Source organism: Triticum urartu, chromosome 1A (assembly GCF_056163025.1).
Source record: "Triticum urartu cultivar PI428250 chromosome 1A, HENAU_Tu73, whole genome shotgun sequence".
In the NCBI taxonomy this organism is placed as follows: Eukaryota; Viridiplantae; Streptophyta; class Magnoliopsida; order Poales; family Poaceae; genus Triticum; species Triticum urartu.
This window is the reverse complement of record NC_141873.1, coordinates 543,505,507-543,577,595: the sequence shown is the minus strand read 5'-3', so window position 1 is coordinate 543,577,595 and position 72,089 is coordinate 543,505,507. Positions and strand designations below refer to the sequence as shown.

Here is a 72,089-nt window from a genome sequence, read left to right as displayed (position 1 = left end):
CTGTGAATGGAGCAATTTCATCAAACTTTTCATAATCTTCTGACTTGTCTGTCTTGTCATCCACTCCCACGATGTTTCTTTTCCTAGAAAGAACTATGTGCCGCTTTGGCTCATCGTACGATGCATTCGCTTCCTTATCTTTTCTTTTTCTTGGCTTGGTAGACATGTCCTTCACATAGAAAACCAGACGAGAAGCCAGACGGTACCTTAATACTAAGCAGGCATTCAAAGAAGATTTCCTTCTCTTCTTTGGTAAGAGCGTAGCTTGCATGACCTTGATGTATGCCGTCTTTTCCGTGCATATGTTGCTGGTCCTCCCGTGCCTTAGGTGTATCTTTTGTCTTCCCATACACGCCCAAGAAGCCAAGCAGGGTCACACAAAGATTCTTCGTCACGTGCATCACGTTGATTGCGGAGCGGACCTCTAGGTCTTTCCAATAGGGAAGGTCCCAAAATATAGATTTCTTCTTCCACATGGGTGCGCGTCCGTCAGCGTCATTCGGAACAGGTTGTCCACCAGGACCCTTTCCAAAGACCACCTTCAAATCCTTGACCATATCATGTACATCAGCACCAGTACGGTGGCGAGGCTTCGTCCGGTTATCCGCCTCACCTTTGAAATGCTTGCCTTTCTTTCTTACGGGATGCCTGCTCGGAAGAAATCGACGATGTCCTAGGTACACATTCTTCTTACAATTAGCCAAATATATACTGTCGGTATCGTCCAGACAGTGCGTGCATGCGCGGTATCCCTTGTTTGTCTGTCCTGAAAGGCTACTGAGAGCAGGCCAATCATTGATGGTCACAAACAACAACGCCTTTAGGTCAAATTCTTCCCCCATGTGCTCATCCCACGCACGTACACCTGTTCCATTCCACAGTTGTAAGAGTTCTTCAACTAATGGCCTTAGGTACACATCAATGTCGTTGCCGGGTTGCTTAGGGCCTTGGATGAGCACTGGCATCATAATGAACTTCTGCTTCATGCACAACCAAGGAGGAAGGTTATACAAACATAGAGTCACGGGCCAGGTGCTATGGTTGCTGCTCTGCTCCCCAAAAGGATTAATGCCATCTGCGCTTAGACCAAACCATACGTTCCTTGCGTCATCTGCAAACTCCTTCCCGTACTTTCTTTCGATTTTTCTCCACTGCGACCCGTCAGCGGGTACTCTCAACTTTCCGTCTTTCTTACGGTCTTCTCTGTGCCATCGCATCGCCTTGGCATGCTCTTTGTTTTGGAACAAATGTTTCAACCGTGGTATTATAGGAGCATACCACATCACCTTGGCAGGAATCTTCTTCCTGGGGCGCTCGCTCTCGACATCACCAGGGTCATCGCGGCTGATCTTATAGCGCAATGGACCGCATACCGGGCAAGCGTTCAAATCCTTGTACTCACCGCGGTAGAGGATGCAATCATTAGGGCATGCATGTATCTTCTGCACCTCTAACCCTAGAGGGCAGACAACCTTCTTTGCTTTGTACGTACTCTCGGGCAATTCGTTGTCCTTTGGAAGCATATCCTTTATCATTACCAGCAACTTTCCAAATCCCTTGTCAGATACACCATTCTCTGCCTTCCATTGCAGTAATTCCAGTGTAGTGCCCAGCTTTTTCTTGTCACCTACGCAATTCGAGTACAACAATTTTTTGTGATCCTCTAACATGCGCTGCAACTTCTTCTTTTCCAAATCACTTGCGCAGTTTCTCTTTGCATCGGTAATGGCCCGACCTAGATCATCAACGGGCTCATCCGATGCCTCTTCTTCAGCTTCTTCCTGCATTGCCGGCTCAGCTTCTTCCCGCATTACCGGCTCAGCTTCTTCCCTCACTGTTGTATCATCGTATTCAGGGAACCCATGGCCAGGATAGCTGCCGTCGTCCTCTTCTTCTTCATTGTCTTCCATCATAACCCCTCTTTCTCCATGCTTGGTCCAAACATTATAGTGGAGCATGAAACCGGACTCAAACAGGTGGACGTGAATGGTTCTTGACGTAGAGTAATTGCGACCATTCTTACAGCCAGCACATGGACAATGCATAAAACCATCCGCTCGCTTGTTTGCCTCAGCCGCAAGCAGAAAAGTACGCACGCCATTAATGAACTCAGGAGAGCATCGGTCATCGTACATCCATTGCCGTCTCATCTTCAATACACAACACCGAAAACATCAAATTAATATAATACATAAAATTCATACATAAAGATCATACAACACTTAAATGGAACAAACAAATAACTCTCTAGCTAAAGAATTTAAATGCAACAACAAATGCGATCAAGATCGCAACTAAGGTAACAATTGATCCAACAGCATAATGATACCAAGCCTCACTATGAATGGCATATTTTCTAATCTTTCTAATCTTCAAGCGCATTTTCTCCATCTTAATCTTGTGATCATCGACGACATCGGCAACATGCAACTCCAATTCCATCTTCTCCCCCTCAATTCTTTTCAATTTTTCCTTCAAATCCTAGTTTTCTCTTTCAACTAAATTTAACCTCTCGACAATAGGGTCGGTTGGAATTTCCGGTTCAACTACCTCCTACATACAAATATCTATGTCAACTTGATGGGCATAATTTGTCATAAACACGAAATGCAATGAATAGTTTTAAAAGAGAATATACCACATCCGAATCATAACCCGAATGAGGGCTGACGGGGACGGATATCAACACCATGGCACTATGCATAGCAAACAACGTATGGGTAAGATAATTATACGAGTAACTATATATCCAAATCACACAAACATCATTTTTTATATAAAACTTCATGAACAAGAGGCTCACCACAAGGTGGTGCCGGCGACGGGACGTTGCGAGCGATCGACGGTGGTTACGACGAAGATTTAGAAGGTACTAAGTAAACCGCACCTACATATGCAAAACTAAGTGTTATTTTTGACCTCAAATTGCATATAAATCAAATACTAGCACATATATATAATTCCTCCCAAATTACTAAACTCAAAAATCAATCACTATATAAAGCATTGCACGAGCTAATCTAGCAATGAGAGATGAAAGGAAAAAGTTGCTAACCTTTGTGATCATTTGAATGGATGGGGGCCTTCAAATCTTGGGCAAAATGTGTGATGAGCTTGAGAGGAAGAGGGAGAAGAACAGAGAGGAGAGGGGAAAGGGGAAGAACAGAGCGAGCTCGGGTGGACGAAGGGTCTATGTAGGACGACCTTTAGTACCGGTTCGTGATACGACCCGGTACTAAAGGTGCTGGAGGGGCCCCGGACTGACAACATCCTGCCACCACTCACTTTAGTACCTGTTCGTGGCACGAACCGGTGCTAAAGGTTCGCCACGAACCGGTACTAATGAGAGCGGCCCGGCTAGCCGTTGGAACCGGCACTAATGTACACATTAGTGCCGGCTCAAATTCAAACCGGCACTAATGTGATTCATGTTTGACCCTTTTTATACTAGTGTCAATAACCAATAGCGGAATCTGGATGCTCATATTGGCTCCTACATATTCTACGAAGATCTTTATCGGTCAGACCGCATAACAACATACGTTGTTCCCTTTGTCATCGGTATGTTACTTGCTCGAGATTCGATCGTCGGTATCTCAATACCTAGTTCAATCTCGTTACCGGCAAGTCTCTTTACTCGTTCCGTAATACATCATCTCGCAACTAACTCATTAGTTGCAATGCTTGCAAGGCTTTAGGTGATGTGCATTACCGAGAGGGTCCATAGATACCTCTCCGACAATCGGAGTGACAAATCCTAATCTCGAAATACGCCAACCCAACAAGTACCTTCGGAGACACCTGTAGAGCACCTTCATAATCACCCAGTTACGTTGTGGTGTTTGGTAGCACACAAAGTGTTCCTCTGGCAAACGGGAGTTGCATAATCTCATAGTCATAGGAACATGTATAAGTCATGAAGAAAGCAATAGAAACATACTAAACGATCGGGTGCTAAGCTAATGGAATGGGTCATGTCAATCACATCATTCTCCTAATGATGTGATTCCATTAATCAAATGACAAGTCATGTCTATGGTTAGGAAACATAACCATCTTTGATCAACGAGCTAGTCAAGTAGAGGCATACTAGTGACACTCTGTTTGTCTATGTATTCACACATGTATTATGTTTCCGGTTAATACAATTCTAGCATGAATAATAAACATTTATCATGAAATAAGGAAATAAATAATAACTTTATTATTGCCTCTAGGGCATATTTCCTTCAGTCTCCCACTTGCACTAGAGTCAATAATCTAGTTCACATCGCCATGTGATTTAACAGTAATAGTTCACATCACCATGTGATTAACACCCATAGTTCGCATCGATATGTGATCAACACCCAAAGGGTTTACTAGAGTCAGTAATCTAGTTCACATCGCTATGTGATTAATACCCAAAGAGTACTAAGGTGTGATAATGTTTTGCTTGTGAGATAATTTTAGTCAACGGGTCTATCACATTCAGATCCGTAAGTATTTTGCAAATTTCTATGTCAACAATGCTCTACACGGAGCTACTCTAGCTAATTGCTCCTACTTTCAATATGTATCCAGATTGAGACTTAGAGTCATCTGGATCAGTGTCAAAACTTGCATCGACGTAATCCTTTACGGCGAACCTTTTGTCACTTCCATAATCGAGAAACATAGCCTTATTCCACTAAGGATAATTTTGACCGTTGTCCAGTGATCTACTCCTAGATCACTATTGTACTCCGTTGCCAAACTCAGTGGTAGGGTATACAATAGATCTGGTACACAGCATGGCATACTTTATAGAACCTGTGGCCAAGGCATAGGGAATGACTTTCATTCTCTTTCTATCTTCTGCCGTGGTCGGGCTTTGAGTCTTACTCAATTTCACACCTTGTAACACAGGCAAGAACTCTTTCTTTGACTGTTCCATTTTGAACTACTTCAAAATCTTGTCAAGGTATGTACTCATTGAAAAAACTTATCAAATGTCTTGATCTATCTCTATAGATCTCGATGCTCAATATGTAAGCAGCTTCTTCGAGGTCTTTCTTTGAAAAACTCCTTTCAAACACTCCTTTATGCTTTGCAGAATAATTCTACATTATTTCCGATCAACAATATGTCATTCACATATACTTATCAGAAATGCTGTAGTGCTCCCACTCACTTTCTTGTAAATACAGGCTACACCGCAAGTCTGTATAAAACTATATGCTTTGATCAACTTATCAAAGCGTATATTCCAACTCCGAGATGCTTGCACCAGTCCATAGATGGATCGCTGGAACTTGCACATTTTGTTAACACCTTTAGGATTGACAAAACCTTCTAGTTGCATCATATACAACTCTTCTTTAAGAAATCCATTAAGGATTGCAGTTTTGTTATCTATTTGCCAGATTTCATAAAATGCGGCAATTGCTAACATGATTTGGATAGACTTTAAGCATCGATACGAGTGAGAAAATCTCATCGTAGTCAACACCTTGAACTTTGTCAAAAACCTTTTTCAACAAGTCTAGCTTTGTAGATAGTAACACTACTATCAGCGTCCGTCTTCCTCTTGAAGATCCATTTAATCTCAATGGCTCGCCGATCATTGGGCAAGTCAACCAAAGTCCATACTTTGTTCTCATACATGGATCCCATCTCAGATTTCATGGCCTCAAGCCATTTCGCGGAATCTGGGCTCATCATCGCTTCCTCATAGTTCGTAGGTTCGTCATGGTCAATTAACATGATCTCCAGAACAGGATTACCGTACCACTATGGTGCGGCTCTCACTCTGATTTACCTACGAGGTTCGATAGTAACTTGATCTGAAGTTACATGATCATCATCATTAGCTTCCTCACTAATTGGTGTAGTAATCACAGGAACAGATTTCTGTGATGAACTACTTTCCAATAAGGGAGGAGGTACAGTTACCTCATCAAGTTCTACTTTCCTCCCACTCACTTCTTTCGAGAGAAACTCCTTTTCTAGAAAGGATCCATTCAAAGCAACAAATATATTGCCTTCGTATCTGTGATAGAAGGTGTATCCAACATTTTCTTTTGGGTATCCTATGAAGACGCACTTCTCCGATTTGGGTTAGAGCTTATCAGGTTGAAACTTTTTCACATAAGCATTGCAACCTCAAACTTTAAGAAACGACAGCTTAGGTTTCTTGCCAAACCATAGTTCATACGGTGTCGTCTCAACGGATTTAGATGGTGCCCTATTTAACGTGAATGCAGCTGTCTCTAATGCATAACCCCAAAACGATAGTGGTAGATCGGTAAGAGACATCATAGATCGCACCATATCTAATAAAGTACGGTTATGACGTTCGGACACACCATTATGCTGTGGTGTTCCAGGTGGCGTGAGTAGTGAAACTATTTCACATTGTTTTTAACTGAAGGCCAAACTCGTAAATCAAATATTTTACTTCTGCGATCATATCGTAGAAACTTTTATTTTTGTTACGATGATTCTCCACTTCACTCTGAAATTCTTTGAACTTTTCAAATGTTTCGGACCTGTGTTTCATCAAGTAGATATACTCATATCTGCTCAAATCATCTGTGAAGAGCAGAAAATAATGATACCTGCCACGAGCCTCAATATTCATCGAACCACATACATCAGTATGTATGATTTCCAACAAATCTGTTGCTCGCTCCATTGTTCCGGAGAACGGAGTCTTAGTCATCTTGCCCATGAGGCATGGTTCGCAAGCATCAACTGATTCATAATCAAGTGATTCCAAAAGCCCATCAGCATGGATTTTCTTCATGCGCTTTACACCAATATGACCTAAACGGCAGTGCCACAAATAAATTGCACCATTATTATTAACTTTGCATCTTTTGGTTTCAATATTATGAATATGTGTATCACTACGATTGAGATCAAACGAACCATTTTCATTGGGTGTGTAACCATATAAGGTTTTATTCATGTAAACAGAACAACAATTTATTCTCTTACTTAAATGAATAACCGTATTGTAATAAACATGATCAAATCATATTCATGCTCAACGCAAACACCAAATAACACTTATTTAGGTTCAACACTAATCCCAAAAGTATAGGGAGTGTGCGATGATGATCATATCAATCTTGGAACCACTTCCAACACACATCGTCACTTCACCCTTAACTAGTCTATGTTCATTCTGCAACTCCCGTTTCGAGTTACTACTCTTAACAACTGAACCAGTATCAAATACCGAGGGGTTGCTATGAACACTAGTAAAATACACATCAATAATATGTATATCAAATATACCTTTGTTCACTTTGCCATCCTTCTTATCCACCAAATACATGGGGTAGTTCCGCTTCCAGTGACCAGTCCCTTTGCAGTAGAAGCACTTAGTTTCAGGCTTAGGTCCAGACTTGGGTTTTTCACTTGAGCAGCAACTTGCTTGCCGTTCTTCTTGAATTTCCCCTTTCTTCCCTTTGTCCCTTTACTTGAAACTAGTGGTTTTGTTTACCATCAACACTTGATGCTTTTCTTGATTTCTACCTTTGTTGATTTCAGCATCATGAAGAGCTTGGAATCGTTTCCGTTATCCCTTGCATATTATAGTTCATCACGAAGTTCTACTAACTTGGTGATGGTGACTAGAGAATTCTATCAATCACTATTTTATATGGAAGATTAACTCCCACTTGATTCAAGTGATTGTAGTACCCAGACAATCTGAGCACATGCTCACTGCTTGAGCTATTCTCCTGCATCTTTTAGCTATAGAACTTGTTGGAGACTTCATATCTCTCAACTCGGGTATTTGCTTGAAATATTAACTTCAACTCCTGGAACATCTCATATGGTCCATGACGTTCAAAACGTCTTTGAAGTCCTGATTCTAAGCCGTTTAAGCATGGTGCACTAAACTATCAAGTAGTCATCATATTGAGCTAGCCAAATGTTCATAACATCTGCATCTGCTCCTGCAATAGGTTTGTCACCTAGCGGTGCATCAAGGACATAATTCTTCTGTGCAGCAATGAGGATAATCCTCAGATCACGGATCCAATCCGCATCATTGCTACTAACATTTTTCAACTTAGTTTTCTCTAGGAACACATAAAAATTAAATGGGGAGCAATATCGCGAGCTATTGATCTACAACATAGATATGCTAATACTACCAGGACTAAGTTCATGATAAATTAAAGTTCAATTAATCATATTACTTAAGAACTCCCACTTAGACAGACATCCCTCTAATCTTCTACGTGATCATGTGATCCATATCAACTAAACCATGTCCGATCATCACGTGAGATGGAGTAGTTTCAATGGTGAACATCACTATGTTGATCATATCTACTATATGATTCACGCTCGACCTTTCGGTCTCCGTGTTCCGAGGCCATATCTGTTATATGCTAGGCTCGTCAAGTTTAACCTGAGTATTCCGCGTGTGCAACTGTTTTGCACCCGTTGTATTTGAATGTAGAGCCTATCACACCCAATCATCACGTGGTGTCTCAGCACGAAGAACTTTCGCAACGGTGCATACTCAGGGAGAACACTTATACCTTGATAATTTAGTGAGAGATTATCTTATAAAGCTACCGCCGAACTAAGCAAAATAAGATGTATAAAAGATAAACATCACATGCAATCATAATATGTGACATGATATGGCCATAATCATCTTGTGCCTTTGATCTCCATCTCCAAAGCATCATCTTGATCTCCATCGTCACCGGCATGACACCATGATCTCCATCATCTTGATCTATATCAATGTGTCATCACATGGTTGTCTCGCCAACAATTGCTCTTGCAACTATTGCTATCGCATAGCGATAAAGTAAAGCAATTATTTGGTGCTTGCATCTTATGCAATAGAGAGATAACCATAAGGCTTTTGCCTGTTGCCGGTAACTTCAACAAAACATGATCATCTCATACAACAACTTATATCTCATCACGTCTTGACCATATCACATCACAACATGCCCTGCAAAAACAAGTTAGACGTCCTCGACTTTGTTGTTGCAAGTTTTACGTGGCTGCTACGGGCTGAGCAAGAACCGTTCTTAACTACGCATCAAAACCACAACGATAGTTTGTCAAGTTGGTGTTGTTTTAACCTTCGTAAGGACCGGGCATAGCCACACTCGGTTCAACTAAAGTTGGAGAAACTGACACCCGCCAGCCACCTGTGTGCAAAGCACGTCGGTAGAACCAGTCTCGCGTAAGCGTACGCGTAATGTCGGTCCGGGACGCTTCATCCAACAATACCGCCGAACCAAAGTATGACATGCTGGTAAGCAGTATGACTTATATCTCCCACAACTCACTTGTGTTCTACTCGTGCATATTACATCAACGCATAAAACCTGGCTCGGATGCCACTGTTGGGGAACATAGTAATTTCAAAAAAATTCCTACGCACACGCAAGATCATGGTGATGCATAGCAACGAGAGGGGAGAGTGTTGTCTACGTACCCTCGTAGACCGACATCGGAAGAGTTATGACAACGTGGTTGATGTAGTCGTACGTCTTCACGGCCTGACCGATCAAGCACCGAAACTACGGCACCTCCGAGTTCTAGCACACGTTCAGCTCGATGACGATCCCCGGACTCCGATCCAGCAAAGTGTCGGGGAAGAGTTCCGTCAGCACGACGGCATGGTGACGATCTTGATGTTCTACCGTCGCAGGGCTTCGCCTAAGCACCGCTACAATATTATCGAGGATTATGGTGGAGGGGGGCACCGCACACGGCTAAGAGAACGATCATGAAGATCAACTTCTGTGTCTAGAGGTGCCCCCCTGCCCCCGTATATAAAGGAGCAAGGGGGAGGGGCGGCCGGCCAGGAGGAGGCGCGTCAGGGAGGAGTCCTACTCCTACCGGGAGTAGGACTCCCTCCTTTTCCTTGTCCAACTAGGAGAGGGGGAAGGAAGGGAGAGAGGAGAGGAAGGAAAGGGGGGGCGCCGCCCCCCCTCCTTGTCCAATTCGGACTAGAGGGGGAGGGGGAGGCGGCCTGCCCTGGCCGCCCCTCCTCTTCTCCACTTTGGGCCCATGAGGCCCATTAACCCTCGGGGGGGGGGGGAGGGGGGTTCCGGTAACCCCCCGGTACTCCGATTTTATCCGAAACTTCTCCGGAACACTTCCGGTGTCCGAATATAGCCGTCCAATATATCAATCTTTATGTCTCGACCATTTTGAGACTCCTCGTCATGTCCGTGATCACATCCGGGACTCCGAACAATCTTCGGTACATAAAAATATATAAACTCATAATGAAACTGCTATCGTAACGTTAAGCCTGCGGACCCTACGGGTTCGAGAACAATGTAGACATGACCGAGACACGTCTCCAGTCAATAACCAATAGCGGAACCTGGATGCTCATATTGGCTCCTACATATTCTACGAAGATCTTTATCGGTCAGACCGCATAACAACATACGTTGTTCCCTTTGTCATCGGTATGTTACTTGCCCGAGATTCGATCGTCGGTATCTCAATACCTAGTTCAATCTCGTTACCGGCAAGTCTCTTTACTCGTTCCGTAATACATAATCTCGCAACTAACTCATTAGTTGCAATGCTTGCAAGGCTTTAGGTGATGTGCATTACCGAGAGGGCCCAGAGATACCTCTCCGACAATCGGAGTGACAAATCCTAATCTCGAAATACGCCAACCCAACAAGTACCTTTGGAGACACCTGTAGAGCACCTTTATAATCACCCAGTTACGTTGTGACGTTTGTTAGCACACAAAGTGTTCCTCCGGCAAACGGGAGTTGCATAATCTCATAGTCATAGGAACATGTATAAGTCATGAAGAAAGCAATAGCAACATACTAAACGATCGGGTGCTAAGCTAATGGAATGGGTCATGTCAATCACATCATTCTCCTAATGATGTGATCCCGTTAATCAAATGACAACTTATGTCTATGGTTAGGAAACATAACCATCTTTGATCAACGAGCTAGTCAAGTAGAGGCATACTAGTGATACTCTGTTTGTCTATGTATTCACACATGTATTATGTTTCCGGTTAATAAAATTCTAGCATGAATAATAAACATTTATCATGAAATAAGGAAATAAATAATAACTTTATTATTGCCTCTAGGGCATATTTCCTTCATCTTGTCCACACGTCACCAGCAAAATGGGTTTGCTGAACGCAAACACAGACAAATACTTGAAGTTGGTCTAGCACTGTTGGCTGGTGCCTCCATGCCCCTTAAGTTTTGGGATGAGGCTTCCTTGCAGCTGTTCACATCATCAATATGCTACCTAGTCGTGTCATCAACTATGAAACTCCTATTGAGCATCTCCTCCACACTAAACCGGACTATACCACTCTCTGTGTGTTTGGTTGCGCTTGTTGGCCCAACCTTCATCCTTACAATCCTCGCAAGCTCATGTTTTGCTCTAAACAATGTGTTTTCCTTGGTTATAGCGCTTAACACAAAGGTGTCAAGTGCCTTGATGTTTCTACTGGTCGCATCTACATCTCTCAAGACGTTGTTTTTGATGAGACTAAGTTTCCCTTTTCCGATCTTCATCCCAATGCCGGAGCTCTCCTTCGCAAAGAGATTCTTATCTTGCCCTCTAGCCTTACCGGAATCACCCAAGGGGAAAATAATTGTAGTGACTCAATGTTAACTAATGCTCATAACCACGTCTCTGAGTTGTGTGATGATGCAGATGATGATAACTATGAAGAAACAGGTGCAGAAATAAGCAAAAATGATGCAGAAAGCGCTCCCGACACGACACATTTTATGTGTCCAGAATTGGAGAGCGGATCCTCCTCGAGATCCATTCCCCTACAGACTGACAGCGGATCGTTCTCAGGATCTGGCCCGCACCAGGACGGTAGTGCGTAGGATCCCGTGTCGCCTGCCCGTCGCGGCTCCACATCCGCCATGCGGCGCCCCGCCCCTGGCCCAGATGCTCCCGCCGGCCTGCACCACTCGGACGCCCCCACGCAGCGCACCGAGACCCGCTGGGCCGCTGCTGGGCCCCTCCACTACGAGCGCCGCCCGTCGACCGGGGCGCAGCCCCGTCTGGCGCCAGGCGCGGGCTCCAATACCGATCCGGCCCTGCCTCCTGCCGCTTGATCCGGCGCGGATTCGGCTGGGCCCACCTCATCATCGCGGCATGATGGGCCTGCGCTGGATTTGTCCCGCAGCCTCGGATCTTCTGCGCCGCGTTCTGCCTCGACCCTAACGCCTCACGCTCCAGATGCCACAGACGATCCGTCTGGCTCGGATGCAGACGAGGCGATACTTTTCTATGGTGCTTTTAGCATCTTTTTGTATGGTTTCTTGACAACTCTCGTCTTTCAGATGTAGATAACCTATGGCGACTGCCATTGCAGATGGCATGAATTATCTCTAGAGACCAAATCACTGCATTTAGTTTAAGTGGAATACAAGAATAACATGACCACATTCCGTCCCAAAATTTGAGCTGAATACAAGAATAATAATACAATATTTTTTCATGATAAGCGAACAATTCTATATGAGTAGCCAAACAGTGTCAACTACAGATAGATAACAAAATGTTACAAGGACCAGAAGACAAATATCTGAGGTCACACAATGTCAAGGAGATCATAGTTGAAAGTTTTTCCCAGCCGAAACCTAAGCCTCAAGACAGGCCATTCGCCCAGTAGCTTCGTCAGAATGGGCAACAAAGCTACAGTAATGCAAATTGCAATGGCCAACCAGTGGAGATGTGGGGCCAACACCGTATATAAACCAGTTGAAAAGGTTGTGGTAGTTGCCACATATGCAAACCACATGAGCTTCTTAGTAAAGGATCTATAGTAACTCGTAATCCTCCCACCTTGCCATGATGCATATGAAGGCGGCAGCAAATGAAGAGCACATTGCTAAGGTATCAGAGATCAAGAATGCCTGAAATGCAACCTTGCGAGCCATGACGGGAAGTCCCTCGCTTCCAGCACCATTGCTGTATCCTCCAGGTAGGGTGAAAGCAGCAGCAAAGGCAATCTCTTCTGTCAAATGGCAAATAGTAAATGAACTCTCCAGGTTACCCTTCTTCCTATCACTCCTTCTGTCTTCATACATCTCCCACTCTGGGTCAACCCATTCAACTATCTAAGTGATTTCCAATTGACACATGACAAATTATTGTAAGCATCAATTCCATCAAAACTACAATTAATAATGACATAAAGAACAACAGAATAACTGCAGTAAACAATGACATGTGCACTACACTAACCCTAAATAAACTAAAGAACAACCGAGTATGTGCACTGCAAACCAACCTCCTAGACAAATTATTTAAGCAATGAACTTTACAAAAAGTACAGCAGCTACAAAGCACACTAAACTTTAAGCAACTGATACTAAACAATAACTCAACTTTGAGCATCTGACACTAAAAAATAACTGAACTTTGAGCATGTGACACAATCACTAAGCTGTCCAATTAAAGAATGAACACCTGACACTAAACACTTACTGAATTTTGAGCATCTGAAACTAAACAATCACTAAGCTCCCCAATTAAACAATGATCATCTGCACTGCAAACTAAGCTCTTGGCCAATTATAAAATTAATATCTTCTGGCCAAATTAAATATACAAGAAGTGCATCAGCAATTGCCTACTCCAATGATGAGCATCAGTACTACTAAATGGCTTAATAATGATCATCAGTACTACTAAGAAATGGCTAAACTAAAGAACATGAGCATGTGCACTGCATCTGCGCTGGACTTCTCTACACACCATCTGAACAGGAGCATGTATACTATCAATTTTAATACAACTAACAGAGATTGTGCAGAATCTTACTTTCTAAGCACAAACTAAGAACCTCCTGCCCATGTCAAATGCCTCAAAGGCAATACGCCTCTCAGCTGGCAGACGATGGTGCTCGCAAGGAACAATGGGTCCTGCCTCAATGCCCATGTACTCTTCGCCTTCAATGCTAGCAGGGATCTATAGGTGCAAAATGAATAAAAATCCCCAAATCAAAGATCGAATCCCCTCAATCCCCAAAGCAGAAAACATAACCCTAACCCTACATCCACCACTCACCAGGTACTTCATGCCGTTGTTGGAGGAGTTGATGTACAACAGGCTAGAGTAGTCGTTGCTACTCTCGTCCTCATACACCATGGCGGGGTGGCGGTGATGGTGGACTGTGCGGCGGCCGATAGCGAATCAGAGAGAGGAGGGCGAGGCTGGATTCAAGGCCGAGAGTGAGGTGGGCGGCTTGGTTCGACCCAGCCCAGCCATTTACACTGACCGAGTCGGCCTCGTCCTAGTCAGCGAAGCGGCACGCGCTGGTTGGCCAGTGTGTCACCTGACAGGTGGGGCCGTGCGATCAAATACAATGTCAATACGAGATTATACCATGTTGAGACCATTTTGCAACAATTAGGCGCATAGATGTTACTGACATGAAAAAAGGTGACTAGTGATACCCGTTACAACGATGTGGTACTTTCTTTCCGTGCAATTAACTCGAGCCATGGAAATGAGATCCGACGGTGCACAGAAAGGCCTGTGCTATGCTGCTGCGTCCGTCTCTGCTACACTTGTCTCTCTGTCCGTCGGAATGGCAATCGGAACGGCAGCAGCGGCGGCGGTGCGGCGCAGCCTCGGCGCCGCAGTCCCGGACCTCGCCGTCGCCCACCTCTGCTGCCCCTCGACCCCCGTCACCTACAACGCAGCCCACCTCCCGCCCACGCCGGCCACCCTCCTCGCCCTCCTCCGCCGCGCGCCCGCGCCCGCGCCGCACCCCACCACCGCCGTGCACGCCTGCCTCCTCAAGACGGCCTACTTCCGCCCGGGGGGCTGCACCGTCCCCAACTCGCTGCTCGCCTCCTACGCAACATCCGGCGACTCCCTTGCCGCGGCGAAGCTGTTCGACGAAATGCCTCTTAGGGACGTCGCATCCTGGACCTCCATGATGCGGGCACACCTCGCGGGGGGCTCGGCCTCCCAGGCCCTGTGCATGTTCAGGGACATGCTCGCTGGCGGCGACGACGCACCGGAGCCGGACGGGGTCGTCCTCGTCGTCGCGCTCCGCGCCTGCGCCGAGCTCGAGGACCTGGCGCTCGGGGCCTCCCTGCACGCCCTCATGGAGCGCCGTGGGCTGCAGGGCTGCGATGTCTTCGTCGCCAACTCGCTCGTCGACATGTACGCCAGGTGCCTGGACCTGCAGTCCGCCAAGAAGGTGTTCGACATGACCCTGAGCAGGAACGTGGTGTCCTGGAACACCATGCTCTCCGGACTCGCGCGCACCGGCCGTGCCACCGACGCGCTAGACCTTCTTGCCTCCTCCTCGTCCTTGCTGAAAGAGGGCAGCGACATCGGCTTCGATGAGACGACGTTGGTGGTGCTGCTTCAGCTGTGCAAGAGGCTCGAGGGCGGCCAGGCCATGTGGTGCCGGTCTGTCCATGCCGCGGCCGTGAGGAGGGGGCTCCTATTGTCCTCGACAGGCCTGCCTCTGTTGAACGCCCTGCTGGACGCATACGCCAAGTGCGGCCTGCTTGAGCACACGGTCAGGCTGTTCCGCGGCATGCCTGAGAGGAACATCGTCACGTGGAGCACCGTCATCGCTGGATGCGTCCACAATGGCCGGCCTGGCGAGGCGATCGCGTGCGCCGTCGTGATGAGGGAGGCCGGGGAGACGCCCAACTCGGTCACCATACTGAGCGTCCTCGAGGCATGCGCAGACTGTGCGGAGATGGCAGCGTCGAGATGCGCCCACGGCATGGCGCTCAGGAGTGGGCTAGCCTTGGAGCGGGACGTCAGCAACGCTCTGGTGGACATGTATGGTAAATGCGGCAACCTGGCTGCGGCGACGAGGGTGTTCAATGCGATGCCGCGAAGGGACGTGCTCACCTGGAACTCCATGATTGGCGCTCTGGGGATGAATGGCCGCGCACGTGATGCCCTCGCCCTCCTCGACAGGATGGAGCAGGAATGGGACATCATGCCGAACGGTGTCACGATGCTGGCCGTGCTGTCGGCATGCGCGCACGGAGGTCTGGTAGAGGAGGGCGTGGCCTGCTTCGAGAGGATGACGGCGACACACTCGGTTGAGCCACAGGTGGAGCACCTATCGTGCGTCGTCGACATGCTCGCGCGTGCAGGGGACCTTGAGGGGGCCGCTAGGGTCATCGAGGAGAGGATATCCACCAGCAGCAGTCCAGCAGCCTGGAGTGCGCTGCTAAGCGCCTGCAGAGGCTACAGCAGCGACTCGAGTGTTGGACGTGATGCTGCCTGCCGCGTCCTGGAGTTGGAGCCGGGCAATGCGGCGGGGTACCTGATGTCGATGGGCGTGCCCGGCGCTGGCGAGACGGCAGCGCGGATGCGACAGCTGATGAGGGAGAGGGGAGTAGGGGTGACTGGCGGACACAGCATGGTGCAGGTGGGGTGCAATGCTCACAGCTTCATGTCATGGGATGGATGCCACCCTGACAGAGGGCAGGTTTACTCCATGCTACATCTCCTGCATCAACAGATGCTGCCGCCTACTCCTCCACATCCAAACCACCATCATCTTACCTTATTATCACACAAGTGTCATGATTAAGGTACATACGAAGTCCTCACCATCATCTATGTTTATCAACCTGGTTATCTATAATATACTGTATATGCTAGTAATTAGGCTGAATTCTGTAGTGCATTTTGAGTGCGTGCTTTGGATTTGTTCAGTGCAATTCTCAGTATGGTTCTTTCATGACCTGTAGATGATTGATATGGGTGGGTACGCATATGGAAGGAAATGCAGGATTGCATTTCATTTCTTCTGTGGTAATACTGGAGACGCCAAAGGTCAAAACAAGATGACATTTTTTGAAACCGATGATGCTGTGTTTACATCGTTCGCCATTGCCATCTGCAGGTTCGCCACCGGCTCCATGAGATACTGCGGAATGGGTTGGAAGGCGGAGTGATCTCCGTCTTGCCCTCGAGCATCTTCAGTTCTTGACCACCACGCTCATTGACGGCCTCGGCTGCACGCACTAGAACACCACCTTGCACATCCTCTCCACCAGCCCTCTGCAACGCGATTCATGGCGGACTGTTGCCACCATGAGTTCCATCAGCTCGCCAGCTTCGTACCTGGTCCATGCGACCATGAGGAACCATTGCTGGCTGCTCTTCGGCGTGGCATCGACATCTTGGTTACTACCATGCTTGACGATCTTCAGGAGGAGCATGCCGAAGCTGTAGACATCACACTTCTCGGTGATCCAAACCTCCAGTGCGGTGTGCCCAAAAGTGCTGCGTCCGCGGGACAGAGACGTGCGTGTCGCAACGGTTGACGAGGCTTGCGAGGCCAAAGTCGGCCACCTTGGGGCTTGGGCCTGAGGGTGCCGTCGAGGAGGTATCTTGCTGTTGCTAACTTGAATGGATTTGTCATTTTTGAATAGCCTAACTTGTTCTTCCAAGGATGGATGAGTAATAGAAATATCGCGAGTGTCATTACCGGTGGCAATCAGTTGGTCTGCGTTTTTGGTAAGAGAATAGCAGTGTTGTTCCTGTCATCTTCTGGTTTACTGTATGCTACCTATTGCATTATATTAGATTATGGTTAGACTTTTAAACATCAGTATGATTTTTGGTCTCATAGAGATTTTCTGTTCAAAACTTTTCAGCTTATGTGATAGATGTGCAATAAATGAATTGGTGCGATTCATTATTGTTCGTCTAATGTTGCACACCGTGAACTGTAGATTTTTTGGTATTTTTTTCCTGGAGGCTGGTATGTTATCAAGTTGTTTGTGCTACCAGCTGGATGAGTCCCTCTTTAATGATGTCCACTTGTTACACAGCTTGTTTCTTTTTGTGCCCTGATCTAATTTTATGAATAGGAACAATGTTATATTAGCACTTCCGTTTCAGAGGCGTCTGTGATATCCATAATCCATTTGAGTGGTTTTCGTCAGTAACTTGATTGGTCTTGTATAATCATTCCATGCTGGTTCATTTCCTAATATGTTCCCTTTTCCTGGCTGGGCCTGTAAGCATTCTTTTATTCTACTGGTTGGAGTATGTGTATAGCTGACCTGTGGGCATTCTTTTATTTTTGGTGTCGTCTAGGTTTTGTGTTTAAAACTTTTCAGCTTATGTGATAGCTGTGCACTCGATGAATTGCTGTTCGTTTGATTTTATTACAGAGGGGGTGCTGGTGGATACAAAAATGCTTCTCCTGGGTCCTGGCAACTACGGTGGCGATAGCCTGAATCAAGGGGGTGGAGCACCTGCTAAGTGATCTCAACCTTGATGGTGCTTGCAAGGAGGATGCTCTTTGCAAGGAGGTTTGATGCGAGCACGAAGAGAAGCGATGGTCACGATGGCTTTCTTGGGGACGACTTCCAGGATGAAGATGACCATGTCAGTCCCGTTAGAAGAAGCAGCACCGGCCGAATAACTCTTATGGATTTGTTCTCCATGACCACATTGATTTGCATCAGCTGCTTGTTATATACTACTACTACTTGCTCTGTAAATAGATGTACTACGAATAAGGGGGTTCGATCGAGGGAGAACACAATGCCAAAAGGTCAGCAGGGTTTACCCAAATTGGTCGTTCATTAACTCATACTGGAGTATAATTTTTCATTGCACATGGACTAGTAGGTGGAAAAGACTGTACACCAGCACGTTGTTTCATCTCAACAACACTGATCAAGCTTTATGCAATACTTCTTCCGTGCCGAGTTACTTGTTTTAGATTTATCTAGATAAACATGTATCTAGCCACAAGTAATTTGGAACGGAAAGTAATAGTGGCGAGCAAGGCACGGCACGCCTGTGTGTAAGCATGCATCCCTCTATGCGTGTAGCTCCATTGCTGATGCAGGCGGGCAATAAGGATCACAAGTTGGGCAATTTGCTTGGCATTCGCCTATACTACGCCAACACGGGCTGCCCGGCAGCGTGGCACAGCAGTGACAGATTTTAATAACGAACCAACTATGACCGCAGTGCCTCTTGACACACCATTTGAGGGTGAGCTTGCTTTCATTCGACGACGGATCTACAGCGCTGGCGTTCGCGGTTATGTTGCCACCATGTTCTTGGTTGCTTCTTGCAGCCACAAGACCACCTACATATATATCATCACACACAATATAAATATATGTAGTGTTTGTTAGATCACAACACATAAATTTAACTTAAGAAAAACCTAGTATACGGAGTAACAAGAAACGGAGAGGTACAACCGGAGGCATCGGTTTATGCAAGACTGATAAATTTGCTGCAAGAATGTATGCGATAAGACGGTCGGTGTTATGCTTACACTGCCCGACCGCGACAAGGCACCCGATGAACAAGAGAGGGACCATGCACACGCCCCCTCTCATGTTTGGTCTTCAGCTTCTGGGAACCGAATGAAGTATGAGAAGTGAGAGGCAGCGGCCATGGATCCCTCTGGCCGCAGTATATATATGGAGGGTAGTATAATTTCAATGAAAGGATTCCATGCATGCATGACGATTTGGTGATAGCGCATTATAGCTGGCCATCACCGAATAATAGTACGCAGTACCTGCAGATTATGAATGTGTAATTTGTTACCATGCATTTCCGCAGCCAAACGAAAAAAAATGATTTGTTACCATGCATACATCCGGTTACTATCAGCAGGATTTGATGTACCAGGTGCTAGATGATTAGTGACTATATATGAATTAACCGACGAGATTACTTACCATCCGAAAATAAGTGTATAAGAGAGTAAAATATAAGCATTCAACAGGACGATGGAAAAACATCATAAAATCAAGAGTGTAAGATTTTCTTTTAAAAATTCAGTAACTTTATTTCTCTTAATCAAAAGACAGTTACATTATCCACCAGCCACCTTACAATGAATGCCAGCGGTTTCTCTAACCGAGTTGAGGAATGAGGATGGCATTGAACCCGCTAGCCTAGCTAATTCATGAGAGACAACATTCACCTCCCTTGGGCAACGGACGAAAAGAAAAACGAACGATAACCAAGAGAAAGGACATTACAATTGTGTGGATAGCTGCTATGTACAGTTGATGCCATGAAGCCACCTCCTTGCATTGTGTTAATCACCTTGTTTGCGCGAAAAAGGAAAGATTCACTCATACAAAAAGAAAAAGGTTTCGTATAAACGTCTCCCTTGCATCAGGGTGCAAAACGTTGTGGGCGTGCCAGTGTACATATTACACAAATACACGAAGAAAAGGAAGAAAGAGTGGAGCCTACTAGCGCGGCCAAAGTGATCAAACGATCGTGGTCTCCTGGTTCCCGGGGGCCTAGAAAAGCCCCTGGGTTAATTACTCCCACAGATAGAACCGCGGGACACCTCCGAGCACGCTGCGCAATCGTCGTCTACGGTCTTCGCTCGTGTTCCTCATGCATGGTGGTGGTGTGTGTGGTGGCGGCAGAGTCCGTGTGTGTCGGACGCCATCCATGGCACCTGCTCCGAGGCCATCCTCGCGTCCTGCTCTGCCTGCATATTTCCCACATGCTCCGTTGCTGCCGCAGCCTCCCTCGCCGCTCGTAGTTCCTACGCTCGTTGATCTCCTTCATCTTTTCCGCAAATCACTTCTTTGCATGCTCATCCAAGAGGTTTCGTCCGCCAACATATGATCTTCACACCCTCCGCTTTCCATGCGAGATGCAACCTTTCCTTCTCAAGCTCGATCTCTCCAAGTGTCTTCACCTTCTCGATCTCCCATTTGATCGCCGCCTCTTGCTTCTCCAACTCGATTTTCCCCTCTCAATTTCAAGGCGTACGCAGTCTACGTCGTGGCGGTCGGGGACGGGTTGGACGACATGTAGGGCGGCGGATTGGGACAGGTGGTGAGGATGGGGAGCAAGGGTGGAGGAGGGCCAGGGCTTGGGCAAGGGAAAGATAGGAGGGAGGCGGGAGGAGGAGGAAGGGTTTGGTGGATTTAATGCAATATGCGGTGGGGTAGGGCTGTCGGGTCCGACGTGGCGGGCGCGCTTAGGCGCCTTCATATCCGCCTCAAATTTGGGCTAGACATGAAGGGTGCCGATCAGCCCAGGCGTTTGAGGCCTATTTAAGGAGCCCGCCTGAGTTGAATTTTTATGACCCGGCCGTCCGCCCGGACGTTTGAGACAGGTTTGGGGCGCCCGGCTATGTAGATGCTCTTACAACCACGAAAGGAACCACAACAACAAAAACTCCATGTGTGGGAGTGAGTGGAATTAAACAATATCATCAGAAGCAAAAACCTCTGAAATGCATGCACATATGTATACCGTTTTACTAATAACCATACTATGTACTCCCTCCATCCCAAAATAACTGTATCAAGCTTAGTATAATTTTATACCGGAGTTAGTATAAAGTTGAGATACTTATTTTGAAACAGAGGGGATAGTATTTATAAAGATCTGTCTTGCGCAATGGCCATGCACTCAAATATGAACTACCGCTAGGGTTTGGAGGTGAAGGCCGCGTTGGCTGTGAAGATGAACGCGGCAGCAGATAGATGTGTGCGAGTGCGACGTCATGCATGGAGGTGGGTGGTTCCCGGTGGCCGACATTATGCTGCCATTAGTGACGGCCACGGAATCCCCACATGCATGGCGTGTTGCCATGCAGGCAACCGTCTGCGGTTCAAGCAAATCTTTGCTTAGTCTTTTTTTACATGGTAACACATGTCTCATTCATATTATAAAGATCAAAATACAAGTTGCGTAAATATTGACATAACAAAACTGAAAAGATAGCAAAACATCTCTGAGTTTGACACCAACGCCCGTCATCTGCCCCCGGCATCACCACGACGGCCACCGAAGAAAAGAATAACGGATCACCTCCTCACCCGAACTCGATGCAGCTCCATAGCTGATATGCAGCTTTGCGGACCTCCAAGGTGGCTCACCAAAAGTGAAGTCTTTGCCGTTGAACGAATCAGACCGGAGCAACAACCCGGACACGCCACGAACTCCAGATCTGGAACTCCACCACGACTAAAACGCCGAAGGAGGAAACCATACCTGCCATCCACGAACCACAAACTCAGAACACGTTCCGTCTTCCAGATGTCATCGATGCAGATCACAATCTGCATCCGCTCCTGGACTACCTCCCAAGCTCCGCACCTACGCTGGAGCAAACACCGTCGCAACGGCGGAGCCCGAGGACACTGTCCACCACGAGGATGCCGCCACTGCCACGCCATCCTTACTTGAACAGACTAGTTTCCAAATCCATTCCCAACCATAGGACCAATGGCCTCGTTGAAAAGGATTCGAAGAATCTTTATTCAGCGCTGTCATCGCCATCGCCGAAGCCAAAGCGATGAACAACCTAAAAACCTAGACTACAAGAGAGTAAAAACGATCCACACCACGTGGATCCGGCGACCCCCCTCACCACCAACGACCGAGGTCGCCGGTAGAGAGGGGCCGCCGGAGGACGGCGCTGGAAGACTGGCCTCTCTTGGCGGTGGCTAGGGTTGCAGCCGTGTGTATCGTCATGGTGCCATCAAGTACGGCAATGTGGCCACGTGGCACGCAGGTACGCCCAGCGTCTACCGTAGGCTGTGAGTTTTTCAACGTGCTTGTTGCGACCATCGTCTTGCATGGGAGATGACCATATTGTCCTTTTTGATCCAATAAATTAGCTCTTCAATTTGTACTGCCACTGAATGGATTGAGATCTGTGCAACTTTTTAAGGGATGTGCCAAAGTGTACCAAAGCATATCTATTTTAATTTTTAACTTAATGTGATTGCCATTTAGTTTTGCTCATTTCTTGAAAAAGGTTTCAAAACTGTACAATGAGATTGTGTGTACTATTTCTACCCTCAATAGAGAAATTAGAGATATAGATTTAGATTTGCATCACATAATCTAATTGTAGAAAAACTGAATTATTCATGCACAAAAATGATTGTTGTGATTATATTTATCTTGGATTTTGTTATAGCCATAAATGCAGGGACATTTTGATATGATAATTTACTACTCCCTCTGTCAACAAATATGAGATGTTTTTCACGAAAAAAACGAATATAAGTTGTTTTAGATTACTAAAATAATATCGCTTTGTGTGTGTGTATATATATATATATATATATATATATATATATATATATACAAAGCGATATATATAGTGTTACTATTCATCACCCAGGGTGCAGAATAAGTTATTCTTCATCCGAGGTAATCTTATGATCATTTCATAATTAAATTACGTTTGGAATTCAAATAGTTACATTCCTATTGATTCACAACGTAAAATTTGGCATAAGAAAAAAAATATAGGTCATAAGACAAGAAAATTTACAGTTTATGTGTATTTTACATTATGTTTTTACATTTGTAATTTTACATCACATAAAATATTTTTTTCGACGATTATATATTTTCTTATAGTCTCTTTTTACTTTGGAAATAAGGCAAAATTTACATAACGTAAAATTAGAGTCCACTGATGGTAAAATAGAGGATGATGAAGAATAACTATTCATCACCCAGAGTGACGAATAGTCAATCCCTATATATATATATATATATATATATATATATATATATATATATATATATATATATATATATATAACAACAGAATAGTTATTTGGATCACAGTCAGCCCTATAAGGGCCCGATCACATGTTTCCGAGATCCGAAAACACAAAACAAGCAACCTGACCGGTCCATCAAACCACTCTGATCGGCCCAGTCACCATGTCATGACCTTCAACCACCGCCACCTCTCGCACTGCTCTCTGCCCCAATCCTCCCGCTGTCAGTGCCACCCTGTTGGGGAACGTAGCATAAATTCAAAATTTTCCTACGTGTCACCAAGATCTATCTATGGAGTCATCTAGCAACGAGGGAGGAGTGGATCTACATACCCTTGTAGATCGCGCGCGGAAGCGTTCAAGAGAACGGGGTTGATGGAGTCGTACTCGTCGTGATCCAAATCACCGATGATCCTAGCGCCGAACGGACGGCACCTCCGCGTTCAACACACGTACGGAGCAGCGACGTCTCCTCCTTCTTGATCCAGCAAGGGGGAGGGGAGGAGAGGTTGATGGAGATGGCTCCAGCAGCAGCACGACGGCGTGGTGGTGATGGAGCTGCAGTACTCCGGCAGGGCTTCGCCAAGCTCTATGGAGGAGGAGGATGTGTTGGAGAGGGAGAGGGAGGCACCAAAGGCGTGGTCTAGAGGCCCTCCTTTCCCCACTATATATAGGGAGTCCAAGGGGGGGGGGGCGCCGGCCCTAGGAGATCCAATCTCCTAGGGGGTGCGGCCAAAGGGAGGAATCCCTCCTCCCCAAGGCACCTAGGAGGTGCCTTCCCCCTTTGGGACTCTTCCCTTCCTTGAACCCTAGGCGCATGGGCCTCTTGGGGCTGGTGCCCTTGGCCCACATAGGCCAAGGCGCACCCCCTACAGCCCATGTGCCCCCCCGGGGCAGGTGGCCCCACCCGGTGGACCCCCGGGACCCTTCCGGTGGTCCCGGTACAATACCGGTGACCCCGAAACTTGTCCCGATGCCCGAAATAGCACTTCCTATATATAATTCTTTACCTCCGGACCATTCCGGAACTCCTCGTGACGTCCGGGATCTCATCCGGGACTCCAAAAAACATTCGGGTTACTGCATATACATATCCCTACAACCCTAGCGTCACCGAACCTTAAGTGTGTAGACCCTACGGGTTCGGGAGACATGCAGACATGACCGAGATGACTCTCCGGTCAATAACCAACAGCGGGATCTGGATACCCATGTTGGCTCCCACATGTTCCACGATGATCTCATCGGATGAACCACGATGTCAAGGACTTAATCAATCCCATATACAATTCCCTTTGTCTAGCGGTACGATACTTGCCCGAGATTCGATCGTCGGTATCCCGATACCTTGTTCAATCTCATTACCGGCAAGTCTCTTTACTCGTTTCATAACACATCATCCTGTGATCAACTCCTTGATCACATTGTGCACATTATGATGATGTCCTACCGAGTGGGCCCAGAGATACCTCTCCGTTTACACGGAGTGACAAATCCCAGTCTCGATTCGTGCCAACCCAACAAACACTTTCGGAGATACCTGTAGTGTACCTTTATAGCCACCCAGTTACGTTGTGACGTTTGGCACACCCAAAGCACTCCTACGGTATCCGGGAGTTGCACAACCTCATGGTCTAAGGAAATGATACTTGACATTAGAAAAGCTTTAGCATACGAACTACATGATCTTGTGCTAGGCTTAGGATTGGGTCTTTGTCCATCACATCATTCTCCTAATGATGTGATCCTGTTATCATTGACATCCAATGTCCATGGTTAGGAAACCGTAACCATCTATTGATCAACGAGCTAGTTAACTAGAGGCTTACTAGGGACATGGTGTTGTCTATGTATCCACACATGTATCTGAGTTTCCTATCAATACAATTATAGCATGGATAATAAACGATTATCATGAACAAGGAAATATAATAATAACTAATTTATTATTGCCTCTAGGGCATATTTCCAACAGTCTCCCACTTGCACTAGAGTCAATAATCCAGTTCACATCGCTATGTGATTAACACTCAAGGTCACATCCCCATATGACTAACACCCAAAGAGTTTACTAGAGTCAATAATCTAGTTCACATTACCATGTGATTAACACTCGATGAGTTCTGGGTTTGATCATGTTATGCTTGTGAGAGATGTTATAGTCAACGGGTCCGAATCTTTCAGATCCGTATGTACTTCGCAAATCTCTATGTCATCTTGTAGATGCAGCTACCACGTTCTATTTGGAGCTATTCCAAATAACTGTTCTACTATACGAATCCAGTCTACTACTCAGAATAATCTGGATTAGTGTCAAAGTTTGCATCGGCGTAACCCTTTACGACGAACTCTTTTACCACCTCCATAATCGAGAAAATTCCTTAGTCCACTAGTTACTAAGGATAACTTTGACCGCTGTCTTGTGATCCATTCTTGGATCACTCTTGTACCCCTTGACTGACTCATGGCAAGGCACATTTCAGGTGCGGTACATAGCATAGCATACTGTAGAGCCTATGACAAAAGCATAGGGACGACCTTCGTCCTTCCTCTTTCTTCTGCCGTGGTCGAGCTTTAAGTCTTAACTTCATACCTTACAACTCAGGCAAGAACTCCTTCTTTGACTGGTCCATCTTGAACACCTTCAAGATCATGTCAAGGTATGTGCTCATTTGAAAGTACCATTAAGCGTTTTGATCTATCCTTATAGATCTTGATGCTCAATGTTCAAGTAGCTTAATCCAGGCTTTCCATTGAAAAATACTTTCCAAATAACCCTATATGCTTTCCAGAAATTCTACGTCATTTCTGATCAACAATATGTCAACATATATTTATCAGAAATTCTATAGTGCTCCCACTCACTTCTTTGGAAATACAAGTTTCTCATAAACTTTGTATACACCCAAAACTTTGATCATCTTATCAAAGCATACATTCCAACTCCGAGATGCTTACTCCAGTCCTTAGAAGGATTGTTGGAGCTTTGCATACTTATTAGCATCTTTCAGGATTAACAAAACCTTCCGGTTGTATCACATACAACCTTTCCTCAAAAATCGTCGAGGAAACAATGGTTTTTGGCATCCTATCTGCAAGATTTCACAAATAATGCAGTAATTGCTAATATAATTCCAACAGACTCTTAGCATCGCTACGAGTGAGAACGTCTCATCGCAGTCAACTCCTTGAGCTTGTCGGAAAACATCTTAACGACAAGTCGAGCTTTCTTAATGGTGATACCTACCATCATTGTCCGTCTTCCTTTTAAAATTCATATGTACCTAACAGCCTTACGACCAACAAGTAGTTCTCCCAAAGTCTACACTTTGTTTTCATATATGGATCCTCTCTCGGATTATATGGCCTCGAGCCATTTTGGAATCCAGGCCCACCATCGCTTCTCCATAGCTCGTAGGTTCATTGTTGTCTAGCAACATGACTTCCAAGACAGGATTACGTACCACTCTGAAGTAGTACGCATCCTTGTCATCCCACGAGGTTTGGTAGTGACTTGATCTGAAGTTTCATGATCACTATCATAAGCTTCCACTTCAATTGGTGTAGGTGCCACAGGAACAACTCCCGTGCCCTGCCACACACTAGTTGAAGAGACGGTTCAATAACCTCATCAAGTCTCCACCATCCTCCCACTCAATTCTTTCGAGAGAAACTTTTCCTCGAGAAAGGACCCGATTCTAGAAACAATCCCTTATTGCTTTCGGATCTGAGACAGGAGGTATACCCAACTGTTTTGGGTGTCCTATGAAGATGCATTTATCTGCTTTGGGTTCGAGCTTATCAGCCTGAAACTTTTTCACATAAGCGTCGCAGCCCCAAACTTCTAAGAAATGACAGCTTAGGTTTCTCTAAACCATAGTTCATATGGTGTCATCTCATCGGAATTACGTGGTGCCCTATTTAAAGTGAATGTGGTTGTCTTTAATGCCTAACCCATAAACTATCGTGGTAATTCGATAAGAGACATCATGGTATGCATCATATCCAATAGGGTGCAGTTATGATGTTCGGACACACCATCACACTATGGTGTTCCAGGCTGTATTAGTTGTGAAACAATTTCCACAATGTCTTAATTCTATGCCAAACTCGTAATTCAGATATTCATCTCTATGATCATATCATAGATATTTTATCCTCTTGTCACGATGATCTTTCAACTTCACCCTGAAATTACTTGAACCTTTCAATAATTCAGACTCGTGATTCATCAAGTAAATATACTCAACATCTACTCAAATAATCTGTGAAGTAAGAACATAACGATATCCACTACATGCCTCAGCACTCATTGGATTGCACACATCAAAATGTATTACTTCCAACAAGTTGCTTTCTAGTTCCATTTTACTGAAAACGAGGCTTTCAGTCATCTTGCCCATGTGGTATGATTTGCATGTCTCAAGTGATTCAAAATCAAGTGAGTCCAAACGGTCCATTTGCATGGAGTTTCTTCATGCATATACACCAACAGACATGGTTTGCATGTCTCAAACTTTTCAAAAACGAGTGAGCCCAAAGATCCATCAACATGGAGCTTCTTCATGCGTTTTATACCGATATGACTTTACGTGGCAGTGCCACAAGTAGGTGGTACTATCATTACTATCTTATATCTTTTGGCATGAACATGTGTATCACTACGATCGGGATGGTATTATTCAAATAAACAGAGTAGCCATTATTCTCCTTAAATGAATAACCGTATCGCGATAGACATAATCCAATCATGTCTATGCTCAACGCAAACACCAATATCGATGGTAGAGGGAGCGTACGATATTTGATCAACCTTGGAAGTACTTCCAACACATATCGTCATCTCACCTTTTAGCTATTCTCCGTTTATTCCGTAGCCTTTTGTTTCGAGTTACTAACACTTAGCAACCGAACCGGTATCTAATAACCTGGTGCTACTAGGAGTACTAGTAAAGTACACATTATAATGCATATCCAATATACTTCTGTCAACCTTGCCAGCCTTCTCATCTACCAAGTATCTAGGGTGGTTCTGCTTCAGTGACTATACCCCTTATTACAGAAGCACTTAGTCTCAGGCTTGGGTTCAACTTTGGGTTTCTTCACTAGAGCAGCAGCTGATTTGCCGTTTCATGAAGCATCCCTTTTTGCCCTTGCCCTTCTTGAAACTAGTGGTTTCACCAACCATCAACAATTGATGCTCCTTCTTGATCTCTACTTTTGTGGTGTCAAACATCGCGAATATCTCAAGGATCATCATATATGTCCCTGATATATTATAGTTCATCACGAAGCTCAAGCAGCTTGGTGGTAATGACTTCGGAGAACCATCACTATTTCATCTGGAAGATCAACTCCCACTCGATTCAAGCGATTGTTGTACTCAGACAATCTGAGCACAAGTTCAACAATTGAGCTTTTCTCCCTTAGTTTGCAGGCTAAGAAAATCGTCGGAGGTCTTATACCTCTTGACGTGGGCACGAGCCTGAAATCCCAATTTCATCCCTCGAAACATCTCATATGTTTCGCGACGTTTCAAAAATGTCTTCGGTGCCTCAACTCTAAGCCGTTTAACTGAACTATCACGTAGTTATCAAAATGTGTATGTCAGATGTTCGCAACATCCATAGACAACGTTCGAGGTTCAGCACACTGAGCGGTGCATTAAGGACATAAGCCTTCTATGAAGCAATGAGGACAATCCTCAGTTTACGGACCTAGTCCGCATAATTGCTACTATCAACTTTCAACTAAATTTTCTCTAGGAACATAACTAAACAGTAGAACTGAAGCGCGAGCTACGACATAATTTGCGAAGACCTTTTGACTATGTTCAGGATAATTAAGTTCATCTTATGAACTCCCACTCAGATAGACATCCCTCTAGTCATCTAAGTGATTACATGATCCGAGTCAACTAGGCCGTGTCCGATCATCACGTGAGACGGACTAGTCAACATCGGTGAACATCTTCATGTTGATCGTATCTTCTATACGACTCATGCTCGACCTTTCGGTCTCTTGTGTTCCGAGGCCATGTCTGTACATGCTAGGCTCGTCAAGTTAACCTAAGTGTTTCGCATGTGTTCCGAGGCCATGTCTGTACATGCTAGGCTCGTCAAGACCCGTTGTATTCGAACGTAAGAATCTATCACACCCGATCATCACGTGGTGCTTCGAAACGACGAACTTTCGCAACGGTGCACAGTTAGGGGGAACACTTTCTTGAAATTTTAATGAGGGATCATCTTATTTACTACCGTCGTTCTAAGCAAATAAGATGTATAAACATGATAAACATCATATGCAATCAAATAGTGACATGATATGGCCATCATCACTTTGCTCCTTTTGATCTCCATCTTCGGGGCTCCATGATCATCATCGTCACCGGCATGACACCATGATCTCCATCATCGTGTCTTCATGAAGTTGTCTCGTTAACTATTACTTCTACTACTACAGCTAACGGTTAGCATTAAAGTAAAGTAATTACATGACGTTTATGTTGACACGCAGGTCATAAATAAATTAAGACAACTCCTATGGCTCCTGCCGGTTGTCATACTCATCGACATGCAAGTCGTGATTCCTATTACAAGAACATGATCAATCTCATACATCACATATATCATTCATCACATCCTTTTGGCCATATCACATCACATAGCATACCCTGCAAAAACAAGTTAGACGTCCTCTAATTGTTGTTTGCATGTTCTACGTGGCTGCTATGGGTTTCTAGCAAGAACGTTTCTTACCTACGCAAAAACCACAACGTGATATGCCAATTGCTATTTACCCTTCATAAGGACCCTTTTCATCGAATCCGATCCGACTAAAGTGGGAGAGACAGACACCCGCTAGCCACCTTATGCAACTAGTGCATGTCAGTCGGTGGAACCAGTCTCACGTAAGAATACGTGTAAGGTCGGTCCGGGCCGCTTCATCCCACAATGCCACCGAATCAAGATTGGACTAGTAACGGTAAGCATATTGAACAAAATCAACGCCCACAACTACTTTGTGTTCTACTCGTGCATAGAAACTACGCATAGACCTAGCTCATGATGCCACTGTTGGGGAACGTAGCATAAATTCAAAATTTTCCTATGTGTCACCAAGATCTATCTATGGAGTCATCTAGCAACGAGGGAGGAGTGGATCTACATACCCTTGTAGATCGCGCGCGGAAGCGTTCAAGAGAACGGGGTTGATGGAGTCGTACTCGTCGTGATCCAAATCACCGATGATCCTAGCGCCGAACGGACGGCACCTCCGCGTTCAACACACGTACGGAGCAGCGACGTCTCCTCCTTCTTGATCCAGCAAGGGGGGGGGAGGAGAGGTTGATGGAGATGGCTCCAGCAGCAGCACGACGGCGTGGTGGTGATGGAGCTGCAGTACTCCGGCAGGGCTTCGCCAAGCTCTATGGAGGAGGAGGATGTGTTGGAGAGGGAGAGGGAGGCACCAAAGGCGTGGTCTAGAGGCCCTCCTTTCCCCACTATATATAGGGAGTCCAAGGGGGGGGGCGCCGGCCCTAGGAGATCCAATCTCCTAGGGGGTGCGGCCAAAGGGAGGAATCCCTCCTCCCCAAGGCACCTAGGAGGTGCCTTCCCCCTTTGGGACTCTTCCCTTCCATGAACCCTAGGCGCATGGGCCTCTTTGGGCTGGTGCCCTTGGCCCATATAGGCCAAGGCGCACCCCCTACAGCCCATGTGGCCCCCCCGAGGCAGGTGGCCCCACCCGGTGGACCCCCGGGACCCTTCCGATGGTCCCGGTACAATACCGGTGACCCTGAAACTTGTCCCGATGCCCGAAATAGCACTTCCTATATATAATTCTTTACCTCCGGACCATTCCGGAACTCCTCGTGACGTCCAGGATCTCATCCGGGACTCCGAACAACATTCGGGTTACTGCATATACATATCCCTACAACCCTAGCGTCACCGAACCTTAAGTGTGTAGACCCTACGGGTTCGGGAGACATGCAGACATGACCGAGATGACTCCCCGGTCAATAATCAGCAGCGGGATCTGGATACCCATGTTGGCTCCCACATGTTCCACGATGATCTCATCGGATGAACCACGATGTCAAGGACTTAATCAATCCCGTATACAATTCCCTTTGTCTAGCGGTACGATACTTGCCCGAGATTCGATCGTCGGTATCCTGATACCTTGTTCAATCTCGTTACCGGCAAGTCTCTTTACTCGTTTCGTAACACATCATCCTGTGATCAACTCCTTGATCACATTGTGCACATTATGATGATGTCCTACCGAGTGGGCCCAGAGATACCTATCCGTTTACACGGAGTGATAAATCCCAGTCTCGATTCGTGCCAACCCAACAGACACTTTCGGAGATACCTGTAGTGTACCTTTATAGCCACCCAGTTACGTTGTGACGTTTGGCACACCCAAAGCACTCCTACGGTATCCGGGAGTTGCACGATCTCATGGTCTAAGGAAATGATACTTGACATTAGAAAAGCTTTAGCATATGAACTACATGATCTTGTGCTAGGCTTAGGATTGGGTCTTTATCCATCACATCATTCTCCTAATGATGTGATCCCATTATCAATGACATCCAATGTCCATGGTTAGGAAACCGTAACCATCTATTGATCAACGAGCTAGTCAACTAGAGGCTTACTAGGGACATGGTGTTGTCTATGTATCCACACATGTATCTGAGTTTCCTATCAATACAATTATAGCATGGATAATAAACGATTATCATGAACAAGGAAATATAATGATAACTAATTTATTATTGCCTCTAGGGCATATTTCCAACACACCCGCCGCCCACCGCTGGCCCCAGCTCGCCTCCAGCCGCCGCCCACCGCCGGCCCCAACGCGCCTCCCGCCGCCGCCCACCGCCGTCCCTAACGCGCCTCCCGCAGCCGCCCACCACCAGCCCCAGCGCACCTCCCGCCGCCGGTCCCAGCTTGCCTCCCGCTGCCGCCCACCCCCGGCCCCAACGCGCCACACGTCGCCGCCCACCCCCGGCCACAGCGCGCCACCCGCCGCCGCCAACCCCCTGCCCCAGCGTGCCAACCGCCGCCCCGCGCATCGCCGGGCCCCAATGGAAACCAGGGCCGTCCCCCTACCAGCACCCCGTGGCACCGCCAGCATCCAAGATCTCGCACTGCCAGCCTCCTCCAACCGTCTCCTGTTCCCGTCGCCTATTCCTTGATGCCATGGATTTCTCCTGCCGCGATGCCTCTGCACCACGTCCTACCATAACTCACCGCGGATTCCCGCTTCTAAGCGCATCAATGGAGGAGGTGACCTTACAGCCCTGCCGCTCTGAACTTCTTGTCCTTTTGCCAGTGGCCCCATGCCATCGTGCTGCAACCACTTCTTGCAGCACACCCACCCATTCCGGTCCTCCACAAGCTCCCTCCCCCCGCGGCCGTGAGATCCTCGCCGGCGACACCAGGCTCCATTCTGATGAAGGAAGACAAAAAAGGGATTTTGAGGGGAAGAAGAAAAAGGGTGATGAGACGGATGCGTGCTTGGAGACCCCTGCCTTGCTCTTGCCTACGGCGAGAACTCCGGCAATCCATGTTCTGATGCATCTTACGCTCAAGCCGGTGGCCCTCCTCTTAGTGCGCGTGCGATGTGTGTTCTGCACTGGCCGCAATGCTCTGTTGTGCTCTCTGTGAGACACATTCATCTTTTTTGTTTGTTTTGACACTATGTGAGATACAGTCATCGCTGTTTTCATTTTTCAAAGTTCGAGATATGACGAAAATAACTCGTGGTTGTAGACAACCCATGTCAGGCCGAGCAAGTTACTCCTGGCAAGTCGAACAAAATAGAACAAAAAAACTATTATGGATGCCCTCTAAATGTTTGTCCTATTGCTTATGAGAATTGACCCAAATTTTCCTATTGTTTTTGCACATTTGGAACCAAGGGAAAATGTGTGTGTAAAAAGGTGTGATTTCGAAAGTTCAGATGTAACAAACTTCGAAGTTTAAACAAAAAATGTAAACAAAAAAAAATCATGGAATTCAAAGAATAAAATATATGGAGTTTCATGAAAAAAAATTAATAGCACGCGAAGTTCATGTTTGAGAAATTCCGAAGTTCACGTGGTACAGAAGAAAAACCATCAAATGAAAAAGGGACCGCCTAAGCCATTTCACCGAAAAGCAAAAAATGCATAAAATGTCACGACAAAATTCTATAAGAAGTTCAAATTTAAAAACCGAAGCAGGTCAACATTAAAAAAATGATGTTTTTAATATCTAAAAGACAAATTTGGAAGTTAAAAAAATTGAGCAAGAAGTTAAAAAAGGCAGTTCAAAAATCTTTATAACGGATTTTCCCCGTTTGTAAAGAAACCCAGAGAATGTCAAATTAAAAAGAGGCGCATTTCAAAAGATTATATAAAAGCTGATTTTCCCTCTCTAAAAACTAGAAGTTCAAATTAAAATAATGGCGCGGTATCACGTTTATATAAAAAAGCATTTTCCCTGTTACTAACCAATAAAACTAAGAAGTTCAAATTTAAAAAATGGTGAAGTTCGATGTCAATAAAAAATAAGATTTTTCACATTATTAAAAAATAAAAACCAAGAAGTTCAAAATTTTAAACAAAGAAGTTCAAAAAACTCGATTTTCCTCGTTACGAAAGAATAAAGCTAAGAAGTTCAAATTAAAATAACAGAGAAGTTCAAAGTTTATAAAAACCTCAGATTCTCATTCTTAGAATAACTAATAAGTTCAAATTAAAATAAGGAAACAACAAAAAAAGTTTAAAAAAATATGTGACATGATATGGCCATGATCATCTTGCGCCTTTGATCTCCATCTCTAAAGTACCGTCATGATGTCTATCGTCACCGGCATGACACCATGATCTCCATCATCTTGATCTCTATCAATGTGGCGTCACATGGTCGTCTCGCCAACTATTGCTTTTGCAACTATTGCTATCGCGTAGCGATAAAGTAAAGCAATTACATGGCACTTGCATCTTATGCAATAAAGAGACAATCATAAGGCTTCTGTCAGTTGCCGATAACTTTAACAAAACATGATCATCTCATACAATAAAATTTAGCATCATGTCTTGACCATATCACATCACAACATGCTTAGCAAAAACAAGTTAGACGTCCTCTACTTTGTTGTTGCAAGTTTTACTTGGCTGCTATGGGATGAGCAAGAACCGTTTTTACCTACGCATCAAAAACCACAACGCGGTATAGTGATTGCTTTTTGATCTTCAGAAAGAACCTTGTTCAATGAATCCGATTCAACTAAAGCTGGAGAAACAGACACCCACTAGCCACTTGTGTGTGAAGCACGTCGGTAGAACCAGTCTCGCATGAGCGTACGCGTAATGTCGGTCTGGGCCGCTTCATCCAACAATGCCGCTGAATTAAGAATCAACTAGTGACGGCAATCAATATGTATATGCCCACGCCCATAACTCCTTTGTGTTCTACTCGTGCATATAACATCTACACATAAACCTGGCTTGGATGCCACTGTTGGGAGAACGTAGTAATTTCAAAAAAAAATCCTACGCACACGCAAGATCATGGTGATGTATAGCAACGAGACAGGAGAGTATCGTCCACGTACCCGTGCATACCATAAGCGGAAGCGTTATGAGAATATGGTTGATGTAGTCGTTTGTCTTCACGATCCGACCGATCCAAGTAGCGAACGTACGACACCTCCGAGTTCAGCACACGTTCAGCTCGATGACGTCCCACGAACTCCGATCCAGCAGAGCTTCACAGGAGAGTTCCGTCAGCACGACGGCGTGATGACGGTGATGATGCTGCAATCGACGCAGGGCTTCGCCTAAGCACCGCTACGATATGATCGGGGTGGATTATGGTGGAAGGGAGCACTGCACACGACTTGGAACAATCAACTTGTTTGTCCTAGGGTGCCCCCTGTCCCCGTATATAAAGGAGCAAGGGGGAGGCCGGCCGGCCCTTGCAGGGTGTGCCAGGAGGAGGAGTCCTACTCCTAGTAGGAGTAGGACTCCCCTTTCCTACTACTACTAGGAAGGGGAAAGGAAGGAGGAGAGGGAGAAGGAAAGGGGGGCGCCGCCCCCCTTCCCTAGTCCAATTCGGACCAGAGGGGGGAGGGGGCGCGCGGCATGCCCTGGCCGGCCCTCTCTCTCCACTACAACCCATGTGGCCCATTACTTCTCCGGGGGGGGGGGGGGGGAGGGTTCCGGTAAGCCTCCGGCACTCCAGGTTTCTCCGAAATCACCCGGAACACTTCCGGTATCCGAATATAGTCGTCCAATAGATCAATCTTTATGTCTCGACCATTTCGAGACTCCTCGTCATGTCCGTGATCACATCCGGGACTCCGAACTACCTTCGGTACATCAAATCACATAAACTCATAATACCGAATGTTAAGCGTGCGGACCCTACGGGTTCAAGAACTATGTAGACATGACCGAGACATGTCTCCGGTCAATAACCAATAGCGGAACCTGTATGCTCATATTGGCTCCTACATATTCTACGAAGATCTTTATCGGTCAAACCGCATAACAACATACGTTGTTCCCTTTGTCATCGGTATGTTACTTGCCCGAGATTCAATTGTCGTTATCTCAATACCTAGCTCAATCTCGTTACCGGCAAGTCTCTTTACTCATTCCGTAATGCATCATCCCGCAACTAACTCATTAGTTGCATTCCTTGCAAGGCTTATAGTGATGTGCATTACCGAGAGGGCCCAGAGATACCTCTCTGACAATCGGAGTGACAAATCCTAATCTCGATCTATGCCAACTCAACAAGTACCATCGGAGACACCTATAGAACACATTTATAATCACCCAGTTACGTTGTGATGTTTGGTAGCACACAAAGTGTTCCTCCGGTACTCGAGAGTTGCATAATCTCATAGTCATAGGAACATGTATAAGTCCTGAAGAAAGCAATAGCAGTAAACTAAAACGATCAAGTGCTAAACTAACGGAATGGGTCAAGTCAATCACATCATTCTCTAATGATGTGATCCTGTTAATTAAATGAAAACTCATGTCTATGGCTAGGAAACTTAACCATCTTTGATTCAATGAGCTAGTCAAGTAGAGGCATAGTAGTGACACTCTGTTTGTCTATGTATTCACACATGTACTAAGTTTCCGGTTAATAAAATTCTAGCATGAATAATAAACATTTATCATGATATAAGGAAATAAATAATAACTTTATTATTGCCTCTAGGGCATATTTCCTTCACTCGCACGGTGGCCAAGGTGGAGCGGTGTAGCTTCTAGCGCATCGACATCGGTGAGGGAGGCATGTTGATGGACGCCCGTGGAATGGTGGCGCTATCTGGCGTCGTGGTGGCGGCACATTCTAGGGGGTGCACATGCGATGTGCGCTAAGGGTCTGCTACACCGTTTGGTGCTCTCGACTCGGTGTAGGTTGGCTTGGTGAGGCCATCAGATTTGATGGTGTGCGTTGGTGCGTCAGTGCACATCATCAAACTAGTAGGGGTAGCGACAGAGATCGTCAAAAATTGGCTTTGGGTTGATATATGGATTTGGGCGTTGTTAGGCGCTGGCGCGCCGGCCCAAATTTGGGCCGGTCTGCTGCCAGGCGTCGGATCTACCCGCATAAACGCGCGAGATTGCCCCTGCGACCCAGGTCGTCTTCCTCCCTTCTAGATGTGCGCGAGAACAAAAAAAAGAAAGAAATCCACAGGTCAGCATCCCGGTGTCGCCCTTGGCCGCCCCGTTGCAGCTCACCGGGGCCGCTCGCCGTCGCAGCTCGCCGGGGCGCTGCAGCTTGTCGGGGCTGCTCACCGTCGCCGCTCGCCGGTGCCGCTCCCCGGATGCAGCTCCGCCTTTGCATCTCGATGTGTCTCACACCCCTTGGTTGCAGCACCTCCGGGGTGAGGGTTCCAGCATCGCCATCGGCCGCTGTCGTAGCTTGTCATGCGCCCATTGCAGCACCGTCACGCAGCTTCATCGTTTGCCGCTCGCCATTGTTAGCGACCATTTTCTGTTTGAAGCTTTTTTAGAAGCGGCTTGTATAGCTTTTCTCGTGGCCGGTTGCAACTTTTTTCGGCTGTGCGGTGGTCGACCTCCAACTACCCCGTATCTGTTTGAAACTTTTTTTGAAGCCGGTTGTAGCTTTCTCGCTGCCGGTTGCAGCTTTTTGCGCTGTGTGGTGGCCGACCTTCAGCTATCCCGTATCCATTGAAGCTTTTTTCAAAGCAGGATGTAGCTTTTTTGGTTGCTGGATGTAGCATTTTACAGTACTGGTTGCAGCTCTGACACACGTCCATCGAAGCCCATTCTTCCTCGGGTTCCAACAAAAAATGCCACCAGGCGTAGCATTTGGCGTTGACGGTTGTAGCTCCGATGTGCACTGGTTGTAACATCTGATTTCTCTTGTCCGGAGCTCGTCGTCTTTGTCGCCGGCAGCTACTGGTTGCAGCAAGCGTGGCCTCTGGTTCCAGCATCTTCAGACTCCGGTTGCAGCCAAAAAACTACAGGTTGTAGCACCGGAGCCCTCCCTCTCCACCACCGGCAGCTGTTGGTCGCAGCAAACATGGCCGCCGGTGAGGGAAGCTTGCAGTGGTTCGTGAGCAGCGTGGATGAGAGAGAAAAATCGTGGCTGTAGACAACAGAACATGTCATGGCTGGAGGTAGAAGAAAGACAAAAGGAAAGACCAGGGAAAGGATAAGGATAAGAGAGAGGGCGGTTGTGCAAGGCCCACCACGTGCACACGTCCTACGCAGTGGGTGGTTTTGCTGGAGCCAGCGTGACGCGCGATCCGGCCGAAAGTTTGGCCGGCACGCTGACTTTAAACGTTTTCCTTTGTTCTATCAGACTCTGTTGAATAATTTAATAAAAATAAGTGTGTACATAGCTTGATGTAGTGACCTGGTATAATTCCTTTTTCGAAGAAATGCAGTCTCCCTCTACAATGAAATTGCGGTGTAAGCAATGGCAGATACACGAACAGTGCCTCCGCTGATCTGTCCGCTGGTAAACTAGCTCGATAACCTGCTAAGTGATCTCAAGCTGATTGCTTGCAACAGAGGATGTTGGAGCTACCCTCCGGCGACGAAAGCCGAGCAGCCCCGAGCGACATGAACGCCTGACGGAAAGAGACAAACTCGATATGAATTTGAGCATACGAGTATTTGTGGCGCCATACGTACCGATGACATAAGCCGTTATCTTCTCCTCACTTTATTCCGACTCACACCAAGATACATGGGAGACTACACATGCCTAAGGCCTTTAACACTGCTAGGTGCTTAGGAAGATGCTTAGAAAGATAAATCAAACTTTTTAAAGCAACGGTGCCTATTTTTATAGAAAGAAAGACTAACTAAGTGTCTATCATGTATAAATAAGCAAAATATGACAAATATACAAACAGTTCCTCCTCTAAACACCTTGCAGTGTACAAGATCTAAAGAATAACTCCCGCTACTACTCCTCGGCCAACTGGAACTACATCTTCTCTGCTTAAATAGCACACGCACGGCACAGTCGGCTACTTACCCACGTACTTCCTCCGACGAGTAATTTGGAACGGAGGGAGTAGTACGCACGGCCGGCTAACTTCGTTGGAATCTGTCCGCAGCATCCGACCGGCCATGCAACAAACAGCCATGCATGCACGCGCGAGTATCATTTTCTCCAACGGTAACACACGACCTGGCCAGCGGCTAGCATGCATGCCCACACAACTGACTATACTACTTTCATGCAGCCGACTCCATGCACGTACCACAGCGGCCACTAACCCATGACCCGGACAGCACTCCTGCCTCTTCGCGCGAATCTTGCATGTCAAGATTATGGCTAACAGATGGAACTGGGGGAGGGCACTGGCTTGGTTGAGGTGGACACCAAGAGAAGTGATGGTCAGGATATAACGATTTCAAATATGCAGATGACTGCGCGAACATGCATGGGAATCTGACTCTCGGTCCAGCCAGAAGCGCCGGCCGAATAACTTTCCATGGATCGCAGTTCAAAAATAATACTATAGGAGTACTTTTCATGGATCATTCTCCATGACCACCTTGTTTTCGTACATCCGGCGACAAAGCAAATAATATACTGTCCGCAAACAAGTTGCATATATTCGGTCTACTGTGTGATATGATGCAAACCTGAAATATATATACAGATAGATAGACTAGAGTGAAATATATATTGCGTACATGAATGAGGTCATGAGCAGCACACTACGTACTTTATTTGATGAAGACTTTCCCGGGCCAGCTTTATAAAATTACTAACGACGCAAGTACGCATACATTCATTTATGCGTGTAGCTCGATTGCTGATGCAGGCGGGCAATCAGGATGACACGATGGGCAATTTGCTTGGCATTCATTCACATGACGCCAACACGGACTGCCCGGCTGCGTGACACAGCAGTAACAGTTTTTCCAGACGAACGGGTCCTTTGGATGATCGCAGTCCCTCCTCACACACCACTTCAACGTGATTTTGCTTTCATTCAGCGATGAATCCACGGCGGTAGCGTTTGCCGTTATGTTGGCATGAGGATGTTCTTGGTTGCTTCTTGTAGCCACAAGACGACCTATCACATCGGCAATATGCATGTTAGAACACAACAATGTACGGCCAGTACATATGCCTCTACAACAATTGTAGATTTGAAGGCATCAATGTATGTATGTATGTAAAATAATGATAAGACGGTGTTATGCTTACATTGTCCCACCACAGCAAGGCACCCGACGAACAAGAGAGTAGCCACGCACACCAGACTGCTCCCTCTCATGTTTGTTCTTCAACTTCTGGAATTCAAATGAAGTATGAGAATTGAGAGGCAATGGCCATGGATCCCTCTGGCCGAGGTTTTATATAGAGGGTGTGATTTTAATCTTCTCTACTCCTAAAATCTCTACTCCTAAAAAGGGAGTTTGTATGTCGTCGGTACCCATCCTTTAATGCAACAACAACAACAACAACAACAACAACAACAACAACAACAACAATAATAATAATAATAATAACAAGCACCGAATAAATTTAGAAATCAAGTAACTACGTGTGCAATTAATTAAGTCTGCTTAAGTTGTGATTTATCCACGCCGAATCAATTATGAAATCGAGGTATTAATGCAAAAATAATAAAGAAACCAAGCACCGAATCAATTTGAAAAATCAACTCACTAATGCAATTAATAGCGAGACAATTAATTAACATGCAATTAATTAAATATATTTAAGTAAAAAAATCCCACATCAAGTTAGTCCGGAAATGAAGTCATTAATGCAACTAATAGGAAAACAATTAACTACACGTGCTATTAATTAAGTCTATTTAAGTAGGAATTTTTCACGCCAAATCAATTATGAAATTGATTCATTAGTTCAAAGAAAATAAAAAGCTGAGCACATAATCAATTTGGAAATCGGGCCATTAATGCAACTAATTGATAGACAAATAATTATGCGTGTAATTAATTAAGTCTATTTAAGTAGGCTTTTTCACGCCAAATCAATTATGAAATCGAGCTATTAATGCAATTAATTAACTAGTCAGACACTTAATAGTGATGTAGATAATTAGTAGTAAGTTTTTTGAACAGTATGTCTACTATTAAATGGGGTTGTGGATTGTACGTGGTACGTCCAACTCCCCTCCCCTCGACCCCCTCTACGAAAGAACTAATCCGCTCCCACCTCCCAACATGCAAAAAAAGCCTACCCCCTTTGCCTCACGCAAAAAATGATCATGATCCTCCCGATCTCCCCACCACCATGATATTTTGCCTGCCGCACCGCTGGGCTAACATCCTCTGAAAACGACACACCTAATGGTTGATCCGGTCTCTGTCGTGCATCATCACAGGGGTGCCCAAGGAGCACGGTTCTGGGTCGATATGGTCGCCGCCATGCATCATCCTTACGGATCCAATGTGGAAAGAGAGGGGTGCCAGGACATGAGTATTGGGCCGCGGGCGCAGCTCTAGGGATGCGGTGACTGGGAAGGAGGTCACCGCCCTCAGGCGACGCATCTTGGGGTAGGGATAGGCTACTGTCGGGGTTGTGGTGTGCTCACCTTCTCGAATTCCATAGTCATGGTCAGAGCCGTGTCAAGAAGAGTAACCCACCACTACTAGGGAAAGCCTTATACACATAGCATTATCAGTAGCGCTTGTTAAAAGGACGCGCTACTGCTAACTAGCAGTAGCGCGTGTAAAGCAGGCGCGCTACAGGTAATACTTAGCAGTAGCGCACGCTCACTGGCTAGGCGCTACTGCTAAGTGAGCCACACGGCCACCCGGGTCTAGCTTTAGTAGCAGCGCGGTTTGCAAAAACGTGTTACAACTAAAATTTTAGCTGTAGCGCTTGCTTGGCTTCCCGTGCTACTGCTAAAACCACCTTATCCTATACCCCATCCCGCCCATTTCCTCTCCCTTGCCACACTCTCACTCTCACTCCAAGACACTTTCTGGTCACCGTCCCCGTCACTGATGTCTACTATACAACCTTCTTCTTCTAGACGTTGTTGGGCCTCCAAGTGCAGAGGTTTGTAGGACATCAGCAAATTTTCCTCAAGTGGATGACCTAAGGTTTATCAATCCGTGGGAGGCGTAGGATGAAGATGGTCTCTCTCAAGCAACCCTGCAACCAAATAACAAAGAGTCTCTTGTGTCCCCAACACACCCGATACAATGGTAAATTGTATAGGTGCACTAGTTCGGCGAAGAGATGGTGATACAAGTGGTATATGGATAGTAGATATGAGTATTTGTAATCTGAAAATATAAAAACAGCAAGGTAACTAATGATAAAAGTGTTGGAAATATGCCCTAGAGGCAATAATAAATTAGTTATTATTATTATATTTCCTTGTTAATGATAATCGTTTATTATCCATGCTATAATTGTATTGATAGGAAACTCAGATACATGTGTGGATACATAGACAACACCATGTCCCTAGTAAGCCTCTAGTTGACTAGCTCGTTGATCAATAGATGGTTATGGTTTCCTGGCCATGGACATTGGATGTCGTTGATAACGGGATCACATCATTAGGAGAACAATGTGATGGACAAGACCCAATCCTAAACATAGCATAAGATCGTATAGTTCGTTTGCTAGAGTTTTCCAATGTCAAATATCTTTTCCTTAGACCATGAGATCGTGTAACTCCCGGATACCGTAGGAGTGCTTTGGGTGTACCAAACGTCACAATGTAACTGGGTGAATATAAAGGTATACTACGGGTATCTCCGAAAGTGTCTGTTGGGTTGACACGGATCAAGACTGGGATTTGTCACTCCGTATGACGGAGAGGTATCACTGGGCCCACTCGGTAATGCATCATCATAATGAGCTCAAAGTGACCAAGTGTCTGGTCACGGGATCATGCATTACGGTACGAGTAAAGTGACTTGCCGGTAACGAGATTGAACGAGGTATTGGGATACCGACGACCGGATCTCGGGCAAGTAACATACCGATCGACAAAGGGAATTGTATACGGGGTTGCTTGAATCCTCGACATCGTGGTTCATCCGATGAGATCATCGAGGAGCATGTGGGAGCCAACATGGGTATCCAGATCCCGCTATTGGTTATTGACCGGAGAGCGATCTCGGTCATGTCTACATGTCTCCCGAACCCGTAGGGTCTACACACTTAAGGTTCGGTGACGCTAGGGTTGTAGGGATATGTATATGCAGTGACCCGAATGTTGTTCGGAGTCCCGGATGAGATCCCGGATGTCACGAGGAGTTCCGGAATGGTCCGGAGGTAAAGAATTATATATAGGAAGTGCTATTTCGGCCATCGGGACAAGTTTCGGGGTCACCCGTATTGTACCGGGACCACCGGAAGGGTCCCGGGGGTCCACCGGGTGGGGCCACCTGCCCCGGGGGCCACATGGGCTGTAGGGGGTGCGCCTTGGCCTATATGGGCCAAGGGCACCAGCCCCAAGAGGCCCATGCACCAAGAGATAAGGAAGGGAAGAGTCCCAAAAGGGGAAGGCACCTCCTAGGTGCCTTGGGGAGGAGGGATTCCTCCCTTGGCCGCCGCCCCCCTAGGAGATTGGATCTCCTAGGGCCGGCGCCCCCCCTAGGCTCCCTATATATAGTGGGGGAAGGAGGGCCTCTCAAGCCACGCCTTTGGTGCCTCCCTCTCCCTCTCCAACACATCCTCCTCCTCCATAGTGCTTGGCGAAGCCCTGCCGGAGTACTGCAGCTCCACCACCACCACGCCGTCGTGCTGCTGTTGGAGCCATCTTCATCAACCTCTCCTCCCCCCTTGCTGGATCAAGAAGGAGGAGACGTCGCTGCTCCGTACGTGTGTTGAACGCGGAGGTGTCGTCCGTTCGGCGCTAGGATCATCGGTGATTTGGATCACGACGAGTACGACTCCATCAACCCCGTTCTCTTGAACGCTTCCGCGCGCGATCTACAAGGGTATGTAGATCCACTCCTCCCTCGTTGCTAGATGACTCGAATTTATGCTACGTTCCCCAACAGTGGCATCATGAGCTAGGTCTGTGCGTAGTTTCTATGCACGAGTAGAACACAAAGTAGTTGTGGGCGTTGATTTTGTTCAATATGCTTACCATTACTAGTCCAATCTTGATTCGGTGGCATTGTGGGATGAAGCGGCCCGAACCGACCTTACATGTACTCTTACGTGAGACTGGTTCCACCGACTGACATGCACTAGTTGCATAAGGTGGCTAGCGGGTGTCTGTCTCTCCCACTTTAGTCGGATCGGATTCGATGAAAAGGGTCCTTATGAAGGGTAAATAGCAATTGGCATATCACGTTGTGGTTTTTGCGTAGGTAAGAAACGTTCTTGCTAGAAACCCATAGCAGCCACGTAAAACATGCAAACAACAATTAGAGGACGTCTAACTTGTTTTTGCAGGGTATGCTATGTGATGTGATATGGCCAAAAGGATGTGATGAATGATATATGTGATGTATGAGATTGATCATGTTCTTGTAATAGGAATCACGACTTGCATGTCGATGAGTATGACAACCGGCAGGAGCCATAGGAGTTGTCTTAATTTATTTATGACTTGCGTGTCAACATAAACGTCATGTAATTACTTTACTTTATTGCTAACCGTTAGCTGTAGTAGTAGAAGTAATAGTTGGCGAGACAACGTCATGAAGACACGATGATGGAGATCATGATGATGGAGATCATGGTGTCATGCCGGTGACGATGATGATCATGGAGCCCCGAAGATGGAGATCAAAAGGAGCAATATGATATTGGCCATATCATGTCACTATTTGATTGCATGTGATGTTTATCATGTTTATACATCTTATTTGCTTAGAACGACGGTAGTAAATAAGATGATCCCTCACTAAAATTTCAAGAAGGTGTTCCCCCTAACTGTGCACCATTGCGAAAGTTTGTCGTTTCGAAGCACCACGTGATGATCGGGTATGATAGATTCTTATGTTCGAATACAACGGGTGTTGACAAGCCTAGCATGTACAGATATGGCCTCGGAACACATGCGAAACACTTAGGTTAACTTGACGAGCCTAGCATGTACAGACATGGCCTCGGAACACAAGAGACCGAAAGGTCGAGCATGAGTCATATAGAAGATACGATCAACATGAAGATGTTCACCGATGTTGACTAGTCCGTCTCACGTGATGATCAGACACGGCCTAGTTGACTCGGATCATGTAATCACTTAGATGACTAGAGGGATGTCTATCTGAGTGGGAGTTCAAAAGGTCTTCGCAAATTATGTCGTAGCTCGCGCTTCAGTTCTACTCTTTAGATATGTTCCTAGAGAAAAATTAGTTGAAAGTTGATAGTAGCATTTATGCAGACAGTAGAAGGCTTATGTCCTTAATGCACCGCTCAGTGTGCTGAACCTCGAACGTCGTCTGTGGATGTTGCGAACATCTGACCTACACGTTTTGATGACTACATGATAGTTCAGTGCGTAATGCTAAATGGTTTAGAATTGAGGCACCAAAGACGTTTTTGAAACATCGCAGAACATATGAGATGTTCCAAGGACTGAAATTGGGATTTCAGGCTCGTGCCCACGTCAAGAGGTATAAGACCTCCGACGATCTTCTTAGCCTGCAAACTAAGGGAGAAAAGCTCAATTGTTGAGCTTGTGCTCAGATTGTCTGAGTACAACAATCATTTGAATCGAGTGGAAGTTGATCTTCCAGATGAGATAGTGATGTTTCTCCGAAGTCATTACCACCAAGCTGCTAGAGCTTCGTGATGAACTATAATATATCAGGGACATATATGATGATCCTTGAGATATTCGCGATGTTTGACACCACAAAAGTAGAAATCAAGAAGGAGCATCAATTGTTGATGGTTAGTGAAACCACTAGTTTCAAGAAGGGCAAGGGCAAGAAGGGATACTTCATGAAATGGCAATTCAGCTGCTGCTCTAGTGAAGAAACCCAAGGTTGAACCCAAACCCGAGACTAAGTGCTTCTGTAATAAGAGGAACAGCGACTGGAGCAGAATTACCCTAGATACTTGGTAGATGAGAAGGCTGGCAAAGTCAATAGAAGTATATTGGGTATACATTGTGTTAATGTGTACTTTACTAGTACTCCTAGTAGCACCATGGTATTAGATACCGGTTCGGTTGCTAAATGTTAGTAAACTCGAAACAAAAGGCTATGGAATAAACGGAGACTAGCTAAAAGGTGAGATGACGATATGTGTTGGAAGTATTTCCAAGGTTGATCAAATATCGTACGCTCCCTCTACCATCGAGATTGGTATTAAAACCTAAATAATTGTTATTTGGTGTTTGCGTTGAGCATAGACATGACTGGATTATGTCTATCGCAATATGGTTATTCATTTAAGGAGAATAATGGTTACTCTGTTTATTTGAATAATACCTTCAATGGTCTTGCACCTAAAATGAATGGTTCATTGAATCTCGATCATAGTGATACACATGTTCATGCCAAAAAGATATAAGATAGTAATGATAGTACCACCTACTTGTGGCACTGCCACTTAAGTCATATCGGTATAAAACGCATGAAGAAGCTCCATGTTGATGGATCTTTGGACTCACTCATTTTTGAAAGGATTGAGACATGCGAACCATGTTTGTTGGTAGATATGCATGAAGAAACTCTATACAGATGGATCGTTTGGACTCACTTGATTTTGAATCACTTGAGACATGCAAATCATACCACATGGGCAAGATGACTGAAAGCCTCGTTTTCAGTAAAATGGAACTAGAAAGCAACTTGTTGGAAGTAATACATTTTTTATGTGTGCAGTCCAATGAGTGCTGAGGCGTGTAGTGGATATCGTTATGTTCTTACTTCACAGATGATTTGAGTAGATGTTGAGTATATTTACTTGATGAATCACGCGTCTGAATTATTGAAAGGTTCAAGTAATTTCAGGGTGAAGTTGAAAGATCGTCGTGACAAAAGGATAAAAGATCTATGATATGATCATAGAGATGAATATCTGAATTACGAGTTTGGCACAGAATTAAGACATTGTGGAAATTGTTTCACAACTAATACAGCCTGGAACACCATGGTGTGATGGTGTGTCCGAACATCATAACTGCACCCTATTGGATATGATGCATACCATGATGTCTCTTATCGAATTACCACGATAGTTTATGGGTTAGGCATTAGAGACAACCACATTCACTTTAAATAGGGCACCACGTAATTCTGATGAGATGACACCGTATGAACTATGGTTTAGAGAAACCTAAGCTGTCATTTCTTAAAAGTTTGGGGCTGCGACGCTTATGTGAAAAGGTTTCAGGATGATAAGCTCGAACCCAAAGCGGATAAATGCATCTTCATGGGACACCAAAACAGTTGGGTATACCTCCTGTCTCAGATCCGAAAGCAATAAGGGATTGTTTCTGGAATCGGGTCCTTTCTCGAGGAAAAGTTTCTCTCGAAAGAATTGAGTGGGAGGATGGTGGAGACTTGATGAGGTTATTGAACCGTCTCTTCAACTAGTGTGTGGCAGGGCACAGGAAGTTGTTCCTGTGGCACCTACACCAATTGAAGTGGAAGCTTATGATAGTGATCATGAAACTTCAGATCAAGTCACTACCAAACCTCGTGGGATGACAAGGATGCGTACTACTTCAGAGTGGTACGTAATCCTGTCTTGGAAGTCATGTTGCTAGACAACAATGAACCTACGAGCTATGGAGAAGCGATGGTGGGCCCGAATTCCGATAAATGGCTCGAGGCCATAAAATCCGAGAGAGGATCCATGTATGAAAACAAAGTGTAGACTTTGGCAGAACAACTCGATGGTCGTAAGGCTGTTGAGTGCAGATGGATTTTAAAAGGAAGACGGACAATGATGGTAAATGTCACCATTAAGAAAGCTCGACTTGTCGTTAAGAAGTTTCCGACAAGTTCAAGGAGTTGACTACGGTGAGACTTTCTCACTCGTAGCGATGCTAAGAGTCTGTTGGAATTATATTAGCGATTACTGCATTATTTATGAAATCTTGCAGATAGGATGTCAAAACATTGTTTCCTCAACGATTTTCTTGAGGAAAGGTTGTATTTGATACAACCGGAAGGTTTTGTCAATCCTGAAAGATGCTAATAAGTATGCAAAGCTCCAGCAATCCTTCTAAGGACTGGAGTAAGCATCTCGGAGTTGGAATGTATGCTTTGATGAGATGATCAAAGATTTTGGGTGTATACAAAGTTTATGAGAAACTTGTATTTCCAAAGAAGTGAGTGGGAGCACTATAGAATTTCTGATAAATATATGTTGTTGACATATTGTTGATCAGAAATGACGTAGAATTTCTAGAAAGCATATAGGGTTATTTGGAAAGTGTTTTTCAATGGAAAGCCTGGATTAAGCTACTTGAACATTGAGCATCAAGATCTATAAGGATAGATCAAAACGCTTAATGGTGCTTTCAAATGAGCACATACCTTGACATGATCTTGAAGGTGTTCAAGATGGATCAGTCGAAGAAGGAGTTCTTGCCTGAGTTGTAAGGTATGAAGTTAAGACTTAAAGCTCGACCACGGCAGAATAGAGAGAAAGGACGAAGGTCGTCCCCTATGCTTAAGACATAGGCTCTACAGTATGCTATGCTGTGTACCGCACCTGAAATGTGCCTTGCCATGAGTCAGTCAAGGGGTACAAGAATGATCTAAGAATGGATCACAGGACAGCGGTCAAAGTTATCCTTAGTAACTAGTGGACTAAGGAATTTTCTCGATTATGGAGGTGGTAAAAGAGTTCGTCGTAAAGGGTTACGCCGATGCAAACTTTGACACTGATCTAGATTATTCTGAGTAGTAAACTGGATTCGCATAGTAGAACATTTATTTGGAATAGCTCCAAATGTAGCGTAGTAGTTGCATCTACAAGATGACATAAGAAATTTGCGAAGTACATACGGATCTGAATGTTGCAGACCCGTTGACTAAAACCTCTCTCACAAGCAAAACATGATCAAACCCAGAACTCATTGAGTCTTAATCACGTGATGATGTGAACTAGTTTAGTGACACTAGTAAACTCTTTGGATGTTGGTCACATGGCGATGTGACCTGTGAATGTTAATCACATGACGATATGAACTAGATTATTGACTCTAGTGCAAGTGGGAGACTGTTGGAAATATGCCCTAGAGGCAATAATAAATTAGTTATTATTATTATATTTCCTTGTTCATGATAATCGTTTATTATCCATGCTATAATTGTATTGATAGGAAACTCAGATACATGTGTGGATACATAGACAACACCATGCCCCTAGTAAGCCTCTAGTTGACTAGCTCGTTGATCAATAGATGGTTACGGTTTCCTGGCCATGGACATTGGATGTCGTTGATAACGGGATCACATCATTAGGAGAATGATGTGATGGACAAGACCCAATCCTAAACATAGCATAAGATCATATAGTTCGTTTGCTAGAGTTTTCCAATGTCAAGTATCTTTTCCTTAGACCATGAGATCGTGTAACTCCTGGATACCGTAGGAGTGCTTTGGGTGTACCAAACGTCACAACGTAACTGGGTGACTATAAAGGTATACTATGGGTATCTCCGAAAGTGTCTGTTGGGTTGACACGGATCAAGACTGGGATTTGTCACTCCGTATGACGGAGAGGTATCACTGGGCCCACTCGGTAATGCATCATCATAATGAGCTCAAAGTGACCAAGTGTCTGGTCACAGGATCATGCATTACGGTACGAGTAAAGTGACTTGCCGGTAACGAGATTGAACGAGGTATTGGGATACCGATGATCGGATCTCGGGCAAGTAACATACCGATTGACAAAGGGAATTGTATACGGGGTTGCTTGAATCCTCGACATCGTGGTTCATCCGATGAGATCATCGAGGAGAATGTGGGAGCCAACATGGGTATCCAGATCCCGCTGTTGGTGATTGACCGGAGAGCGATCTCGGTCATGTCTACATGTCTCCCGAACCCGTAGGGTCTACACACTTAAGGTTCGGTGACGCTAGGGTTGTAGGGATATGTATATGCAGTGACCCGAATGTTGTTCGGAGTCCCGGATGAGATCCCAGACGTCACGAGGAGTTCCGGAATGGTCCGGAGGTAAAGAATTATATATAGGAAGTGCTATTTCGGCCATCGGGACAAGTTTCGGGGTCACCCGTATTGTACCGGGACCACCGGAAGGGTCCCGGGGGTCCACCGGGTGGGGCCACCTGCCCCGGGGGCCACATGGGCTGTAGGGGGTGCGCCTTGGCCTATATGGGCCAAGGGCACCAGCCCCAAGAGGCCCATGCGCCAAGAGATAAGGAAGGGAAGAGTCCCAAAAGGGGAAGGCACCTCCTAGGTGCCTTGGGGAGGAGGGATTCCTACCTTGGCCGCCGCCCCCCTAGGAGATTGGATCTCCTAGGGCCGGCGCCCCCCCTAGGCTCCCTATATATAGTGGGGGAAGGAGGGCCTCTCAAGCCACGCCTTTGGTGCCTCCCTCTCCCTCTCCAACACATCCTCCTCCTCCATAGTGCTTGGCGAAGCCCTGCCGGAGTACTGCAGCTCCACCACCACCACGCCGTCGTGCTGCTGTTGGAGCCATCTTCATCAACCTCTCCTCCCCCCTTGCTGGATCAAGAAGGAGGAGACGTCGCTGCTGAAGGAAATATGCCCTAGAGGCAATAATAAAGTTATTATTTATTTCCTTATAATCATGATAAATGTTTATTATTCGTGCTAGAATTGTATTAACCGGAAACATAATACATGTGTGAATACATAGACAAACAAAGTGTCACTAGTATGCCTCTACTTGACTAGCTCGTTAATCAAAGATGGTTATGTTTCCTAACCATGAACAATGAGTTGTTATTTGATTAACAAGGTCACATCATTAGTTGAATGATCTGATTGACATGGCCCATTCCATTAGCTTAGCACACGATCGTTTAGTATGTTGCTATTGCTTTCTTCATGACTTATACATGTTCCTATGACTATGAGATTATGCAACTCCCGTTTGCCGGAGGAACACTTTGGGTGCTACCAAACGTCACAACGTAACTGGGTGATTATAAAGGAGCATTACAGGTTTCTCCGAAGGTAGATGTTGGGTTGGCGTATATCGAGATTAGGATTTGTCACTCCGATTGTCGGAGAGGTATCTCTGGGCCCTCTCGGCAATACACATCACATAAGCCTTGCAAGCATTACAACTAATATGTTAGTTGTGAGATGATGTATTACGGAACGAGTAAAGAGACTTGCCGATAATGAGATTGAACTAGGTATTGGATACCGACGATCGAATCTCGGGCAAGTAACATACCGATGACAAAGGGAACAACGTATGTTGTTATGCGGTCTGACCGATAAAGATCTTCGTAGAATATGTAGGAGCCAATATGGGCATCCAGGTCCCGCTATTGGTTATTGACCAGAGACGTGTCTCGGTCATGTCTACATTGTTCTCGAACCCGTAGGGTCCGCACGCTTAAGGTTACGATGACAGTTACATTACGAGTTTATGCATTTTGATATACCGAAGGTTGTTCGGAGTCCCGGATGTGATCACGGACATGACGAGTCTCGAAATGGTCGAGACGTAAAGATTGATATATTGGAAGCCTATGTTTGGACATCGGAAGTGTTTCGGGTGAAATCAGGATTTTACCTGGTTACCGGGAGGTTACCGGAACCCCCCGGGAGCCATATGGGCCTACATGGGCCTTAGTGGAAAGGAGAAAGGGGCAGCCCAAGGTGGCTGCGCCACTTCCCCCTCCCCTAGTCCTATTAGGACAAGGAGAAGGTGGCCGGCCCCCCTCTCTCTCTTTCCCCCCTTGGGAATCCTACTTGGAATAGGATTGGGGGGGGGGGAGTCCTACTCCCGGAAGGAGTAGGACTCCTCCTGCGCCTCCCTCCTTGGCCGGCCAGCCTCCCCCCTCTACTCCTTTATATACGGAGGCAGGGGACACCTCTAGACACACAAGTTGATCCACGTGATCTATTCCTTAGCCGTGTGCGGTGCCCCCTGCCACCATATACCTCGATAATACTGTAGCGGAGTTTAGGCAAAGCCCTGCTGCTGTAGTACATCAAGATCGCCACCACGCCGTCGTGCTGACGGAACTCTTCCCCGACACTTTGCTGGATCGAAGTCCGGGGATCATCATCGAGCTGAACGTGTGCTCGAACTCGGAGGTGCCGTAGATTCGGTGCTTGATCGGTTGGATCGTGAAGACATACGACTACTACCTCTACGTCGTGTCATCGCTTCCGCAGTCGGTCTGCGTTGGGTACGTAGACAACACTCTCCCCCTCGTTGCTATGCATCACATGATCTTGCGTGTGCGTAGGAATTTTTTTGAAATTACTACGAAACCCAACAGTGTTATCCGAGCCTAGGTTATTGATGTTGATGTTATGTGCACGAGTAGAACACAAGTGAGTTGTGGATGATACAAGTCATACTGCCTACCAGCATGTCATACTTTGGTTCAGCGGTATTGTTGGAGGAGACGACCCGGACCAACCTTACGCGTACGCTTACGCGAGACCGGTTCCCTCGACGTGCTTTGCACATAGATGGCTTGCGGGCGACTGTCTCTCCAACTTTAGTTGAACCGAGTGTGGCTACGCCCGGTCCTTGCGAAGGTTAAAACGGAGTCTATTTGACAAACTATCGTTGTGGTTTTTGATGCGTAGGTGATATTGGTTCTTACTTAAGCCCGTAGCAGCCACGTAAAACATGCAACAACAAAGTAGAGGACGTCTAACTTGTTTTTGCAGGGCATGTTGTGATGTGATATGGTCAAGGCATGATGCTGAATTTTATTGTATGAGATGATCATGTTTTGTAACCAAGTTATCGACAACTGGCAGGAGCCATATGGTTGTCGCTTTATTGTATGCAATGCAATCGCGATGTAATGCTTTACTTTATTACTAAACGGTAGTGATAGTCGTGGAAGCATAAGATTGGCGAGACGACAACGATGCTACGATGGAGATCAAGGTGTCGCGCCGGTGACGATGGTGATCATGACGGTGCTTCGGAGATGGAGATCACAGGCACAAGATGATGATGGCCATATCATATCACTTATATTGATTGCATGTGATGTTTATCTTTTTATGCATCTTATCTTGCTTTGTTTGACGGTAGCATTATAAGATGATCTCTCACTAAATTATCAAGAAGTGTTCTCCCTGAGTATGCACCGTTGCGAAAGTTCTTCGTGCTGAGACACCACGTGATGATCGGGTGTGATAGGCTCTACGTTCAAATACAACGGGTGCAAAACAGTTGCACACGCGGAATACTCAGGTTATACTTGACGAGCCAAGCATATATAGATATGGCCTTGGAACACGGAGACCGAAAGGTCGAGCGTGAATCATATAGTAGATATGATCAACATAGTGATGTTCACCAATGAAACTACTCCATCTCATGTGATGATCGGACATGGTTTAGTTGATTTGGATCACGTGGTCACTTAGAGGATTAGAGGGATGTCTATCTAAGTGGGAGTTCTTAAGTAATATGATTAATTGAACTTAAATTTATCATGAACTTAGTCCTGGTAGTATTTTGCAAATCATGTTGTAGATCAATAGCTCGCGTTGTTGCTTCCCTGTGTTTATTTTGATATTGTTCCTAGAGAAAATTGTGTTGAAAGATGTTAGTAGCAAAGACGCAGATTGGATCCGTGATCTGAGGTTTATCCTCATTGCTGCACAGAAGAATTATGTCCTTGATGCACCGCTAGGTGACGGACCTATTGCAGGAGCAGATGCAGACGTTATGAACGTTTGGCTAGCTCAATATGATGACTACTTGATAGTTTAGTGCACCTTGCTTAATGGCTTAAGAATCGGGACTTCAAAGATGTTTTGAACGTCATGGAGCATATGAGATGTTCCAAGAGTTGAAGTTAATATTTCAAGAAAATACCCGAGTTGAGAGATATGAAAGTCTCCAACAAGTTCTATAGCTAAAAGATGGAGGAGAATCGCTCAACTAGTGAGCATGTGCCCAGATTGTCTGAGTACAACAATCGCTTGAATCAAGTGGGAGTTTATCTTCCAGATAAGATAGTGATTGACAGAATTCTCTAGTCACCATCACCAAGTTAGTAGAACTTCGTGATGAACTATGATATGCAAGGGATAACGGAAACGATTCCCAAGCTCTTTGTGATGTTGAAATCGACGAAGGTAGAAATCAAGAAAGAGCATCAAGTGTTGATGGTAGACAAGACCACTAGTTTCAATAAAAGGGCAAAGGGAAGAAGGGGAACTTCAAGAAGAACGGCAAGTAAGTTGCTGCTCAAGTGAAGAAGCCCAAGTCTGGTCCTAAGCCTGAGACTAAGTGCTTCTACTGCAAAGGGACTGGTCACTGGAAGCGGATCTACCCCAAGTGATTGGCGGATAAGAAAGATGGCAAAGTGAACATAAGTATATTTGATATACATGTTATTGATGTGTACTTTACTAGTGTTTATAGCAAACCCTCAGTATTTGATACTAGTTCAGTTGCTAAGATTAGTAACTCGAAACGGGAGTTGCAAAATAAACAGAGACTAGTTAAGGGTGAAGTGACGATGTGTGTTGGAAGTGGTTCCAAGATTGATATGATCATCATCGCACACTCCCTATACTTTCGGGATTAGTGTTGAACCTAAATAAGTGTTATTTGGTGTTTGCATTGAGCATGAATATGATTTGATCATGTTTATTGTAATACGGTTATTCATTTAAGTAAGAGAATAAATTGTTGTTCTGTTTACATGAATAAAACCTTATGTGGTTACACACCCAATGAAAATAGTTCGTTGGATCTCGATCGTAGTGATACACATAATCATAATATTGAAACCAAAAGATGCAAAGTTAATAATGATAGTGCAACTTATTTGTAGCACTGCCGTTTAGGTCATATTGGTGTAAAGCGCATGAAGAAACTCCATGCCGACGGGCTTTTGGAATCACTTGATTATGAATCAGTTGATGCTTGCGAACCATGCCTCATGGGCAAGATGACTAAGACTCTGTTCTTCGGAACAATGGAGCGAGCAACAGATTTGTTGGAAATCATACATACTGATGTATGTGGTCTGATGAATATTGAGACTCACGACAGGTATCATTATTTTCTGAACTTCACAGATGATTTGAGCAGATATGGGTATATCTACTTGATGAAACATAAGTCTGAAACATTTGAAAAGTTCAAAGAATTTCAGAGTGAAGTGGAAAATCATCGTGACAAGAAAATAAAGTTTCTACGATCTAATCGCGGAGACAAATATTTGAGTTACGAGTTTGGTCTTCAGTTAAAAACAATGTGAAATAGTTTCACTACTCACGCCACCTGGAACACCACAATATAATGGTGTGTCCGAACGTCATAACCGTACTTTATTAGATATGGTGCAACCTATGATGTTTCTTACCGATTTACCACTATCGTTTTGGGGTTATGTATTAGAGACAGCTGCATTCACGTTAAATAGGGCACCATCTAAATCCGTTGAGACGACACCGTGTGAACTATGGTTTGGCAAGAAACCTAAGCTGTCGTTTCTTAAAGTTTGGGGTTGCGATGCTTATATGAAAAAGTTTCATCCTGATAAGCTCAAACTCAAATCGGAGAAGTGCGTCTTCATAGGATATCCAAAGGAAACTATTGGATACACCTTCTATCACAGATCCGAAGGCAAGACTTTTGTTGCTAAATTCGGAAACTTTCTTGAGAAGGAGTTTCTCTCGAAAGAAGTGAGTGGGAGGAAAGTAGAACTTGACGAGGTAACTGTACCTGCTCCCTTGTTGGAAAGTAGTACATCACAGAAAATTGTTTCTGCGACACCTACACCAATAAGTGAGGAAGTTAATGATAATGATCATGAAACTTCAGAACAAGATACTACTGAACCTCGTAGATCAACCAGAGTAAGATCCACACCAGAGTGGTACGGTAATCCAGTTCTGGAAGTCATGCTACTAGATCATGATGAACCTACGAACTATGAAGAAGCGATGGTTAGCCCAGATTCCGCAAAGTGGCTTGAAGCCATGAAATCTGAGATATGATCCATGTAAGAGAACAAAGTATGGACATTGGTTGACTTGCCCGATGATCGGCAAGCCATAGAAAATAAATGGATCTTCAAGAGGAAGACGGACGCTGATAGTAGTGTTACTATCTACAAAGCTAGAATTGTCGCAAAAGGTTTTCCGACAAGTTCAAGGTGTTGACTACGATGAGTTTTTCTCACTCGTGTCTATGCTTAAGTCTGTCCGAATCATGTTAGGAATTGCCGCATTTTATGAAATCTGGCAAATGGATAAACAAAACTGCATTCCTTAATGGATTTACTAAAGAAGAGTTGTATACGATGCAACTAGAAGGTTTTGTCGATCCTAAAGGTGTTAACTAAATATGCAAGCTCCAGCGATCCATCTATGGACTGGTGCAAGAATCTCGGAGTTGGAATATACGCTTTGATAAGTTGATCAAAGCATATAGTTTTATACAAACTTTCGGAGAAGCCTGTATTTACAAGAAAGTGAGTGGGAGCTCTGTAGCATTTCTGATATTATATGTGGATGACATATTGCTAATTGGAAATGATATAGAATTTCTGGATAGCATAAAGGGATACTTGAATAAAAGTTTTTCAATGAAAGACCTCGGTGAAGCTGCTTACATATTAGGCATTAAGATCTATAGGGATAGATCAAGATGCTTAATTGGACTTTCACAAAGCACATACCTTGACAAAATTTTGAAGAAGTTCAAAATGGATCAAGCAAAGAAAGGGTTCTTGCCTGTGTTACAAGGTGTGAAATTGAGTAAGACTCAATGCCCGACCACTGCAGAAGGTAGAGAGAATATGAAAGATGTTCCCTATGCATCAGCCATAGGATCTATCATGTATGCAATGCTGTGTACCAGACCTGATGTGTGCCTTGCTATAAGTTTAGCAGGGAGGTACCAAAGTAATCCCGGAATGGATCACTGGACAGCGGTCAAGAACATCCTGAAATACCTGAAAAGGACTAAGGATATGTTTCTCGTATATGGAGGTGACAAAGAGCTCACCGTAAAAGGTTATGTTGATGCAAGCTTTGACACTGATCCGGACGATTCTAAATCGCAAACCGGATACGTGTTTACATTAAACGGTGGAGCTGTCAGTTGGTGCAGTTCTAAACAAAGCGTCGTAGCGGGATCTACATGTGAAGCGGAGTACATAGCTGCTTCAGAAGCAGCAAACGAAGGAGTCTGGATGAAGGAGTTCATATCCGATCTAGGTGTCATACCTAATGCATCGGGTCCAATGAAAATCTTTTGTGACAATACTGGTGCAATTGCCTTGGCAAAGGAATCCAGATTTCACAAAAGGACCAAACACATCAAGAGACGCTTCAACTCCATCCGGGATCTAGTCCAGGTGGGAGACATAGAGATTTGCAAGATACATATGGACCTGAATGTTGCAGACCCGTTGACTAAGCCTCTTCCACGAGCAAAACATGATCAGCACCAAAGCTCCATGGGTGTTAGAATCATTACAGTGTAATCTAGATTATTGACTCTAGTGCAAGTGGGAGACTGAAGGAAATATGCCCTAGAGGCAATAATAAAGTTATTATTTATTTCCTTATAATCATGATAAATGTTTATTATTCATGCTAGAATTGTATTAACCGGAAACATAATACATGTGTGAATACATAGACAAACAGAGTGTCACTAGTATGCCTCTACTTGACTAGCTCGTTAATCAAAGATGGTTATGTTTCCTAACCATGGACGAAGATTTGTTATTTGATTAACGGGATCACATCATTAGTTGAATGATCTGATTGACATGACCCATTCCATTAGCTTAGCACACGGTTGTTTAGTATGTTGCTATTGCTTTCTTCATGACTTAGACGTGTTCCTATGACTATGAGATTATGCAACTCCCGTTTGCCGGAGGAACACTTTGGGTGCTACCAAACGTCACAACGTAACTGGGTGATTATAAAGGAGCATTACAGGTGTCTCCGAAGGTAGATGTTGGGTTGGCGTATATCGAGATTAGGATTTGTCACTCCGATTGTCGGAGAGGTATCTCTGGGCCCTCTCGGCAATACACATCACATAAGCCTTGCAAGCATTACAACTAATATGTTAGTTGTGAGATGATGTATTACGGAACGAGTAAAGAGACTTGCCGATAACGAGATTGAACTAGGTATTGGATACCGACGATCGAATCTCGGGCAAGTAACATACCGATGACAAAGGGAACAACGTATGTTGTTATGCGGTCTGACCGATAAAGATCTTCGTAGAATATGTAGGAGACAATATGGGCATCCAGGTCCCGCTATTGGTTATTGACTAGAGACGTGTCTCGGTCATGTCTACATTGTTCTCGAACCCGTAGGGTCCGCACGCTTAAGGTTACGGTGACAGTTACATTATGAGTTTATGCATTTTGATGTACCGAAGGTTGTTCGGAGTCTCGGATGTAATCACGGACATGACGAGGAGTCTCGAAATGGTCGAGACGTAAAGATTGATATATTGGAAGCCTATGTTTGGACATCGGAAGTGTTCCGGGTGAAATCGGGATTTTACCGGGTTACCGGGAGGTTACCGGAACCCCCCGGGAGCCATATGGGCCTACATGGGCCTTAGTGGAAAGGAGAAAGGGGCAGCCCAAGGTGGCAGCGCCACTTCCCCCTCCCCTAGTCCTATTAGGACTAGGAGAAGGTGGCCGGCCCCCCTCTCTCTCTTTCCCCCCTTGGGAATCCTACTTGGAGTAGGATTGGGGGGGGGGGAGTCCTACTCCCGGAAGGAGTAGGACTCCTCCCGCGCCTCCCTCCTTGGCCGGCCAGCCTCCCCCCTCTACTCCTTTATATACGGAGGCAGGGGACACCTCTAGACACACAAGTTGATCCACATGATCTATTCCTTAGCCGTGTGCGGTGCCCCCTGCCACCATATAGCTCGATAATACTGTAGCGGAGTTTAGGCGAAGCCCTGCTGCTGTAGTACATCAAGATCGCCACCACGCCGTCGTGCTGACGGAACTCTTCCCTGACACTTTTCTGGATCGAAGTCCGGGGATCGTCATCGAGCTGAACGTGTGCTCGAACTCGGAGGTGCCGTAGATTCGGTGCTTGATCGGTTGGATCGTGAAGACATACGACTACTACCTCTACGTCGTGTCATCGCTTCCGCAGTTGGTCTGCGTTGGGTACGTAGACAACACTCTCCCCCTCGTTGCTATGCATCACATGATCTTGCGTGTGCGTAGGAAATTTTTTGAAATTACTACGAAACCCAACAGCTGCTCCGTACGTGTGTTGAACGCGGAGGTGCCGTCCGTTCGGCGCTAGGATCATCGGTGATTTGGATCACGACGAGTACGACTCCATCAACCCCGTTCTCTTGAACGCTTCCGCGCGCGATCTACAAGGGTATGTAGATCCACTCCTCCCTCATTGCTAGATGACTCCATAGATAGATCTTGGTGACACGTAGGAAAATTTTGAATTTATGCTACGTTCCCCAACAAAAAGTGAGCACAAACGGTATTGCAATGCGTTGAAACAAGGCCTAGGATTCATACTTTCACTAGTGCAAGTTCTCTCAACAATAATAGCATAATTAGATCACATAACTATCCCTCAACATGCAACAAAGAGTCACTCCAAAGTCACTAATAGCGGAGAACAAACGAAGAGATTATGGTAGGGTACGAAACCACCTCAAAGTTATTCTTTCCAATCAATCCGTTGGGCTATTCCTATAAGTGTCACAAACTTCCCTAGAGTTCGTACTAGAATAACACCTTAAGACACAAATCAACCAAAACCCTAATGTCACCTAGATACTCCAATGTCACCTCAAGTATCCGTGGGTGTGATTATACGATATGCATCACACAATCTCATATTCATCTATTCAACCAACACATAGGACCTCAAAGAGTGCCCCAAACTTTCTATCGGAGAATCACGACGAAAACATGTGCCAACCCCTATGCATAGGTTCATGGGCGGAACCCGCAAGTTGGTCACCAAAACATACATCAAGTGAATCACGTGATATCCCATTGTCACCACAGATACGCACGGGAAGACATACATCAAGTGTTCTCAAATCATTAAAGACTCAATCCGATAAGATAACTTTAAAGGGAAAACTCAATCCATTACAAGAGAGTAGAGGGGGAGAAAACATCATAAGATCCAACTATAATAGAAAAGCTCGCGATACATCAAGATCGTACCACCTCAAGAACACGAGAGAGAGAGATCAAACACATAGCTACTGGTACATACCCTCAGCCCAGAGGGAGAACTACTCCCTCCTCGTCATGGAGAACACCGGAATGATGAAGATAGCCACCGGAGAGGGATTCCCCCCTCCGGCAGGGTGCGAAATGGGTCTAGATTGGCTTTCGGTGGCTACGGTGGCTTCTGGCGGCGGAACTCCCGATCTATTGTGCTCCCCGATCGTTTTAGGGTATATGGGTATATATAGGAGGAAGAAGTACGTCAGGGGAGCCACGAGGGGCCCACGAGGGTGGAGGGCGCGCCCAGTGGGGTGGGCGCGCCCCCCTGCCTCATGCCTTCCTTGTTGCTTCCCTTACGTGCACTCCAAGTCTCCCGGGTTGCTTTTCTTCCAAAAATAGTTCTGTGAAGTTTCAGGTCAATTGGACCCCGTTTGATTTTCCTTTTCTGCGATACTCTAAAACAAAGATAAAACAGAAACTAGCACTGGGCTCTGGGTTAATAGGTTAGTCCCAAAAATAATATAAATGTGTATAATAAAGCCCATAAACATCCAAAACAAAAGATAATATAGCATGGAGCAATCAAAAATTATAGATACGTTGGAGACGTATCAGCATCCCCAAGCTTAATTCCTGCTTGTCCTCAAGTAGGTAAATGATAAAAAACAGAATTTTTGATGTGGAATACTACTTGGCATAATTTCAATGTAATTCTTCTTAGTTGTGTATGAATATTCAGATCCGAAAGATTCAAGATAAAAGTTCATATTGACATAAAAATAATAATACTTCAAGCATACTAAATAAGCAATCATTGTTGGGTTTCGTAGTAATTTCAAAATTTTTCCTACGCACACGCAAGATCATGTGATGCATAGCAACGAGAGGGGAGAGTGTTGTCTACGTACCCACGCAGACCGACTGCGGAAGCGATGACGCAACGTAGAGGAAGTAGTCGTACGTCTTCACGATCCAACCGATCAAGCACCGAAACTACGGCACCTCCGAGTTCGAGCACACGTTCAGCTCGATGACGATCCCCGGACTCCGATCCAGCAAAGTGTCGGGGAAGAGTTCCGTCAGCACGACGGCGTGGTGACGATCTTGATGTACTACAGCAGCAGGGCTTCGCCTAAACTCCGCTACAGTATTATCGAGGACTATGGTGGCTGGGGGCACCGCACACGGCTAAGGAATAGATCACGTGGATCAACTTGTGTGTTTCTGGGGTGCCTCTGCCTCAGTATATAAAGGAGCCAAGGGGGAGGGGGCGCCGGCCAGGAGGAGGGCGCAGGAGGAGTCCTACTCCTTCCGGGAGTAGGACTCCCCCCCCAATCCTAGTTGGACAAGGATTCCCCGAGGGGCAAAGAGGGAGAGGGGGGACGGCCACCTTCTCCTAGTCCTAATAGGACTAGGGGAGGGGGGAGGTGCACAGCCACCTTGGGCTTCCCCTTTCTCCTTTCCACTAAAGCCCATTAAGGCCCATATGGCTCCCGGGGGGTTCCGGTAACCTCCCGGTACTCCGGTAAAATCCCGATTTCACCCGGAACACTTCCGATATCCAAACATAGGCTTCCAATATATCAATCTTTACGTCTCGAACATTTCGAGACTCCTCGTCATGTCCATGATCACATCCGGGACTCCGAACAACCTTCGGTACATCAAAATGCATAAACTCATAATATAACTGTCATCGTAACCTTAAGCGTGCGGACCCTACGGGTTCGAGAACAATGTAGACATGACCGAGACACGTCTCCGGTCAATAACCAATAGCGGGGCCTGGATGCCCATATTGGTTCCTACATATTCTACGAAGATCTTTATCGGTCAGACCGCATAACAACATACGTTGTTCCCTTTGTCATCGGTATGTTACTTGCCCGAGATTCGATCGTCCGTATCCAATACCTAGTTCAATCTTGTTACCGGCAAGTCTCTTTACTCGTTCCGTAATACATCATCTCACAACTAACATCTTAGTTATAATGCTTGCAAGGCTTATGTGATGTGTATTACCGAGAGGGCCCAGAGATACCTCTCCGACAATCGGAGTGACAAAACCTAATCTCGAAATACGCCAACCCAACATGTACCTTTGGAGACACCTGTAGTACTCCTTTATAATCACCCAGTTACGTTGTGACGTTTGGTAGTACCCAAAGTGTTCCTCCGGTAAACGGGAGTTGCATAATCTCATAGTTATAGGAACATGTATAAGTCATGAAGAAAGCAATAGCAACATACTAAACGATCGGGTGCTAAGCTAATGGAGTGGGTCATGTCAATCAGATCATTCAACTAATGATGTGACCTCGTTAATCAAATAACAACTCTTTGTTCATGGTTAGGAAACATAACCATCTTTGATTAACGAGCTAGTCAAGTAGAGGCATACTAGTGACACTCTGTTTGTCTATGTATTCACACATGTATTATGTTTCCGGTTAATACAATTCTAGCATGAATAATAAACATTTATCATGATATAAGGAAATAAATAATAACTTTATTATTGCCTCTAGGGCATATTTCCTTCAGTCTCCCACTTGCACTAGACTCAATAATCTAGATTACACTGTAATGATTCTAACACCCATGGAGCTTTGGTGCTGATCATGTTTTGCTCGTGGAAGAGGCTTAGTCAACGGGTCTGCAACATTCAGATCCGTATGTATCTTGCAAATCTCTATGTCTCCCACCTGGACTAGATCCCGGATGGAATTGAAGCGTCTCTTGATGTGCTTGGTCCTTTTGTGAAATCTGGATTCCTTTGCCAAGGCAATTGCACCAGTATTGTCACAAAAGATTTTCATTGGACCCGATGCACTAGGTATGACACCTAGATCGGATATGAACTCCTTCATCCAGACTCCTTCATTTGCTGCTTACGAAGCAGCTATGTACTCCGCTTCACATGTAGATCCCGCTACGACGCTTTGTTTAGAACTGCACCAACTGACAGCTCCACCGTTTAATGTAAACACGTATCCGGTTTGCGATTTAGAATCGTCCGGATCAGTGTCAAAGCTTGCATCAACGTAACCTTGAGCTCTTTGTCACCTCCATATACGAGAAACATATCCTTAGTCCTTTTCAGGTATTTCAGGATGTTCTTGACCGCTGTCCAGTGATCCACTCCTGGATTACTTTGGTACCTCCCTGCTAAACTTATAGCAAGGCACACATCAGGTCTGGTACACAACATTGCATACATGATAGAGCCTATGGCTGAAGCATAGGGAACATCTTTCATTTTTTCTCTATCTTCTGCAGTGGTCGGGCATTGAGTCTGACTCAACTTCACACCTTGTAACACAGGAAAGAACCCTTTCTTTGCTTGATCCATTTTGAACTTTTTCAAAATCTTGTCAAGGTATGTGCTTTGTGAAAGTCCAATTAAGCGTCTTGATCTATCTCTATAGATCTTTATGCCTAATATGTAAGCAGCTTCACTGAGGTCTTTCATTGAAAAACTCTTATTCAAGTATCCCTTTATGCTATCCAGAAATTCTATATCATTTCCAATCAGCAATATTTCATCCACATATAATATCAGAAATGCTACAGAGCTCCCACTCACTTTCTTGTAAATACAGGCTTCTCCGAAAGTCTGTATAAAACCAAATGCTTTGATCACACTATCAAAGCGTTTATTCCAACTCCGAGAGGCTTGCACCAGTCCATAAATGGATCGCTGGAGTTTGCACACTTTGTTAGCTCCCTTTGGATCGACAAAACCTTCCGGTTGCATCATATACAACTCTTCTTCTAGAAATCCATTCAGAAATGCAGTTTTGACATCCATCTGCCAAATTTCATAATCATAAAATGCGGTAATTGCTAACATGATTCGGACAGACTTAAGCATCGCTACGGGTGACAAGGTCTCATCGTAGTCAACCCCTTGAACTTGTCGAAAACCTTCTACGACAAGTCGAGCTTTGTAGACAGTAACATTACCATCAGCGTCAGTCTTCTTCTTGAAGATCCATTTATTCTCAATCGCTTCTTCATAGTTTGTTCATACTTTGTTCATACTTTGTTCTCATACATGGATCCCATCTCAGATTTCATGGCTTCAAGCCACTTTGCGGAATCTGGGCTCACCATCGCTTCTTCATAGTTCGTAGGTTCATCATGATCTAGTAGCATGACTTCCAGAACAGGATTACCGTACCACTCTGGTGCGGATCTCGCTCTGGTCGATCTACGAGGTTCAGTAGTATCTTGACCTGAAGTTTCATGATCAACATCATTAGCTTCCTCACTAATTGGTATAGATGTCGCAGAAACAGTTTTCTGTGATGTACTATTTTCCAATAAGGGAGCAGGTACAGTTACCTCATCAAGTTCTACTTTCCTCCCACTCACTTCTTTCGAGAGAAACTCCTTCTAGAAAGGATCCATTCTTAGCAACGAATGTCTTGCCTTCGGATCTGTGATAGAAGGTGTACCCAACAGTCTCCTTTGGGTATCCTATGAAGACACATTTCTCCGATTTGGGTTCGAGCTTATCAGGTTGAAGCTTTTTCACATAAGCATCGCAGCCCCAAACTTTAAGAAACGACAACTTTGGTTTCTTGCCAAACCACAGTTCATAAGGCGTCGTCTCAACGGATTTTGATGGTGCCCTATTTAACGTGAATGCGGCCGTCTCTAAAGCATAACCCCAAAACGATAGCGGTAAATCAGTAAGAGACATCATAGATCGCACCATATCTAGTAAAGTACGATTACGACGTTCGGACACACCATTACGCTGTGGTGTTCCGGGTGGCGTGAGTTGCGAAACTATTCCACAATTTTTCAAATGTACACCAAACTCGTAAATTAAATATTCTCCTCCACGATCAGATCGTAGAAACTTTATTTTCTTGTTACGATGATTTTCCACTTCACTCTGAAATTCTTTGAACTTTTCAAATGTTTCAGACTTATGTTTCATTAAGTAGATATACCCATATCTGCTTAAGTCATCTGTGAAGGTGAGAAAATAACGATATCCGCCACGAGCCTCAATATTCATCGGACCACATACATCGGTATGTATGATTTCCAACAAGTCTGTTGCTCTCTCCATAGTACTGGAGAACGGTGTTTTAGTCATCTTGCCCATGAGGCACGGTTCGCAAGTACCAAGTGATTCATAATCAAGTGGTTCCAAAAGTCCATCAGTATGGAGTTTCTTCATGCGCTTTACACCGATATGACCTAAACGACAGTGCCACAAATAAGTTGCACTTTCATTATCAACTCTGCATCTTTACCATTATTCTCTGATTTAAATGAATAACCGTCTCGCATTAAACAAGATCCAGATATAATGTTCATGCTCAACGCTGGCACCAAATAACAATTATTTAGGTCTAATATTAATCCCGAAGGTAGATGTAGAGGTAGCGTGCCGACCGCGATCACATCGACTTTGGAACCGTTTCCCACGCGCATCGTCACCTCGTCCTTTGCCAGTGCCCGCTTATTCCGTAGTCCCTGTTTCGAGTTGCAAATATTAGCAACAGAACCAGTATCAAATACCCAGGTGCTACTGCGAGCTCTAGTAAGGTACACATCAATAACATGTATATCACATATACCTTTGATCACCTTGCCATCCTTCTTATCCGCCAAATACTTGGGGCAGTTCCGCTTCCAGTGACCAGTCTGCTTGCAGTAGAAGCACTCAGTTTCAGGCTTAGGTCCAGACTTGGGTTTCTTCTCCTGAGCAGCAACTTGCTTGCTGTTCTTCTTGAAGTTCCCCTTCTTCGTCCCTTTGCCCTTTTTCTTGAAACTAGTGATCTTGTTAACCATCAACACTTGATGCTCCTTCTTGATTTCTACCTCCGCAGCTTTCAGCATCGCGAAGAGCTCGGGAATAGTCTTGTTCATCCCTTGCATATTATAGTTCATCACGAAGCTCTTGTAGCTTGGTGGCAGTGATTGGAGAATTCTGTCAATGACGCAATCATCTGGAAGATTAACTCCCATCTGAATCAAGTGATTATTATACCCGGACATTCTGAGTATATGCTCACTGACAGAACTGTTCTCCTCCATCTTGCAGCTATAGAACTTATTGGAGAGTTCATATCTCTCAATCCGGGCATTTGCTTGAAATATTAACTTCAACTCCTGGAACATCTCATATGCTCCATGACGTTCAAAACGTCGTTGAAGTCCCGATTCTAAGCCGTAAAGCATGGCACACTGAACTATCGAGTAGTCATCAGCTTTGCTTTGCCAGACGTTCATAACATCTGGTGTTGCTCCAGCAGCAGGCCTGGCACCCAGGGTGCTTCCAGGACGTAATTCTTCTGTGCGGCAATGAGGATAATCCTCAAGTTACGGACCCAGCCATGTAATTGCTACCATCATCTTTCAACTTTGCTTTCTCAAGGAACGCATAAAAATTCAACGGAACAACAGCACGAGCCATCTATCTACAATCAACATAAACAAGCAAGATACTATCAGGTACTAAGTTCATGATAAGTTTAAGTTCAATTAATCAAATTACTTAAGAACTCCCACTTAGATAGACATCCCTCTAATCTTCTAAGTGATTACGTGAACCAAATCAACTAAACCATAACCGATCATCACGTGAGATGGAGTAGTTTTCAATGGTGAACATCGTTATGTTGATCATATCTACTATATGATTCACGCTCGACCTTTCGGTCTCCGTGTTCCGAGGCCATATCTGCATTTGCTAGGCTCGTCAAGTTTAACCTGAGTATTCTGCGTGTGCAAAACTGGCTTGCACCCGTTGTAGATGGACGTAGAGCTTATCACACCCAATCATCACGTGGTGTCTGGGCACGACGAACTTTGGCAACGGTGCATACTCAGGGAGAACACATCTTGATAATTTAGTGAGAGATCATCTTATAATGCTACCGTCAATCAAAGCAAGATAAGATGCATAAAAGGATAAACATCACATGCAATCAATATAAGTGATATGATATGGCCATCATCATCTTGTGCTTGTGATCTCCATCTCCGAAGCACCGTTATGATCACCATCGTCACCGGCGCGACACCTTGATCTCCGTCGTAGCATCGTTGTCGTCTCGCCAATCTTATGCTTCCATGACTATCACTACCGCTTAGTAATAAAGTAAAGCATTACATCGCGATTTCATTGCATACAATAAAGCGACAACCGTATGGCTCCTGCCAGTTGCCGATAACTCGGTTACAAAACATGATCATCTCATACAATAAAATTTAGCATCATGCCTTGACCATATCACATCACAACATGCCCTGCAAAAACAAGTTAGACGTCCTCTACTTTGTTGTTGCAAGTTTTACGTGGCTGCTACGGGCTTAAGTAAGAACCAATCTCACCTACGCATCAAAACCACAACGATAGTTTGTCAAATAGACTCCGTTTTAACCTTCTCAAGGACCGTGCGTAGCCATACTTGGTTCAACTAAAGTTGGAGAGACAGTCGCCCGCATGCCACCTGTGTGCAAAGCACGTCGGGGGAACCGGTCTTGCGTAAGCGTACGCGTAAGGTTGGTCCGGGTCGTCTCGTCCAACAATGCCGCCGAACCAAAGTATGACATGCTGGTAGGCAGTATGACTTATATCGCCCACAACTCACTTGTGTTCTACTCGTGCATATAACATCAACATAAATAACCTAAGCTCGGATGCCACTGTTGGGTTTCGTAGTAATTTCAAAAAAATTCCTACGCACACGCAAGATCATGTGATGCATAGCAACGAGAGGGGAGAGTGTTGTCTACGTACCCACGCAGACCGACTGCGGAAGCGATGACGCAACGTAGAGGAAGTAGTCGTACGTCTTCACGATCCAACCGATCAAGCACCGAAACTACGGCACCTCCGAGTTCGAGCACACGTTCACCTCGATGACGATCCCCGGACTCTGATCCAGCAAAGTGTCGGGGTAGAGTTCCGTCAGCACGACGGCGTGGTGACGATCTTGATGTACTACAGCAGCAGGGCTTCGCCTAAACTCCGCTACAGTATTATCGAGGACTATGGTGGCTGGGGGCACCGCACACGGCTAAGGAATAGATCATGTGGATCAACTTGTGTGTTTCTGGGGTGCCTCTGCCTCAGTATATAAAGGAGCCAAGGGGGAGGGGGGCGCCGGCCAGGAGGAGGGCGCAGGAGGAGTCCTACTCCTTCCGGGAGTAGGACTCCCCCCCCCCAATCCTAGTTGGACAAGGATTCCCCGAGGGGGAAAGAGGGAGAGGGGGGCCGGCCACCTTCTCCTAGTCCTAATAGGACTAGGGGAGGGGGAAGGTGCGCAGCCACCTTGGGCTGCCCCTTTCTCCTTTCCACTAAAGCCCATTAAGGCCCATATGGCTCCCGGGGGGTTCCGGTAACCTCCCGGTACTCTGGTAAAATCCCGATTTCACCCGGAACACTTCTGATATCCAAACATAGGCTTCCAATATATCAATCTTTATGTCTTGACCATTTCGAGACTCCTCGTCATGTCCATGATCACATCCGGGACTCCGAACAACCTTCGGTACATCAAAATGCATAAACTCATAATATAACTGTCATCGTAACCTTAAGCGTGCGGACCCTACGGGTTCGAGAACAATGTAGACATGACCGAGACACGTCTCCGGTCAATAACCAATAGCGGGACCTGGATGCCCATATTGGTTCCTACATATTCTACGAAGATCTTTATCGGTCAGACCGCATAACAACATACGTTGTTCCCTTTGTCATCGATATGTTACTTGCCCGAGATTCGATCGTCCGTATCCAATACCTAGTTCAATCTTGTTACCGGCAAGTCTCTTTACTCGTTCCGTAATACATCATCTCACAACTAACATCTTAGTTATAATGCTTGCAAGGCTTATGTGATGTGTATTACCGAGAGGGCCCAGAGATACCTCTCCGACAATCGGAGTGACAAAACCTAATCTCGAAATACGCCAACCCAACATGTACCTTTGGAGACACCTGTAGTACTCCTTTATAATCACCCAGTTACGTTGTGACGTTTGGTAGTACCCAAAGTGTTCCTCCGGTAAACGGGAGTTGCATAATCTCATAGTTATAGGAACATGTATAAGTCATGAAGAAAGCAATAGCAACATACTAAACGATCGGGTGCTAAGCTAATGGAGTGGGTCATGTCAATCAGATCATTCAACTAATGATGTGACCTCGTTAATCAAATAACAACTCTTTGTTCATGGTTAGGAAACATAACCATCTTTGATTAACGAGCTAGTCAAGTAGAGGCATACTAGTGACACTCTGTTTGTCTATGTATTCACACATGTATTATGTTTCCGGTTAATACAATTCTAGCATGAATAATAAACATTTATCATGATATAAGGAAATAAATAATAACTTCATTATTGCCTCTAGGGTATATTTCCTTCAATCATGTCTTCTCAAAATAACATGGCCAAAGAAAGTTCATCCCTACAAAATCATATAGTTTAGTCATGCTCCATTTTCGTCACACAAGAATGCTCTCATCATGCACAACCCCGATGACATGCCAAGCAATTGTTTCATGCTTTAGTAATCTCAAACCTATAAACTTTCACGCAATATATGAGCGTGAGCCATGGACATAGCACTATGGGTGGAATAGAATATGATGATGGGGGTTATGTGGAGAAGACAAAAAGGAGAAAGTCTCACATCAACGAGGCTAATCAATGAGCTATGGAGATGCCCATTGATTGATGTTAATGCAAGGAGTAGGGATTGCCATGCAACAGATGCACTAGAGCTATAAATGTATGAAAGCTCAACAAAAGAAACTAAGTGGGTGTGCATCCAACTTGCTTGCTCACGAAGACCTAGGGCACTTGAGGAGGCCCATTGTTGGAATATACAAGCCAAGTTCTATAATGAAAATTCCCACTAGTATATGAAAGTGACAAAACAAGAGACTCTCTATCATGAGGATTATGGTGCTACTTTGAAGCACACATGTGGCAAAGGATAGTAGCATTGTCCCTTCTCTCTTTTTCTCTCATCATTTTTATGGCCTTTCTCTTATTCTTTTTTCACTTGGGACAATGCTCTAGAAAAATGATGATCATCACACTTCTATTTATTTACAACTCAATGATTACAACTCGATACTTAGAACAAGATATGACTCTAAATGAATGCCTCCGGCGGGATACCGGGATTGCGATGAATCAAGTGTGACATGTATGAAAAATTATGAACGGTGGCTTTGCCACAAATACGATGTCAACTACATGATCATGCTAAGCAATATGACAACGATGAACGTGTCATGATAAACAGAATGGTGGAAAGTTGCATGGCAATATATCTTGGAATGGCTATGGAAATGCCATAATAGGTAGGTATGGTGGCTGTTTTGAGGAAGATATAAGGAGGTTTATGTGTGAAAGAGCATATCATATCACGGGGTTTGGATGCACCGGCGAAGTTTGCACCAACAGAAAGGGCAATGCACGGTACCGAAGAGGCTAGCAATGATGGAAGGGTGAGAGTGCGTATAATCCATGGACTCAACATTAGTCATAAAGAACTCACATACTTATTGCAAAAATCTACAAGTCATCAAAAACCTCGGCACTACGCGCATGCTCCTAGGGGGATAGATTGGTAGGAAAAGACCATCGCTCGTCCCCGACCGCCACTCATAAGGAAGACAATCAAAAAACACCTCATGTTTCAAATTTGTTACATAACGTTTACCATACGTGCATGCTACAGACTCGCAAACTTCAACACAAGCATTTCTCAAATTCACAACTACTCAACTAGCACGACTTTGATATTATTACCTCCATATCTGAAAACAATCATCAAGCATCAAACTTCTCTTAGTATTCAAAACACCCATAAGATTTTTTTACTATTGTTTGATGCCTAGCATATTAGGATTATTTAAGCAAATTACCATGCTATTTAAGACTCTCAAAATAATATAACTGAAGCATGAGAGTTCATTAATATCTACAAAATAAAACCACCACCGTGCACTAAAGGATATAAGTGAAACACTAGAGCAAATGACAAACTACTCCGAATGATAAAAGTGAAGATCAATGAGTAGTCGAATAATTATGCAACTATGTGAAGACTCTCTAACATTTAATAATTTCAGATCTTGGTATTTTATTCAAACAACAAGCAAAAGAAAAGAAAATAAAATGTCGCTCCAAGCAAAACACATATCATGTGGCGAATAAAAATATAGCTCCAAGTAAAGTTACCGATGGACGAAGACGAAAGACGGGATGCCTTCCGGGGCATCCCCAAGCTTAGGCTCTTGGTTGTACTTGAATATTTCCTTGGGGTGCCTTGGGCATCCCCAAGCTTAGGCTCTTGCCACTCCTTATTCCATAGTCCATCGAATCTTTACCCAAAACTTGAAAACTTCACAACACAAAACTTAACAGAAAACTCGTGAGCTCCGTTAGTGAAAGAAAACAAAACACCACTTCAAGGTACTGTAATGAACTCATTCTTTATTTATATTGGTGTTAAACTGTAATGCCCACGATGCGGCTATATCTCCCACGTGTCGAAGCATGACTTAGAGGCATAACCGCATTGTAAGCAATGTCACAAGTGAGGTAATCTTCACACAACCCATGTAATACATAAGGGAAAAAGGTACATAGTTGGCTTACAATCGCCACTTCACACAATACATGAATAAAGCATTACATCATCCAGATACACACAAGGTCCGACTACGGAACCCAAAATAAAAGAAGACTACCTCAAAAGCTACACAG

The 72,089-nt window shown here is 45.1% G+C and overlaps 1 protein-coding gene and 1 long non-coding RNA gene across 7 annotated transcripts; one reads left to right on the top strand and one right to left on the bottom strand.

The window, feature by feature from the left end:
* The first annotated feature begins 14,512 nt into the window (after positions 1-14,512).
* On the top strand, positions 14,513-18,514 carry LOC125530980 (pentatricopeptide repeat-containing protein At2g17210-like). 6 transcript variants are annotated; one of them, XR_015609254.1, is made up of 4 exons: positions 14,513-16,556; positions 16,716-16,779; positions 16,871-17,487; positions 18,150-18,514. XR_015609254.1 is itself a non-coding variant. In XM_048695399.2 (2 exons), exon 1 carries the CDS (start codon positions 14,570-14,572, stop codon positions 16,553-16,555), a length of 1,986 nt encoding a protein of 661 aa, XP_048551356.1. In that variant the 5' UTR covers positions 14,513-14,569; the 3' UTR covers position 16,556; positions 18,150-18,514. The 6 variants fall into 6 exon arrangements, 1 of the variants encoding a protein (XP_048551356.1); XR_007293030.2 differs by having other exon boundaries at positions 16,716-16,800; XR_015609255.1 differs by lacking the exon at positions 16,716-16,779.
* Positions 18,515-39,699: 21,185 nt separating this feature from the next.
* On the bottom strand, positions 39,700-40,391 carry LOC147992433 (uncharacterized). Its single transcript, XR_015615334.1, has 2 exons — positions 40,244-40,391; positions 39,700-40,109 (listed from the first exon to the last, which is right to left on the bottom strand). It is a non-coding gene; the product is annotated as an uncharacterized LOC147992433 (long non-coding RNA).
* Positions 40,392-72,089: the final 31,698 nt, after the last annotated feature.

Coding starts and splice junctions, on each gene's coding strand:
- LOC125530980 (XM_048695399.2), top strand. CDS start 14,570: ATGGCAATCGGAACGGCAGCAGCGGCGGCGGTGCGGCGCAGCCTCGGC.